Source organism: Uloborus diversus, chromosome 5 (genome assembly GCF_026930045.1).
Source record: "Uloborus diversus isolate 005 chromosome 5, Udiv.v.3.1, whole genome shotgun sequence".
Classification (NCBI taxonomy): domain Eukaryota; kingdom Metazoa; phylum Arthropoda; class Arachnida; order Araneae; family Uloboridae; genus Uloborus; species Uloborus diversus.
Genome location: NC_072735.1, coordinates 15,616,512 through 15,688,600, shown reverse-complemented (window position 1 = coordinate 15,688,600; position 72,089 = coordinate 15,616,512). Strand labels below are relative to the sequence as shown.

General features: G+C 32.4%; 2 protein-coding genes across 2 annotated transcripts; both read left to right on the top strand.

Moving 5' to 3' along the window:
• Positions 1–45,521: 45,521 nt before the first annotated feature.
• LOC129222459 (uncharacterized) lies at positions 45,522–46,670 on the top strand. The gene has a single exon (XM_054856973.1). The coding sequence runs from the start codon at positions 45,522–45,524 to the stop codon at positions 46,668–46,670; it is 1,149 nt and encodes a 382-aa protein (XP_054712948.1).
• A 777-nt stretch (positions 46,671–47,447) lies between these two features.
• Positions 47,448–50,219, top strand: LOC129222458 (uncharacterized). Its single transcript, XM_054856972.1, has one exon. It carries the CDS (start codon positions 47,448–47,450, stop codon positions 50,217–50,219), a length of 2,772 nt encoding a protein of 923 aa, XP_054712947.1.
• Positions 50,220–72,089: the final 21,870 nt, after the last annotated feature.

The following is a 72,089-nucleotide window of genomic DNA, read 5'->3' as shown; positions in this document are numbered from 1 at the left end:
GGCTGAACGGAAGGAAACAAAGGGTAGTTGTGACGGGAAATAATTCTAAATGGAGTGAGGTTTCAAGCGGGGTTCCTCAGGGATCAGTGTTAGGGCCTGTTTTGTTCCTTGTTTTTATGAACGATATTCATAAAAATATTTCTGGGAACATGAATTGTTTTGCTGATGATGTCAAAGTTATGGGGATTGTAGAAAATGAAGAACAAGCAAATCAGCTGCAAGAGAATCTCGCTGGCTGTTAATGTTGGGAAATGTCAAGTGCTACATTTAGGGTATGGAAGTAAATGTACAAGTTATTATTTGTAAGGTTCAGTCATTAGTCAGGCAGAAAAAGTTATTGATCTAGGCATCTTAATAAGTCAGGATTTAAAGTTTAGTCAACAGTGCAGCATAGCTTGTAACAAAGCCAATAAGATGCTTGGGTTTATCAATAGATCTATTTCAAATAAATCTAAAGAAGTTCTTCTGCCCTTATATAGAAGTTTAGTAAGACCTCATTTGGAGTATGCTGTTCAGTTGGTCTCCTTATCTTAAGAAAGATATTAATGTATTGGAAAAGGTTCAAAAGCGAGCTACAAGGCTAATAAATAGACTTTCTCATTTAGACTACGATTCCAGGCTTAGAATACTTAAAATGTAGTCTTGAGCAAAGAAGAGACCAAGGGGACATGATTCAGTTGTTTAAATTTATTAAAATGAAAGATGTCACAAGGCTAAAGTTTAGCACTGAAAACAGGACAAGGGGTCATTGTTTTAAGCTATTTAAATCTCAGGCTAACATGGATATTAGGAAAAATTATTATTTTAGCAGGGTAGTGGAACCTTGGAACAGTTTACCGGAAGAGGTGGTAATGAGCAAGGGAGTAGATAGTTTTAAGAGGGCCACTGATCTTCACTGGGGATTGTAAATTGACTAGGACCAGCCTAGCTGGGCCCAGAGCCTGTTGCTGGTCATCACTTTTGTATTGTATTGCATTGCAACATTGTTTCTATGATTTTAACTTTTTGCTCAACAGACAATTCTAAAATTTTGAAAATCTTTCTTCTCAAGCTATGCATATGTGAAAAAAGTTGGCAATTATTAAAAACAAATAACAGAAAACTGTAAACTTACATAAAGTTCAGTATTGGAGCAAGACTTAATTTTTTTGAGAAAAGCAGCTATATCGTCTTCTCTTGTTCCCAGTGCAGAATTCAAAATTTTCAGAGCAAGTTTATATCCATTAATATTCTAAAAACACATCCAAAATGTAATAAGGTTACTAGTGATTCCCTATTTCAGGTTCTTAACTTTGTATAATGCTAATATATGTGTGTTAAAAGCCTATGATTTTTATCTATTAAAACATTTAATACAAAAAGAGATTTTTTTTTTTCAGCACTACATATGAAAAAAGATTTTAAAGTAAAAACTTGCTGTTTCCCTAAGAAAAGGCTGCTACATGCTATATTTTCCGTCTTAACAAGTAACTGCAACAGTGCTGACAGGAGCTTAATATTAAAATCTAAAGCATAAACTGACAGTTTAACTGACTGGTTTACCTTCCAGAGTATTTTTAGAGGGTACTTTTTTAATTTACTTCACAGACAGCAGAAAAAATTACTGCTCCTGGGGTGTCATATACCTAGTGTAAAAAAGTTTCCATATGCACTTCCTTCAATGAAATTCTGTTTTTAATCTTTTAAAAAGGAAAATATAAACATATACTCAATTTTAAGCTTAAACAATGAACACAAAAGCCCAAATACTAATATATTAGTCTATCTATCAAATAAATGTGAACACTTACATTTGGATCAGGCTCTTCAGCTGTTTCAGTAACAGTCTTTTCTTTCTTTATGCTTTTCTTCTTTGCTTTCACTGGATCAGATGGAGCAATAACTGCTTCTGCAGTTGACAACTACATAAATGGAATTCGAAAAGATAAATTTATCATTAAACTAAAATTAAAATTTTGGCGTATGAAATAATTTCAATGTAAGCTAAAATCAAGTTCAAATAATTTGAAAAAAAAAAATATGTTGCAGTAAAATCTGCCATGTAAATTGTTATTTTTGTTCGAGTTTTGAGTGTCTCACTCAGGAAAGAATCACTGAGCTCAGCGTAATTTAGGACACAGGATGAATTAACATTTCTTTGAAATACTGATAGTTTTTTGAAGTAGCTGTGGAATGCTAAATACCTTAAAATTCAAACTGTTGAGTAGTTTCAGCCACACAGCTTGCATTGAAAGTATGATTATTACAGTTTTCAGGGTGAATTTGAATTAATCTGCCAAACAAAAGGGAGAGTTAGAAGAGCACAAGTGCAACATAGAACCACCCATTATCGTGTCCAGTTTATAACCGTAACTGAGTTACGGTGCAAAAGAGAAAAATGAGCCAAAAAAGAAATTTCTGAGATTAAGACCGATTTCTGAAATTCCTGGAAAATCTACACACAAAATAAGAACATATTTGAAAAGAGCAGACAAAATCGTATAAGATGAAACTTTTTTCATCGAGATAGTTACATTTTTCAGCGAGCTACAAGTTTTTAAACATTCGAAGTACTCAAAGTTGAATTGGTGCCAAAATCTCTAAACGGCATTTTGAAAAACAATCGTTTGAGCAACAACTGGTCAAAGCTACTAAAAACTGGTCCACCCCACTGGCTTTCACATGTTATCACAGTAAATCATTTTGGAGTTCAAGTTTGGCAGAAACTAAAACTTTTGCTTGAAAGATTAAAATCAGTGTTTGTCAAAGACATGGCAATGGAAACGAATCACAGCCCCTTTAAGTACAAAATCAATTTGAAAATTTTTACTTATATCTGTTTTTTGAACAAAAAACAATTTTTATACATAATTATGATAAGATGAATATGTTTTTGCTTTGTTGTTCGCCAAAATATGGCCGGACGTCGGGGAAGCTTGCACCGCTCTCTTGGATTTTGGGTTCATTTTTTCGGTTTCATTTCATATTGCAAAAAACTATTTATTTGAGAGTAAAACAATTTATAGCGAATTAAAGAGTATAAAATTACCTTTAAAAAGGTATTTTTATTTTTATTGTAGTTGGTATAGGCGCAGGGATATTTGATTTCAAAGTTTGCAAATGACAATCCAGAGTTCGAGCTAAAACGAAAAGTGATATGTAATCCTTTCGCAAACACTAGACAATAAAGAAAAACAGGAAAATTCGTCACTTTTCCAAAAAATCGCCAAACTTTGAAATTAAATAGATTTTGAATCTCTTATAGCTACAATAAAAATACATTGTTAAAGGTAATTTTATGATCTTTAATTCAACATAAGTTATTTTACCAGCAATTAAATAGTTTTTGTGACATGAAACAAAAGCCAAAAAAAAATCCAAAACATATGAGAGCAGCGCGAGTTTCCCTCATGTCCGGCCACATTTTAACAAACAACAAGGTGAAAATATATTCATTTTATCATAATTATGTACAAAATTGTGTTTTGTTCAAAAAACATGGAGGTAGAAATCTGCAAAAGGATTTTGTACTTAAATGGGCTGTGATACGTTTACTAATCCATTTTTTTGACAAACACAGATTTTTATCTTTCAAACAAAAGGTTTATTTTCTGCCAAACTTGAACTTTAATGTGATTTATTGTGATATCATGCAGAAGCTAGAGGGGTGGACCAGTTTTTAGTTGCTTTGACCGGTTGTAGCCCAAACGATTGTTTTTCAAAATGCCGTTCAGATTTTGGCGCCAGTTCAACTTTTGAGTACTTCAAATGTTTCAAAGCTTGTAACTCGCTGAAAAATAACTATCTCAATGGAAAATGTGATGATATGATTTTGTCTGCCCTTATTGAAATGTTCTTATTTTGTGTGTAGATTTTCTAGGAATTTCAGAAATTGGTCTTGATTTCAGAAATTTCTTTTTTGGCTCATTTTTCTTCTTTCTATCGTAACTCGGTTGGATTTACAAATCCGACACGATAATGGGTGGTTCTATGCTGCTGTTGGGCTTTTCTAACACCCCCCTTCATTTGGGAGATTAGGTCAAATTCACCTTGTATATATTAGGTACATGTGTTATTCAAAACTACTATACATTATTAACTTTAATTCAAGTTAATAAATCAAAGAATGTTTAAGAGAACCAGAAAAGAAAGCTTAAACTGATTTTTCAATTCTTTCAGGCTTTCACTAATTTCACTTTTTAATTTACTTACTTCAAAATGATAACCATCTTCACTAACAGCTGTTTTATTTGACAGCATCTGTAACTGAGTCTTTAATGATTGAATATCACACATAACTTCTGACAAATATACTCCAAGTTTTTCCTTAACAGTTGATACATTTGCTGTAATCTAAAGAAAATAAAAAATATATAAAATATGAATTACAAAATACACTTATAGAAAATTTTAAAAGAAAGAAAGAGAACTAGATATAAAAATCACATTAAACTTAGAGCATCATAAAATCATTAACTCAGAGGTTAAAGTTATTACCAACATTGAGAAAGCAGTGCAAATAAATAAACAAACACAAATAACAAGCATAAGTATTAAAATAATCAGTTATCCAACGTTATGAAACACAAAATAATGCAAATTACTGCAGACACATGTTTTGGTGTTACAGGGAACACGTGTCTGCAGTAATTTGCATTATTTTGTGCTTCGTAACGTTGGATAACTGATTATTTTAATTTTCAGCACAAAGTTATTTATTCATTAATCACGAATATATTCCCATTAATTGTCATCATCAAAAGAGTCAAAGTAGTAGCCAAAAGTATGGAGTAGTACAACTCACACCAGCAATTCTAAAACTGCTGCACTTAACATGCTCCACTGGGTGTCATAACAAACATTATTTGCCATGACGGTTATTGTCCTTTTTTCAAGAGAAGGCACTTGACTCCTCCCCTCTCACGTTGCATCCGATGATTCTATTTCGCTGTTTTCGGCAGATAGTATATTCGAATCATAGCATTTTGTTGTAAAAGCAGCAGTTTTTAAAATGTAAGAATAACTAAAATGGCAACAGACAAGTGAAGCAAGTGATGTAAAGGACACTAAGACTTTTTTGCTCATTAAAATGCCCGTTGAAGTTAAGGCTGTCTCGTTGTCTCATTTAGAAGCACGTGGATTGCTTTTTAATCACCCCCGCGTAAAATGGAACTCTGCTTTCGAGGAGGCATGGCCAAGGGCCTTCTCATGAAAAATGGAAAATAGGCTTGCCAGATATATGAAATGTTCAACCGGGATACTGACAGCCCCCCTCCTTTCTTGTGTCGTTCACATTCAAAAGGATGCATACTCTTGGCTTGTTTTTAGAGTGTTTAATGCTATAAAAAAATGGTTACTAATCATGAGCCTGAACCAGGGGTAGCGATAAATGATGTAAGCAGATAAATTTTAAAAAATATTTCTTGCAGGTTAATATTTATAAGTTGCTTAGGTAAAAAGAAAGACTTTGAATGATAACTAAAAATTTGAACAATATTTATATGTACTTTTCATTAACTAGGATTTCCCTTAGAGAGTCTTTTTTTTTTTTGGTTTTAAACTTTCTGTAAAAATTTTCAGAAGCTAATACAATATCAATTTTACATGTCAATGTTTCAAACAACAAAGTAAATATCATAAGTAATCCTTCACAGTGAGATATTTTTAGACTTTTTTGGTCATCTATATTCACATTTATCTTTTACCGGGATGTGAAGTAAACTGGCCAGAACATTGGGATTTGTTCAGAAAACCGGGACATCTGGCAAGCGTTATGAAGCACACTCTTCTTACTTTCTAAAATCAAAGAGGCAACAAGATAATCCAAAGAAAATGTAACATAAAAAGTATGTACGAATTTTTATGATTTTTTTCAAGAACTCATTTTTTATGAGCACTTGGATTTAATGAGCAAATATTGCAATCCCTCTTTTCTCATTATAAGCTAGTTCGATAGTATTTTTAACAATATACCTGCTTTCTGTTATAATCTTAATGAACTGTTAGTACAAGCAGATCCCTGCTTAAAATAAGGTTAAATTACCTTGCTTTACACCATAGTTTGACATTATAAAGATAGAAGGGTCCTGTATGACCCCTCTCGTCCTTTATTGATTAGTAAACTGAATAACAACTAACTAAACATAATGGAACATCTAGATTTGTCATAATAGGACCCTACTTGAGTATTTATTTAACTTTATAAAGTAATTTATACATAATAAACATTTTTTTCCAACAATTACTACATTTTTGTCGGTGGATCTATCATTTCGGAATACACTACATTTATTATTAATACAGTATGACCCCATGTTCCACTGAGTTTTGGAGGCTATCCAATTAATGATGTAGCACTTTTAAAAAATATTTTTGCTCCCCCTGTCACAAAATTTCACACTTCACCCCCTCCCTTTGCCATAATATTTTTCAAAATAATATTTTCATTAAAAAGGAGTGTGATGTTTCACTTATTATTGCCCCCTCCCTCTTTTTTGTCAAACTCTCACTTTCATGACACTCCCTCAAAGTGTGACATCATTTGTGAATAGTCCCTTATGCTCTTTCAGAGTTAAAACTCTTCTAGTCAGATAAATTCAGTAATTTGGGGCCTTAATGCAAGAACCAGGTAAGTCCAAATTTTTCATTTTTTTTTAGATATTCATTTTACTTGTGGACAATATAGATGTTCGGAATGGTGCAACAACGGGACACAAATGTAAGATTAGACCTTTGCTTTGTATTAGAGAATGTGGGAAAGGTAATAGAGTTTCTATTGGCCACTGATGTTGTTTGTTGGTCATACCAAAAATGTGCGAATCTGGTTCTTGCATCAAGGCCCTCAATTACATAATTTTGCATTTCAAATTTTAAAAGCTTCCAATGAATTTTGTTTACTGAAAATGCTTTGAAGATATCATGGCTGAAATTTAGTTTATAAATTAAAATAAAACACTCTGGGGCACGTAAACTTATATTCATAAACCTAACACATTTTAGGATTTTAGTAAAGTTTTTTTTTCTCCTAATTTTCAGTTTTGCTAAAGAGCTTTTGGATTCAGGCTTTTCATTTACCTGCTTACTGTTGTTTCCAGCTAAAATTTAGCAGATTAAATATAAAAAAAGAAAAGAAGAGAAAAGGAAGAAGAAGAAGAAAATTCTTGATATTCAGAGGAGTTAAACCCCTCCTCTGGATACGACACTGTCAATGAGAGTATTCAAAACAAAAAAACTTACATCACAAGATACTTTCTCTTCTTGTTCCATCATAACTTTCAGTTCTGATGATGAAACTTCCATTTCCTTCTGCATGTTTTGGATTTCATTGTTTATTATAATGTTATAGGTATCGAAGGTTTTAATGAGCTAAAATAAGAGGAAAAACGTTTAAAACCATCTAAACATACATAATAATTCAAACAATATAAAAGTTCCTATTTCACAAGAGTTAAGATGAAAAACCTTAGTTTCATAAGGGTTGCACATAAGTTTATTTCAAAACATGGTGTTTTGGAATTGAACATGCATCTAATCAAGCTGTCATTACTTTGTTCCCAAAATTAAACTTTCAGATAGAGAAAGTAGTGATTACAATACTGGTATACTAAATACAATCTTTTTTTTTTTTGAGCTACTTTTCAATTTTGTAATACTGGTATTAATTGAGTTAAAATACCGGTATTTTAGATATTAGCTGAAAAGATGTTTTTGCTTAGAGTTTTAAAGCTAATTTATTAAATATCTATTGTTCTTGTAAATGTACATTTCTTTTTTGATGCAACAGTAATAAAATCAATCTACTGTAGTAAAAATTTGGCTTCACAAATGCACAAACTAATACAATATCAATAAATAAAAAATTGCGAACGAATGAAAAATGATAGTACAGTATACTCCCGATTATCCGTGTTAATCACCGGGCGGCATAGCACGGATAATCAAAAAGCACGGATAATCCGAAAAATCATTTAAGGAATATGCAGGGTAACTATTTAAGGGGAAATAAGAAAAAACTATGTATATACTCACACAAACCAGGAACTTTTCTTCGAAATGTATTGCTTAAAAAAAAATTGCTGATACATTTTTGTTTTCTTTGTTTGTTTAAATTGCTGCGTGTGTCCGTACGAATTTTTCTTACTGCAATTATTTCTCCGTAATCGTAACCTCTTTCACTCATGTAATCCAATAAATGTTCCGCAAATTGTAGAGCAGTAGAATGTGAAATTGTATTTTCTTCATGTTTTTTTTATCTTCGTTTTCGGTATCATCACTTGCGTTTGATTCAGTAACAAGTTTAATGATATTTTCGTCAGTTAGACATTGAAATCCTGATTCACATTCGTCGCTTCTAAACCACTCTTGGACATTTTCAGCGCCAACTGATTTGAAACCTTCGATTTCTTTAACTTCCTCAATGATGTTATCGATATTATCGATAACATCATCGAAGTTTTAGAAAAGTGTGATTCCGAAATGATGCACGGATAATCCGCAAACCGGATAATCCGCACATGGATAATAGAGAGTATACTGTATATTTCAAACAAATCTAAGGTTCTTCTGCTTTTATACAGGAATTTAGTAAGACCTCATTTGGAGTATGCTGTTCAGGTTTGGTCTCCTTATCTCAGGAAAGATATTTCTGCATTGTAAAGGGTTCAAAGGAGGGCAACTAGACTAGTAAGGGGACGTTCAGATTTAGATTATGATACCAGGCTTAAAAGTCATAATATGTATAGCCTAGAGCAGAGGAGAGTTTGAGAGAACATAATTCAGTTGTTTAAATTTATCAAAATAAAAGATATTGGTGCGTTGGATTTTTGCACGGAAAGCAGGATGAGGAGCCATTGTTTTAAGCTGTCCAACTCGCTGGCTAATTAGGACATACGGAAAATTATTACTGCATTAAGGTTGTGGCATCTTGGAACAGATTACTGGAGGAGGCTGTAATGAGCAAGAAAGTGGATAGCTTTAAAAGGGTTCTTGATCTTTATTGAATTTGTAATTGTATTTATAAAAAAATACCACATCTACAATCAAGTTCATATAAACCATGAAATAACAAACCTTTAAATCTTTATGCCCTCTATAGGATTTCAGTTTTCTTAAATTATCTTCCATAAAGGACACTTCTTTCTCTATCATGTCTGTAAGATTTTCATATATCTCTGAGCACATGGAAGTAAGCTGAAATTAAATGAAGTAACTTGTTGAACACTTTATCAAATGTTTAAAATTGCACTATATTTAAGAGCTGTGTTTATATTTTAAGAATTATATTGTAAAGAATCTATATTTGGGGTAAATTTAACCTGGCAGTATCATAATGTTGTGATTAGCATCTGCCCAGAATTTACAATGCTGCCAGGTTAGGTTTGTCCTAACTATAAGAAATTTTATTTACATAACAATTTGAAAAAAAAAAAGAAAAAAACAATATTACATAATATTAAACATAATGAGACATAACACTAAACATTAAACTTACATGATCTTTCAGCTTCTTTTGTTCTGAGCTCTTTTTTACTGAATGAAGACTAGGAGTAGTACTTTGTTTTAGAGTATGACCTAAATTATCTGCTAATGCTTCATACAAAACTTTTGAAAGCTATTCAAGGATAAATATTGTAAGAAAACAGATACATGAAATAGAAGCAAACAAGAAGCTTAATGTGCACCACTTTTCCTATTAAAAATTTTAAATTGAATACATTGAAAATACTTACTAAATACATATTCTACAATTTTACAGAAATATGGTCAGTTTCTTACGTTGCATCTGTGGGCAAGATCTAATTACCTCGTTTTCTGTATTTTCATCATCAGTCCTCAGTGACTGTACTAGATTTTCAACTGCTATAATTTCCTTCATGCATCTATCGATCGAAGATTCAAGACATTCAACACAGAGTGAAAGAATTTCAGGAAACTGTGGGCAAAAAAGAAAGAATGAAAGCAAGAAAGATTGAACAAGACCAAGGATGGACACAAAGGAGGGACGAGGGGGGCGATTGCCCAATCCTTGAGCCGAGATGAAGGAACTTGCTTTTGGCACATGAAGTTCGAAAAAACGTAATTTTAAACATGATCTTCAATAATATTATGAAAAAAATAGGGGCTCTCCCTCGGAATTTTTTCTGAATTTTAGCCTTGAAAACTTAATTGTGGCACATCTCGTAGCACTTTAGTAACAGGGATCAGAACTTTGCACAAGAAGTTTTTTGAAGTTCCAAAAACTCGATTTTTGACTATCTTAGATGACATATAATGGGTTTCAGAGGCTCTCCCCTAGAAAGTTTTTAAAAATTAAAGTCCAAAAAGAGCAATTATAGGACGCCTTTGATGATTTTTTTAAGAAATGGAAGTTTCAAACTAAAAAAAAAACTTATTTGAGACGATCTTCTATGATGTTAGGAGGTGGAAGTTTTGAAATGTATAAAAGGGTAAGCATCTGAAATCAATCGCCCCCCCCCCCTTTAATATTTTCTGGATCCGTCCTTGAACAAGACAAGTAAAATACTAAACCAAAATGCATTAATATTCAAGTCAAGTATAATTCTACATTAAAAATAACTTAAAGATGAAATGTCAGTGACAGTGAAATTCAAACAATTACAAAATAATAAATTTCAAATCTCACTGAAGTACTGACGATTCGTCGATAAAAAATTTGCTAAAAAATTGTAGCTTGACATTGGAAGCAATCAAAATAATATTAGAAAAAGGTCCCTAAATTTTCCCCAAGACCAGTTTGAAACCGGTTTCCATCTGTTTGCTTAAAGAAGTGTACATATCTGAAAATTCAGGGAAAAGAAAGCATACTATGTAATAATTGTAATATTAGGGATGTTCAAATGAAAAGACACCAATGTCACAAAAACTTATCCGTTAACATATTTAATTACTTCACTAGGGAAGAATATGGTGAGACATCTAGGAATGCGATTGGAGTATCCAGAGTTAGTCAATATCCAGTGTTGGTCAAAACTCGCGCAGTGTTCGCATGCACAGGACAGATCAGAGACTTTTACAAAGATTGCCGTCCAATGAACCGTTTTTTTCTACATATAAGGGGCATTCAAATGAAACCTGGTCACTGTCCTAAAGTAACCGTTATGATTTTATTAACTCAAAAATAGTCGCCATAATTGTGGGCACATTTATCCCACTGCAACACTAGGCAGTCAATTCCATTTTTGAAGAAGCTAGTAGGTTGCTATCGGATCCAGAACTGAACCCAGTCACATACTTCATCGTCCATTGCGCTATCCGCGATATCCGGTATGTCCTCTGCGAATAGATTGTTTTAGAGGTTCAAAAACATGAAAGTCACTCAGAGAAAGGTCTGCACAGCCGTATGTGAACACCTTTGGACAACATGATTGCCGTTTCGACTTAATGGCTCATCTAAGGTTTTGTAAAGTGGTTTGATAACATTGGGCATTGATGGTGGTTCCTCGATTCAGGAATTTGACAAGCAGTGGGCCCAGGCCAATGTTTGCATTACTTTTTTTTTGTATTTTTCAATGAAAACTTTTGTTTTTCATAATATTGCAGTACTGTCATTCTTTTGATCTGTTAATTTTTAAGGGAACGATATAATGAACCAGGAGCGTTTTTTTAAACTCATATCGCCCAGCCCATGGACGCAAACAGGGATTTGTTTGAGGAGGGGCGGGCAAGCCAAACATAAAGGTAACTTCACAAATTGAAGTTATAAAATTATTCAGAATTGCTTTTTTTTTTAAATTTATTTCTTGGGGGGAGGGGGGTTGCGTGTCCTACTCTTTACATACACCCTTGAGCCCTCCTAACTCTTAAAGTGCCCTGTCCCCTTAAATATGCCCTGCCCCCCCCCCCTTGAGCAAAAGGTCTGAAAGAAACACTCATAGCCTTCAATCAACATTTTGCTTCACTGTAACCATCTTACTGTTCACTCTTATAATTTAACTTTGGGACTTTAGTTAATGATGCTTTATAAATCTTGGTTTTTAGTCGTCCCTGTTCGATTTATGGACCAGATTTAATTGGATGATTTTTTATTTATTTTGAATGGATTTATTTTATTTTTATTGACTGGCACGAGTACCGACACACTGATTATGGAATTGTTTTGCACCCAGATATACAGGTAAGACTTGAATTTTTGCTGGTGATACAGTGGAGTGTTATTATTGATAATCTTTGGCTTCTAATAACAGAGATGAAACCCCCAGTGTATATAACTTTAGGTTCTTAGTTCCAAAAATCTGTATCCAGTTTTCACATGTAGTGCATTTAGCCCAATATATTCTTGAATGCTAGTTTTTTTCGAAACTAGACATCCTCCAGTTAGTTTTAGTGTAATTTTTTAGTCTTTTGACCCTGGGATGAAGTTTCCACTGTAGAGGAGTTCTGGTTTCATCTACTCAATTTATTTAATCTATTTTGTTACATAACCTTGTCCACTTGCTATTTTAATTGTGTTTATATCTTTAGTAATATTATAAAGAGAGAGGGCGGATTTTTGTGTGTTTATATGTTCGAAGTAATCTCCAGAACCACTGCACCTATTTGAAAAATTCTTTCACTATATGAAAGGTGCTTTCTTACTGAGTAACATAGGCTGTAATTCGAAAAAATCCGATAAATAGTTCTTTTTTTATTCAAATTTAGGCTCAAATTTCACGTAAATTGCCTAATATTGGATATTAAAGGGTTGCAAAATTACTTGCACATATTAATATTATGTATCGTTAAAAAGGGTAGAATTTTCTGCGTCGTAAACAATTTATTTCAATGCTCTAACTTAGTTATGGTGGGAGTAATTTGCATTTTTAGCTCGAACTTTTTTAGGTTTAGCTGAAATTTAGGCACTACTTTCTTCATTAAATATATCAATATATAAGTGAAGGAATTGTCCCACAGATTTCTTTTTGACAGAATTGGAAAAAGAGAGATTTTTTACTCCAGATCTCTCTCGGCCTATGGTCGAAAAAATTAGCTTCTATCTTCAAAGGAAAAAAAGTTACAAGCCGTTAAAAATAAAGTTCGAATAAATCTAATCTCTATTAAAAATACTGATGTTGTGTTTCGCATTGCCATGGTTACGTCTTTTAGCTTCGCTTCATTTCAATTTCTTAAAGGTCCACAAACTTGGCACCACAGAATTTAAGCAATGGGGAAATGTTTTTGCCAATTCTGCATATTTTACGAACTACGTTATGATAATTCCCCCAGACAATGTAGAAATTGCGGGAAGAGTTTAAAAACTAGGAGTCTTAGCAATTTTCCCAATTATCGCCAAATTTGTGGACGCCAAAGACCAAGGGCTAATGTACTTTGGCCATGGCCTTGCTGATAGTGGCATAAGCAAACAATGGGGTTGTTTCCTTCAGTCAAAAGAAATACTTTTAGTCACTGAAATTTTTTTCAACAGTACGGTTCAAACACTTGATAGTTTATTGAATTTTTTTTAACTTTTCAATTTACAAAGTTTGAACAGAACAATGTCTGTCGGGTCCTCTAGTAATATATATATATATATATATATATATATATATATATATATATATATATATATATATATATATATATATAATAATCATTTTTACCTCTGTATCAGAAAAGTATATTGAATGCTCCTCAAACATCATTATTTCTCCATGTCTTTTTTCAACAGCTGCACTGACAAAATTTTTTAGAGCAGTAAAAGCCCTAAAATCCTAACAAAATGAAAATATTAAAAAGCAAAATAAAAATAAACCAATAGATAAACATCAATTGCATTAAAAAGTCACAAACTTTGTTAGTAGCCTCAGCAACCATATTCAAAGCATCAAGAAGATCCTCAATTTCACCTTTTCTATATTCATTAGACTCAATCATCAAAATCTTACAGCTTTTAAAAGCATCAGTAATCTAGAAAAAAAACATGCAAAAAAAAGATAACTTCCACAAAAGGTTTTTAAATTAATCCTTGTTGTAGATTTTTTTCTTCTGAAAATAAAGAAAAATCATTTATGTTTGATAAAATAATACACCGTTTATAATCATAGATTTTTGCTTAAACAATTGAGCATATTTTTTTTTTTAATGTTTTTTTTTTAATTTTAAAGGCTATTCCTATAAGCATGGATTGCACTAAAAAGCTCAAAATAAAATAAAAACATGAATACTCAAAATTTGCACCAAATCTTAATATCTTTACATTTAGGTTCATTCTAAAGCAGCCAATCTATATTTCTTCCTCTGTCAATTTTTAATTAAAATTTTACTGGCTGCTTTAGAATTAACCTAAATATAAAGATATTAACTGCAATTTTTAGGTGCTGTAATCAAGAAATCATATACTTATTTTATTTTATACTTTTTAGAGGAACCAAGTTTATAGAATTTGGCAGACCTGAGTGAGTTTGAAGTTAAAAAAGTTCAGCCAATGATACTTCAAGCTGAAGCTCTTTTTGTTTTTTACATTTACACACACACACACACACACACACACATATATATATATATATATATATATATATATATATATATATATATATATATATATATATATATATATATATATATATCCCCTTTCTACTTTTACATTTTAGTACCTTTAGACTGAAGTAGTAGCAGTTTTTTACAAAATGGTCGTTTTGTTAATTTAGGCTAAAATAGTTGTCATAGTAGCCAACTCTTCAAAGTATTTCCAATAGTCGCCTTTTTAGTCGTCAATGGCAGCTATGACAATTGTCTGCTCTAAACCTTGCAAGCTAGTATGCCTGAATTTAAAGGGAACTTTAAACAAGTATAGTGAAAAAAAAACTTTTAAAAACTCTTTTAAACTGATGACTTGAATTAGCCCGGTCAATTTAGACATAAAAATAGTGATCAAATAACAAAAATTCCGGGAAAGCTAAATTTTTGTAGAGACCTTGGGTTTAGCATTACAAATAAAGTGCCAAAAGTCCCCGTCGATCCCATGTGCGCTAAAAAAGTTATTCGGGGTCAAAGGTCAAAATTTTAGGTTTTTAGGATTTTTCTCAAAAACGGTAACTTTTATCGAAAAGTACCTCAGGCCAAAGTTGTAGATCTCAAAATTCTCTATAAAAATGGTCCTTATGATTTTTATGTCCAAGACCAAACCATTTCCCAGATATAGCGTACTCTCAAAAGACAGCCAGTCACTTACAGAATCCCCTCTACTCGCATGGCCTTGAATAACATCTGGCTATTCTAATCCGTGTGGCATCGTTCACGTACCCGGAGGTGCCCACCCACTAAGGGCATGGGCGCACTACTCAATATCGTGGACCCCCCACAAAAACAAGAGTCTTCTCCAAAAACTGAGAAAAATACCCCTCTAAATAACCCCCCTCCCTTTAAATGTTTTTTGAGCTCTCAAACTGTAACCACATTTCATACAATAAAACATAGTTTGGCTGGCGAGTCGCATTCTTGACTCCTGACAATGTTTGGCCTTAGTGATACATTGTAGTTAAGATTTCTAGATTCTAAAATCCATCTCTCTTGGTTAGACAACAAACTGTGGTTGACGCTTCTTCATCTAATTTTGCGCGTCGTCTCACTGCTTTAGTATAACGTGAGGTATTGGAAATCATAGAATTCAATAGTTACGCAATCAAGCACCATTTCTTATAAAGTTTTATCTGATATTCCTTTTTTAAGAAGATGATCCGAGTTTTCCCACTTCTGCTTATCAAAGAATTCGAGTTGAAATCTGGAATTGTAAATTTTCGCTGTACAATCGAATTCTTCAAACTTGTCATCCTATTATGTTTGAATCATCAGCTCTTGTTCTGCAAACTGGTTACTTTGAGAATCTAAAAAATATAACACTAGGTATTGCGAATGACCATCAGAGAACTTGTTTCGAGACGGATTACGACAACCAGTTCGAAGATGGACAAAGAACATTTATAATTCCAGATTTCAATTTTGAAGCTGAGAGAATACTATGAGCTCATTGATAAGCAGAACTGATAGAACTCGACAGCTCCCTCTTTCAAAAAGGGGACTTTCGATAAAACTTTGAAAGAAATTGCTTGATGGCGTACCTACTGAGTAGTATGGCTTTCAAAACCTCACATGTCATACTAAAGCAGCGAGACGATAGGTAAAATAAGAGAAAGAAGTGTCAGGTACAGTTCATTGTCTAATCAAAAGGGATGGATTTATTCGATTCAGATTAGAATCTAGAAATATTAAGCCACAATACCATCAAGCCACAATTTCAATCAAGACTGAAAATTATGAAAAGCAAAATAGTTCAACTCGCACACCAAACTTATGTTTTATTGTAATCAATGTGGTTACAGTTTGAGGGCTCAAAACCCATTAAAGTTTCATTAGCAACGTCTTTTGTTTTAAACGGTGACTTATGTGGGCTGTTGCAAGCCACATTTATATTTTAAAAATTTTATACTTAACCTTCGTTCTCTATCATAGGTAAATTTGACATTTTGAGCCAAAGTTATGGGCTAAGTGGAGAATTAACATTTTTTTTAACTAGATAAGAAATGCTTTTATTGCTCTTTTTTTCCGTATCTATGTAAGAATGAATTAATATGAAAGCAAACTTTTACAAATCGTAACTTCTAATGTTTTTCTCTAGGTACGGAGCAACACTGTATTAATCAATTCTGACACTATATTGGTCAAATTCAAGATTCAACGCATGTGTGGAACTTTAAAATACAGTTTATTATTAAAATGATCTTATGCAATGTGTAATCTACACAAAAAGCCTGCTCTTAAGAGCGATAACATCAAATTTATCAAATTTTAATACTTGATGAAATTATTGGAACTTTTTCCAGTTTTTATGCATTTATGATCAACTTCAAGGCGGATAGCGACACCTCAAGATATTTTTTGCGATCGAAATCCTTTGCATAACCAAATATCTCTACAAAAGGCAACTTTTCCGGGTTATTTCTTAGGGTTTATCAGATTTTGATTTTTTTCAATCCACCCTAATGAACATATCCAGTACTTCAAAAGTAAGTCCACCTCGTACTAGAGCGGTATTAAGTGAATATGAATCCAGCTTTTGTTGTAAAAAACACTGCTTATTTTGTGGCGAGGAAGCGGATGAAGAGGCTGAGAAGAACAAAACGCAGAATTATCGCAGAAAAATTCTTAAATTTTCTACACTTGAACTCGAAGAATCCCTTTTAAAATTAGCTAAAGATCGTTCGGAGGTGTGTCAAAAGCTGCCCTTGCACGTTTTTATATTGAGTATGATTTAGTCGCTGCTTTATGAATATTTCTGCGATAAACCTGCGCTTTCTTCTTCTCAGCCTCCTCATCCGCTTCACAGCCACAAAATAAGCAGTGTTTTTGAAAGCAAAAGCTGGATTCAAATTCACTTAATCGCGCTACAGTACGAGGAGGACTTACTTTTGAAGTATTTGGCCTTGGAATTAAATCTTCACGTTATTGCAGAGATTGAACTTTTCCGGGTGTATGATTTTCTGCAATCCACTCGAATTGTAACGAACTTTTGACTTCTTAAATAATCAGCATTCTTAATAACTTCTCCCGACACTTGCATCGATTAAAGTTGGCATTCCACGACTGCCCAGCGCAACAGTTTCACCTTCAGTCAAAAGTTTGTTGCAAATAAAGCAAAATTGTGACATTTTCCTTAAATATTGATCAGCACAAACAGTAGACGCTTGTAATAAATACGTTTATTCACTCGAATTGCACGTTTAACTCTAAAAGAAGCATGTACGTCAGCCCACCTAGAAGGGGTCATGGCCCAGACTGCGCCATCGAAATTTTTAGGGGGATTGTTTTGAGGGGTATTTTTCTCAGTTTTTGGAGGGGGGGCTCTTGCTTTTGAGGGGGGCTCCACGATATTGAGGGGTGCGCCCAATGGGCACCTCCGAGTACGTGAATGATGCCACACGGATTAGAATAGCCAGATGTTATTTAAGGCCATGCGAGTAGAGGGGATTCTGTAAGTGACTGACTGTCTTTTGAGAGTACGCTATATCTGGGAAATGGTTTGGTCTTGGATATAAAAATCATAAGGACCATTTTTATAGAGAATTTTGAGATCTACAACTTTGGTCTGAGGTACTTTTCGATAAAACTTACCGTTTTTGAGAAAAATCCAAAAAACCTAAAATTTTGACCTTTGACCCCGAATAACTTTTTTAGCGCACATGGGATCGACGGGGACTTTTTGCACTTTATTTGTAATGCTAAACCCAAGGTCTCTACAAAAATTTAGCTTTCCCGGAATTTTTGTTATTTCCATTGTCTAAATTGACCGGACTAAATGGAAGAAATGATTGAAAACCTAAATTATTTGAAAAGTTTAAATTTTCCAAAATCCAAATATACGCTTAAGTTCAGCCTTTAAAATAATTTATTAAATTTATTAACACTAATTAAACTAACTTTATAAATACTATTGTTTTTCATTGGTTTTGGCAACAATTCATTTAACATGCATAACAAGAGTGATATTTTATCTTTCTACTCAAAACAGAACTACATTTCATTGTTTAGATCTCAAATCTGACAAGAGCATTTTAGATTTTATAGAAAACTTATTCTGATAAGTTGGGAATTGTGGATTAATTCCAATGTATCATCTAAAGATTAATCATGAAATAGTATAGTACACAAACTATTCAAACAATATAGTAAATAAATAGATAAAAAAAAGGAAATTTTCCTCCTTACTCCAGAGCAAAGTTCTTCTTTTTCATTAATCATTGAATCTCTTTGTAATATTAATTTATCCATTAGATCCTTCCTCTTTGATAATATATTCGAGAACATATTTTCGGCAACCTTCAGAAATGAAGCACGCTAGAATAAAACAATTTAAATGTGCAATTAACAGAATAGATATGTTCAGTTTTCTTCTTAAAATAAATGCAGATTCCTTGGTGTTATTGCATTTAAAAATCTCTCCTTATAAGTACATATTGTATCCAGACAATTTATAAATGTTTGTCAACCACTCTATTTTTTAGAGCTAGGCAATTTGACGTGTCATGTTTTTTTGGCAGCAAGAAAAGATTTTCTATTTTGCACTTGCTCGAAAGATCAGTAATAAACATTGTGACTATAGATGAGACAAACCTACCATGGCAGCATTGTGAAGGCTATGCAGAGCCTAATCACATCATAGTGGCTGTCAGGTTAGGTTCGCTCCAGTTATAGTACTTTAACCTTTCGTCAACTTTTCTCTCTCACTTTCTTGTATCTTTTTATAATTTCTGTTCAGTATATTTAACAATAATCCTGTGAAATCAATGTGTAAATGCAAGAAGATTAATATATTCTTATCATAAATTAGTACCCATACAAGTTTTTGCAAACAAAATTTAACAGCACATATATAAAGAGACTTTTGAGGGTCAAACTGTAAAAAATAAAACATTTTTTTAAAAAAATAATTTGCCTGATTTGATGAATAATTATATTAATGAATAATTGGTTTCTCATTTACCATCATTATTCAAGTAAAAGTATAGTAGTGCTAGAAGCAAGAGGGGTCTTGTTTTCAACAACTTGATACAATATTATGATAATTTGAAAAAAATTGTTTTCTTTTCAATTTTTCACTGAGCTAAAGGATATAAAAATTCTATTAAATGATTCAGGTATTGCTATAGTACCAAAATAACAATGAGCCCAATTTTGGAAAATGTACTGCGACAGACTTATGTAACATATTTGTGAAAAGATAAAACTGAGATTCTTGAAGGGATCTCTGCTCCCCTCTTTTAAACTTTGAACAAGTTCTTTCCTACTATAACTTGGTTGCATTAAAAAAAATCCTTATTTAGCTCAACCATCAGTTTTTAAGATCATATTTCACCCACAGACATGTGTAAACACAAAATGATACGAACAAATCTCTGCAAGAAAGGATCCAACACAAAATGAAGGAACAACAATAAATATGTTTGGAGGTACTAATTAGTAATATGAAACTACATGACATAGCTGAAATCAATGTATCCATAGTGTCTTCATATAAGGTAATTTTCCCCCATCCCCCATTAAAAGATAATTTTTCCAGGTGCTCAAGAGCACTTCTAAATTATGATAAAAATGATGTCTGCATGTGTTATCTTATATCTTTAAACGAGCAATTCTTGTGGGTATGTATTAGGGTGAAACGAAAAAAAAGTTTTAATTTTCGAATTGTAATAGTGCAGAAAAGTTGCGATTGGTGAAGACTTACAAAACAAAACAAAAATTTTTAAAATCGGATAATATCTTCCAATCCCGCAACGAGCCTAAAATTTGAAAAAATGGAAAATTTCATGTTTTTAGCGATTTTTTTAAAACTTTGCTCCAACGTTTCTTTTTAATACTCTAAGACGGAAAAGTTACGATTGTTAAAGCCTTCAGAAATTAAAAAAAACATATTGAAATCAAATAATACCTTCTGATCCAGGAACAAGCATGAAAAGTAAAAAAACGGGAGAATTTCATCTTTTCTTAGTGATTAAAAATAAAATTGTTCTTCTTGTTTTTTCCCCCCGGTGTTACTGGGAAAAGCCTTTTAAAAAACCCTATATTATACATAAACATTAATTTATTTCTTGATTTTTAAGGTATCTTCTAAACATGCAAAACTACCATTCTTTACAACAATGAAACATTTTCAAATAATAAAAAGTTATAAAATATTTACCAAATTTACAATCCAGTACACAAGTCTTATTGTTTTAAGTGTTACTTGTTGAAGCTAATTTATATTCAGATTTTTTGGAAATTTTGGGCATAATTGATCTAGATTTCAATGTTGCTCTTAGTAGCCATCTCTTGATTTAAATCCACACACTTTGAGCGAAGCCTCCGTCACTAGCTTCACAGATCTTTCAACAGTTTAAGTATGGCAGGGGGATAGTTTTATATCCCAGTCGGGTATAGTGCTTGTTGCAATAAGATTTTCAATGTCCTTGTTAGGAACTTTTCGAAGAAAAGGTGGAGAAGATAGCTTTGTCGTGTTCCAATTAATAATCTCTGTGTAATCTTCTGCTTCGAAATTTAGAGATCGAGTGACAAAGTTTCCAATGCTTTTGCCTTTAGAAACAGACTCCCTGACTTTCAAGACGTTTTTAAACGCTAGTTCTCTTATGTGCCTCCTTTCATCAAACACCATTGACATTAATAAGTTTTCGGATGCGCAAAGAAAGAGTTTCTTTCAATGACAGGGTAAACAACTTGTTTTAGATTGCCAGGTAAGTATCGACAGGTTTGAATTGTTCTGTAAACATGAATGGCACTGTCTGTGAAATTTTTGCGGTTCTTTATTTCAAACCAGATCGGCATGTAACATCTCAAAATAAAAGTCTATGTCTTTTAACTCACCTGATGGGATCGATACACTTACGTACAGTCTAAGGACTCTATTTGCACAAGTGAGCCATCTGGAATGTGAGAGTGGGCCGGGGTCACGATTTGACAAATCATTTGTGCAATTGCCACCCTTTATTGCCTGAGATATATCTAAAAGATATCTTTGATCCTTGCTCAAGCACTTTCTGTTTACATCTAGAATTGTAGTCAATTGCTTGAAAATCTATTACTGGCAGTTTTTCGCAATCTCTGAGTTGTTCTCCTATTGGTCCAGAAAACGAACTTAAGCCAGTTGTTCCACCATCCAAATGCAGAAAAAGATGGCGAAAAGGCAACTCAATGAAATGTTATAAACAAATAGCCCATTGCAATGGTCGTGGTTTATCCTTGTCTCGGTTGTAAGATCTCATGAAATTGAGATATTTTTTGTAGAAGATATTGATGAGCTGAGCAATTCCTTTTAGGGAAACTGTTGGAATCGAGGCCTTATCAAAGATACATTTAAACTTTTTGCGCCACTATGTCCTTAACAATGGAAAAACTCACTTTTGTGTTATTGACTTTTCTAGCAAACTCAACTCTCTCTTCAAAGCAACTTTGAAGTACATTTTTATAAGTAGGGAGCTTGTTTGTTGGCAAATCTCTTGGGTGGCCAAATATAGGGCACTGAAAGGACTTTCTCGTAATTTTTTTCTGCAAAGATGGATTCATGATTGAAACACGTTTAGCAGAGCAAATCGACTTCACACACACATTAGAAACATTTAGAAATACTGATTCCAGCAGGACTGCTTTATTCATTTAAGTAAGATACCTATAGACACAAGCCAACTAAAAAGCTCATAAATTCAAGATCGTGAGGCGCTAATGGGGTATATTAGATGCATACACTCACAGGATTAAAGGGCCATGTGGACAATTTCACAGGCAGGCTAATACTAAAATATCACATTTGTTTTATAAACAAACGTTCTACCATTAGTATTTTATACCGAACTTATGAGGATCGTTAAACTAAAATTAAAAAAAAGCTGAAAAAGGGCTTAAAGTTTACATTTTTTCAAACATGTAGGTTCGTTGCGCGATCGAAAGACATTGTTTTATTTCAAAAAGATTTTTTTTTTGAAGTCTTCACTAAACGTAACTTCTCCGTTTTGTAGCCTGAAAAAGTACATTGAACCAAAAATGTTAAAAATTCGGGGAAAAAAAAACCCCTGAAATTCTGAACTTTTTCGATTTTTTAGGTTTGTTTCTGGATCAGAAGGTATTATTCGATTTCAGTTGTTTTTTTTTTTATTTCTGAATGTTTTACCAATCGTAACTTTTCCGTCTTAGAGCCTTAAAAAGAAACATTAAAACAAAATTTTTGAAAAATCACTAAGAAAATACGAAATTTTCCATTTTTTCAAATATTCAGGCTGGTTGCGGGATCGGAAGATATTATCCAATTTTTAAAACTTTTGTTTTGTAAGTCTTCACCAATCGCAACTTTTCCGCACTATTACGATTCGAAAATAAAAACTTTGTTTTTTCGTTCCACCCTAGTATGTATATATTTCTTATCTCGGACACCGCTCTAACGATTTCGGTGAAATTTTGGATTTAATTGTAGTTTAGCATTCTAAGTTCATCTACATCAGTGTTTTTCTGTAAAAATGCGATTTTTTACAAAAAACAGTTTTTTAATATAAAGTCTAATTAAGTTAAGCCTTGAAATAAACTGTGAATTGGCGCATCAGGCAGACGATTTGCAACCATAACAATGAAAATATGTCTCTTCTCGCTTTAAAATTTTAAACTTGCTTAGGGTTGCCAGGCTTGGCTGATATTAGCCACTTTGGCTCATTTCAATCACACTTGACTAAAAACAAATTCAAAAGCACTATGTAAGTCGATGTAAGGCTTTTTTTTTTTTTTTTTTTAAGCAAAACTATTGCTTGACCGTCTTATTTTATTTACTTATAATCCTTTTTTACACATCAAATAGTTTTATATGTTTTTTTTTTAATCACGCATTTAAATTTTATTTCGGAAAAATATATGTCTAGAGACTTAATGTTTTGTTAAGACAGTTGTTATCATTTGTTGGAATGGTTTGTGAATCATCAGATTTGATGGATATCATGCTCTATGTAGCATTTTCTGGCGTAAAGTCACCAACTACACTAAAAGTACTTATTCAAAAAGAAAATCTCGATTGGGATAAAATCGTAAAACGCATCATAGTATGAAAGGAAGTATTCAGTTAAAAACTGATTTCACCATAACAAAACTGGCTCCAAGGTCAAAATATTTTAATTACCGACAAGAAAATTGTATAGCGGAAACAAATGTAACAGATAGTTTAAAACAAAATATTGATTTAATTACATTCAAAATCTTCTTTGTTTGATACTTAAGTGTTATAAGAAGGTCGAGTGCTTAATATTTTGTTAACATGAAGCTTTTCAAGTATATTTGGAAAAGTATTGAACCTTAAAAAAACACGAGTTGACAAAAAAATAATTCTTTTAAAGCCGAGCGAGGCTTGGTCGTCCAGGTACTTAATACAACACTAATAACACTTCAAAAACGAAATTTCAGAAAAATATCCCTCAGTCTTTTAAAAGGTTTTGAAACAAATCATTATTATGCATTATGCCCTAACTATCCCAACATATATTCATTGAAATCATAAAATAACATGAGCAATTAGCACTAACAAGAGAAATTTAAAATAATGAAAAGTAAACAAAAACAAAAAACAAAAAGAAAAAAAAATTGAAGATAATATGTTAACTTACATTTTCTTCAACATTAAGTCCATCCCTATTCATTCTTTTCCATTTAGGCAATTCAACTGCCAAGAACTCACTTTCCTCCTGTCTTAAACAACTGATTTCCAACAAAACCTCAGTAGCAGAATAAACAATTGCTTTATCCTAAAACGGGAACAAAAAACATTTTCACACCAGTATTTTTAAAAAATATAATGTGTTGGTTTCACCAACATATCTTTGTGGAAAATAACATATCTAGAATTGTTTTGTTTTTACATACAAATTTATTTTTATGGGGGGAAAAAAACTATGTATGCTTCATATTGTTTTTGAATATAATGGTTTTGTTTATTTAGGAAAAAAAAGATAAAAAAGATTAAATTATTACAATTTTAAACCTTTTATGACATTGTAAAAAAACTTTAGAGTATAGCATATCATATTAAAAACAAATAAATAAATCACCTACCTCAAAATCAAGATTATCTGAATTTGCATCTAAAGATGGAATTTCTGATTTGCAAATAACACTACACATTTTTTTCACTGCAATTTGAAATGTACTAATACTAGCATCTAAATGTGACTTCATCTGAAATATAAAAAAAATATTAACTCATCTCAAAGGTCAAGTTATACAATAAAGCATCTTTCATACGCCTCTTGATTATACCTCTTTTACATTTATTCGTCGTTTTCATTAAATCCTGAATTATTCATGTTCAATTTAATGGAAAAATGCAATCTTGTATAGGTCTCGGAATATCAGTTATACATCATTTCCCCTCCTTAAAATTTTCTACAGGCCTATCTTTTACTGATTATGCTGAAGGGGGAATTACTTTAGGGATTGAAGTTCAAATAAATGATGGGGGGGGGGGGCGGATATTATTTTGTGTACCAAAACAATAATGAAGAAATATTTAATGAACTTAATTTATAACGCTTTACTGAATGCGCAAAGGTGATCAGCATAGCATACTACTATGAAATACTTATTTTTGATGAATATTAATAGTACATATAGGGCTGTCCGAAAAGGTGGGCGAGCGGGGCAATCAATCACCCAGGTCGTAGGGCCCTAAGATATGAGAGGGCATTGAAAACAAGACTTTTGCTGCTTTACAATTTAGTTTTTTTTTTTCATTTTAATTAAGAGTTTTTGAGAGTTTTTGAAGATGCTTACACATTATATTTAATTGCGATTTTTGAAACAGAAAGATAACATGCTCAATTAAAATCTTTTACTATTAATAATTAAGATACAAAAATATTCAGTTATTTTCTATTATTTGACCACTATAATTATTAGTTTAAGTTATTAAGTTAGCGGCTTTAAACGGTCAATGTTCATCTTACACTGTACTGAAGTATTTTACAACCAGCTTCTTTTCTGTATGTAAATGCAGTGGGGGAGGGGGGAGGCCTGAAGTAACTGCCCCAGGCGCCATCACCTCTTAGGATGACCCTGAGTGCATAAAAATAACATTATATGGTCTACAACAGATACAGATAAAAAAAATTAACCTTGAGCTCTATATTTTCATGTAGTTCTTGTAAAACAGGCAATTCTTTGTTCAAAAATTGAATGCATTTCATATTTCGTTGCCATAAAGATTCAGCTATGCTACTGTCAACATATTCAGCATACAGGTCCTGTAATACAAAATTTTGATGTCACATTTGAGTAATTTTTGCATGTTTGAAAATGCATACAGAAAAAAATAAGGTGGGAGGGGGGAGGAGTCCTACTATGAAATCTCCGAGGCTCTTCATCTCATTATCAATTGATTCAGTCTCTTCAACTCTTATTTTCAGAGCTTTATTCAAAAGTTCGATGAAATAGAATATTGTGGCTGATATCTGAAAACAATAAAAGATCTTGATGAAGATTAAAAAAATAAATAAATAAATTACAATATAAGAGTATTTTAAAAGCAGCTTGATTTTTTTTAAACTAAATTGCATTCATGAATCTTAAATGAATTATGTGCTCATGAATATTTTAATCATTTAAGGTCTAAAGAAAGCATAAATAAATAAATAAGAATTGCAAAACTGTTTGCATTAAAATTAAATGTAGATTTAAACAATGAAAGATTATTTTAAATCAAATCTTATAACTTTTGATGCACACACTCATAAACACAATAATTTTTAAACTACATCAAAGAATAGGTATGAATTCGGATGATTTCAGTGCCAACTCCAAGAATATTTTGTGGCATATAACTTTTTATTAGGGGAAAAGTCTTTTGTTCCTAGTAACACAGTATAAAGTGCAAAAATACAGCAGAAAAAGAAGTCACTCTCAGCTTCAATGAGATGATGTCGTCCTCCAGCTTGGTTATTCACTATTCCTGACTGAAAAGTTCTAATAAGAACGAAACTGCAGTCTCAGGATGTGATAACCGGGCTGTCTGGTATATTGCATGTGGTTCTGGGGTGCCTTGGCCCTGGTTTAGGGGTGTTAACTTACTGCTAAAAATGGATCTATTACTTTTTCCATATCAAAGAACTGCTTTTTCCCAGAAAAAGAATTTTACACAAGAAAAATGCTAAATAGTTGAGCCTTCTATGGTAAATGAGTTAAAATACAAATACAAATACAAAAGTGATGACCAGCAACAGACTCTGGGCCCAGCCAGACTGGTCCTAGTCAATTTACAATCCCCAGTGAAGAACAATGGCCCTCCTCCCTTGCTCATTACCACCTCTTCCGGTAAGCAGTTTCAAGGTTCCACTACCCTGCTATAATAATAATTTTTCCTAATATCCATGTTAGCCTGAAATTTAAATAGCTTAAAACAATGACCCCTTGTCCCGTTTTCAGTGCTAAACTTCAGCCCCGTAACATCTTTCATTTTAATCAATTTAAACAACTGAATCATGTCCCCTCGGTCTCTTCTTTGCTCAAGACTGTACATTTTTAGCCTTCTAAGCCTGGATTCATAGTCTAAATGAGAAAGTCCATTTATTAGCCTTGTAGCCCGTCTTTGAACCCTTTCCAATACATAAATATCTTTCAACAAATTTATTAAGTAACAAACTAGCCTATCTATTTTTGCATGAACGAATCTGAGACGGGTACTAGAAATAAAATAACGTAAGATACAAAAGCCCCCATGTTAGACATGGGCATGTGCAAATTTTCCAATAACTTTCACCTGTGTCACACACGGGAAATGCGTTAAACTCCATAGACCAACCCGAGTATACTCAGGCTTGCCGACTAATTTACTCACTCTATGGTGTCAAAATTTACGGCAAATTATTTTCAGCATCGCCAACATCTCATATTCTCCCCCTTCCCCAAATGTACTCAATGATGCTGAACCAGTACAAGACAAATTCTTCAAAATGGAGAGAAACATAATGCTAACAATTTAATAAACTAAGATGAAATAGTGATAAATACACATTAATGAATCAACTCACTTGCGCCCCAGCATTGCTGATGTTTTGTTCAAGATCAGATAACATCCTTTCACATATCGTGGCTTCTTCTTTTCTTTTCTGCATTGCATTGGCAAATATGCTCACAAATTTTGAAATGACGATAGCAGGCTAAAACAATGAATTTAAAACTGTGTGAGGAAGAAATTTTTTTTAGACAACATTAAAATTCAGAAATCAGCAAACTCTTTAGAAAATTTTATACCTTTCAAAAAAAAATACGAAAGAGTCAAGTGGCAACAGATTTTAAACGTAACTAAGCCAATCCTTATTTCCTATACAGTTAAACTTCATTAAAACAAACTTAAAGGGAACTTTAAAATTGCTTCCTTTAAACCAGTGGCGCCCAACCTTTTTCTGCCAAAGGCCGTACCTCATATTAAAAATCATTCTTGCAGGACAGAACATATACAAATTTCAAAACATTTCATTCTTTTTTAAAACAACATGGAAAATTATATGAAAAAGGAAGGAAAATTACAAACAATAATTGTTGTTATCATTTCTCCACAGAGCCTGCCCTTGCAAAGGATATCTCAAATACTGCATCACTCTTTGGAGCAAAGAAATGAGTCACATGATGCAATGAAGAAGGACAAAGATTTTTAAAGCCTAAAGAGAGGCGAGGGGTGCTGCCAAGTTAATGTGACCAGATTTTTCAAGCTAAAAATCAGGACACATGATGGGGGGGGGGGGGTAGAGTAGTTTTTTTCCCCCACAGACTTAATATTTTATGTAACAGAAAAATGCCAAAAAATAACTCAAATGTACCAATAAAGAACTCAAGTTGAAAATAATTTAATAGTATTGATGTAAAGAATATTGCATCACACAACAAATTTATTAATCAAAATTATTATTTTCAGTTGTACTTGCTGTTAGAAGCAATTTTAAGAAGCAAATAATTGTTGCCTTTCAGAAAATCAAGGAATTCCTTGCATGAAAAAGAAATAATCCCTTTTTGAGAAATGGAAATTTATTTTTCAAGTTGTCATTCACAATGCATTTACGTTTACCCATCTTGTAAAATTATGATAATCATACAACATGTAACAGTTACAATCACAATGAATGAAAAGAATTTATTTTCCCCCGTTCGCGGCCAACACTTGGCGCTTAACCGCTTCTCCTCTTCAACGCAAATAATGGTGGAGGTAGTTCAGCGTATTAAACATTAAAGAATAACATTTTACATGGCGTTCTTACGTTTACTGACAGCAAAAAATCGAAAAAGCGTTTAAAAAATCTAGATTGTATGTTATATTTCTTGTGTGACGGAATTTAAACAAAAAAAAGCGGGACTTTTTCGACAAAGCAGGACATTTTGGTGGGACATTCCCGCAGCGGGACAGTGAGACAAAAAGCGGGACGTCTGGTCACATTATGCAAAGTATCCATGTGAACAATATGTACAGATAAAAGAGATGGACCAAGAGATGCCATGAGAAGATTCTAATTCGTCAAAGGGTACCCTTAATTGGAAAAGTTTGGGAAACCCTGAAGCAGTAGGGGGGGGGGGGGGATCTTCCTAGGTCTAAGGAAAAATTTACATTTTTCCCGACTTTTCTATGAAATATTAATTTTCCAACTTTTATAGATATTCCAGGTGGCGTATGAATATTACAAAATGTATTTCATGCATAATTTTAAAATCAATGAAGTACATTTTATTAACCGACTTCAAATAAGAGGTGGTTTTCAGTTCATACAGTATGTATGTTTTTTTTTTGTTTGCCCACTCACAGTGTCTCACCTAGTGAACCGATTTTGACGATTCTTTTTTTAATGGATCGGGAATGGCTCAACTTAGGTCCAATTTTTTTGTTCGACCATTTTTGCTCTTTAGAAAAAACTGATGGGCAAAAAACAGTAAATTTCATACAATTTCCTTATTAAATGATTAAATATAAAACCCATTTTTACAAAAGTTTGGTGCCATACAACAGTAATATTAATAGAAATTGTAATGATAATTTTGAATGAAGGTTTTCCTGAAGCAAGCATCAAGTTTCTTCAGTGCCATTACTCTATAGTGGGGGTAAACCTAACCTGGAAGAGAGGTAATGCAGTGATTAGGATATATGCTTAGACTTCACAATGCTACCAGGTTAGGTTTGATTCAACTATATACAGTAGTATTTTTATCGTTATCATCTATGCCAATAACAGATGATCTGGGCTAAGTAAGAAGATACAGGATTACATCACAAGCAACTTTTATGCCGTGAAATGTAAATTAGTGAGGGAAAACGTAATATTTAAATGGTTATAGTTAAATTAACACACAAATGCATTCCAGAGATGAACAAAGATAAATTTTTAGTGCCAATCGCTTAAAGTTTAAAGCGTGTTTAATTTTTTTTTTTTTTTAGCATGGTGCATTTTTATGATAAAAATAAGGTGAAGTTTCATGATGGTAACTTCTTACTATATCTGAAATACATTTACACTAAAAAGAATGAAATAAAAAAATTGAATAAAAAAATAGAACCAACTTCAAAATTGCTCTAAAAAGTGAAAAATAATTTTATTCTTCAAACACCATCGATAATAGTTTTCAACATAATTTTTGAAGTTGGCGCAAAAATGATAGATAAAATCATTCACATCCATAACTCAACTACAACTATAAATTCAACTGGGTCCAGTTTATCCATTACCACATACATTATGAATTGATGACAGCATATTTGAGTAACGATATAAATGTTTCGTTCCTGTCTTTGAATGACTTTCTGAAAAAAAATATGAACGAAGCATGGTTACACTGGATTTTACTTTTTGTTTTTGCGCCAACTTCAAAAATTATGCTTAAAAAGTATTATCGATGGTGTTTAATGTATAAAATTATTTTTCACTTTTTAGAGCAATTTTGAAGTTGGTCCTTTTTTTTTTTTTTCAAAATTTTTTTAAAAATACCATGGATGAGAACTATACCTCCAGATTTTTTCCTTCAGACAATAAACTGCTTCCAAAAGTCTGTAAAAGTATAAAAAATAGCACCATAAATTTGCATAAAAATTATTGTACATAATATAAAATTAAAAAGGAAATCAATAATTACCATGAAGCAAATGATGACAAAAATTTGAATTTAGAACAACATTACTGTTAGGAACATACTGTATGCAAACATATAAGGGACATTCTTCAAAAAGTGTAACTATTCTGTCACACACCTTTTAAAGTAAAAACTTTAAGGAACAATTCATTTAACAATGATTTTTAATTTCATCAAAAATATATCTATTTAAACCTGCCAACAATTTTTTAACAATAATTTTTATTTTAGTATATTTTTGGTTCACAACATGTGAATTCTCACCTTCGTGGCATGTCATACACCTTGTGTGACTGTTCATGTTGTTTAGTACAAATACAAGTACAAAGGTGACGACCAGCAACAGGCTCTGGGCCCAGCTTTAATTAAAAGTATATACTTATTTATTATTTCTTTCACAACTGTCTAAAATACTAATTGTTTAAGTATATTGTATATTTTAATATTGTTTTAGTTCGTTTTAGAAGGACAAGGAGTCATATGTCACACAATAAATTCTAACCTCCGTTACCTAAACATAAAATGCCATTCCTCATTAACATGTGGAAGTAATGACATCAAATTTTATTTTCCATGATACAAGAGAGCCCTCTTGTTTATTTTCAGCCATAGTTGAAGTTGTGAGAGTTTTGTTGAAAAACAAGGAGTAAGATTTTGCTTTAAAAACTTAGCGTGGTTACTCTAACTTCTCACCTCCATGAACTTGAATTTCAGGGATGTAAATTAATGTAAAAAAAGAAGTGAACATGTTTTCATATGCTTAACATGTGCAGATTGTAGCAACAAAGAAAAAAAAAATTCCATGAAAAATGTATCTATTTGGCCTATATTAATGGAAAGATCCTCACCTCTGTGAATCTCACCTCCATGACAGACCTTTCCAATGTCATTATTTCTATGAAAATAACTGATGGAGGGGAATTACAACTATTTTTTACATACATTTGAAACTACTAACTAAGCCATACTTTAATTAAGAGAGCTTAATATTGTATTCCCATTAATCATTAAAGTAGCTGAATTTTTGCACAATTAACAAAATTGCAACTTGGATATTAAATTGGCAACGATTTTTAAACGTTAAAAGTTTTTTTTTCTTTTTTTTATTTCCGTGAGCAAGGCCTTTTTTTTTATTTTTTTTTATTTATGAGTAAAATAATTGGAACTTATAGCTGGGCCACTGTTTATGGTTGCTTCTACCAGGAAACACTTTCATGTAAGAATTAAAAAAAAAAGAAAACAAAAAGTTTCGAAATTGAAAAATATTTGAGTTCAAAAGTTACGTTTTCTGGAGAATGACATATAAACATTGCAAAAACCATTAGATTGCAAAACAATCTGATAAATAAAACAAAAATTATTTTAATGCATTTTCTGTATTTTTATAGACAGGGTGTCCACCCTAAAAGTGGACCAATAGCTAATTCCTAAACCTTTAGAGATAAGCATATAGTTCTATTTCGAAAAAATCTTTAACTTGTGCAAAGACTTGAAATTCATGAAATTTTTGTCAAAAAATCAACTTTTGAAAAAGTTACAGAATTTAACTTTTTATAGTCCTCCAGTCCTAGCAATGATATTTAGTAAAACATTCTGGACACACTAACATTTATAACTTAAAAAAAAAATCACTCTTCTATGATTAAAATTGACCGAGTTATGAAGTTTTGAAAAATCACTATTTTTGAAGATATTATGACGTCAGCGAGTGAGCTCTTAAGGGCACGTACGCGAATTGACAAAGTGTGTAAATAGGTTTAAATTTGTTTTGATTCTTGTCATTAGAAATTATTATTTTTTTTTATTAGTAAGCATTATCAATGATTGAAAAGACTCTTCAAAGACTGTTTATAAGCTCAAAGATCTATTTATGATTAAAAGGATTTTTTAAAAATCTTTATTTATTTGTCATTTTGTTTCAATAATATCTTATTTCCAAATGAGAATTTGATTTTAAAAAAGGTGTTGAATCTCAAATTTATGCAAAATGTTATCACTGCATTTAAAGTTACTGTGTTCTGATGAAGAAAAAAGAAATTTTTTTTAAAGAAAGGGAAAACTGTAAACGTTTGAATTATTTAGAACTTCTGTTATGGTATTTCAGAGGGCAGACAATAATTTTGTAATGCTAAAAAAATGTTGTCTTCAAATTACATGGCTTCTTTTGCAAGTTTACTTTTTTCGATTCTTCTTCATAATGTTCTTTCTTTGAAATATTTAAAGAGCGAAATGCCACATGAAATGATTTGAAGCACAGTGTGGAGTACCGCACGGGTCGACTAGTATTTTGAATTTTCAAACCATTTTTAACACAAATATGTGATGCCAATACATAACTTTTCCCACCACAGGCAATTTAATTTTTTAAAAAAGTTAAAATCTATCCACCCTAATATATACGTTATTTAAGTGAACATGTAAACTTGAGGACACATTTGAAAACAATAAACACAGAATTTCATGAAAGTTATAACACTATCCTCATGCAAAATTATCTCAAGTGATTCAAAGAAACACACCTTATCTTTTTCTAATATTTCTTTGCAGATAACTCTACCTTTCTTCTTTAAGTCTGCAACAACTTCAAGCAACTCAGGAAAAGTTATGTTTGAGGAAAGAACATTTGCAGCCTGAAAGGCAGATGAAGAAAATTTATTTTCTAATAGCACTATAAATATCTGATTGATACATTTCTTTAATTACTAGACAGTGGGATCTTAGTTATTACGCATTTGATGATTCAAAATAGGAAGCAATCTATGCAAAAATACAATAAACATTAGAAACATACTGTGGCATACTAAACTAATGGCCATTTATTTTAAAATTTAAAGGCATTGCTTTGTTCATTCTACAGAATAAACGAAGATTGTTCAGTTGAAACCTTCGGGGGGGGGGGGGGATTGAAAGCAAGATTTTTTTGTATTCAATAGATGTTGAGTAAAAGAATGGAATTAGCCCAGTCAATCAAGACCAAAAATGACCAAATGTCAGAACAAATTAGGGACAAGCTGAATTTTTGTCAGGTGTTAGCACCAAGGGAGGGGAGTATTTTCCCAAAAATCCCCTCCTCTCCCCCTTGAGCTCCCCCCAGTCCCCCTCAAGTATAAAATTATAGGTTTTTAAACAAACACCTATATCTCCGTTAAATACGATTCAAATCTTTCAAAATTAACATATTTTTAATCATTATACCAAGGCAAATGAGAAATTACTTTTAAATGTTTTATATAATTAATTTTGTCGGATGTCTTTTCATCCATAAGCTCATTACTTTTTGCATTCAAATAGGCGTTCCTGTAACGCCAAAACACGTGTCTTCTGTAACTGGCAAATTTGTGCTTTTTTTTAACGTTGCTTTTCTTACTTTAATACTTTTTTTTATTTTAAGCAATTACGTCATTGTATTTTTCATTTTTCGCTTTTAATGATGTAATCTTGGGGGGCATCTCACGTCTAATAAATGTTATTTGAAAAAAAAAAAAATGCAGCGTAATTTTTAGAACAGTTTCTAAGCTTTCTAAAGATATATACATATATAGAATTATACAGTCAACGTTACGCATAGAATGCACGACAAGACGGCAAGCACCAACTTGCTAATGCACTAGAAGCTTTCTTCTTACACCAGTCAATAAAGGTTTCTGTCAGAAGAAATTACAGACATGCTGATTTTTTGTTCGCAATTAATACCAATGAGAGGAGTATCATCTCAAAAGTCCCCCTTCTTTTTGTCCCCCTACGAACCCCCCTCCCCAAGTTGGTTTTTCACACGTTTCTGATTATGAGCATATCTTGGTCACTGTTTCCTCAAAATGCATCTCAACATTAAACAATTAAATTCCTAAAAATCTATTCTTCAAACTGAATTTTTCAGCAAAAATAATATTTGCGCGATAAATCGCTAAATTACGAAAATTTTTTTGTTGGAAATGTGTATTTTCTATCTGTTTTAGTAAACAGTGCCTACATCTTTGATAATACAGTTGAATCTCGACTTACGCGAGGGATGCGTTCCAAGACTCCTCGCGTAAGTCGAAATTTCGCTTTGTGTGGTTTCGCTTTGTGTTCGCTTTTTGGAAAAGTGTTGTGTTATATGACTTTTTTTTATTAACATACCCAATCATTTTAGACATTTTTAAACATCCTTTAAACTGTTGTAGACCATTTTTCAACTATATATTCCCGTTTCTTACATAAAGAGTTGAAATTTACCGCATTTAAAAAAAAATTCATTATACAATCGCTGCACTGTAAGACAGTAGATATGTTACATTTATAACTTAAAATTTGAAGATCATTTATGCTGCGCAATATATAAGATTGTTATTCTAATATATATTTTACAAGAGCAGATTTCAATTTCATATTGTTTGCATTTTGCTTAAACTCTACTACGCGAGCTTCATATTAAAACTAAGGTCTGGACTTACGGATTGCCTTTCTCTTGACTTTTAATTAAACGTGTGAAAGATTCACTCATACCTAATTGTCGTGCTACCTTCGACCCACTTTCTAGTTGTTCAAACGTATCAAAAATCTTTAACTTTTCTTAAATTGTCGTTAACTTTTGCTTTTTGTTTCCATTTTCAAACTTTAGGTGACACAGCGTTTCTAGGTGCTATTTCATCACCTTTCATATTTAGAATAAATAAATGAAAAATAAGGAGAGGTGATTATACACACTAATAAAGCTATGTTTATAGTGTGCTGTGTGGGAACTTGCGCAGTCAGTCATGCTGAAAGGATGAAAGTACATTCACGAAGTCAATAATGACAAAGCCGAAACTTAGCATCACGATTCCTTTCCAAATATTTTCGTGTTGAGAGCGAGAAATTCGCTTTAGCTCTAAAATTAGCTGCTCCTGAAAAACTAGCGTTATAGCCATTTCGTGTAAGTCGGATCAAGTTGTAGCGGGAGTTGACTGTATCTCAAAATAGTTGGAGAAAAGTAGCAAAACATAATTTAACTTTTCAAATGATATAATACTTTTATATGTATTAAAGTTTTTTTCGTACCCCTTCCCCGCTGCACTTAAACATTCGTTTTGAAAGCATTTCTAATGATGATCATGTTTCAGTCACTTTTAATTTTAAACTTATTAACTTTGCATCATTTTATTCTTAAAAAATCTATTTTGAAAATAATTGAACATAAATAGACGCACTGTTTTTGACCCCTGTAACGGTGATTTGAGTCATCACTCTTTGGAAAAATATATGCATGAACTCTAACAGATACAAACTAGAGTATAATAAATGTGTGACCGTCACTGTGGGATTATCATCACAACCTAACAACCACATACAATTAGTGTAATTATTTTTTTTTTCTATTGTTTTTCATCAACGAAATTCGAAGCAATAAAGTTCTTTAAAGCAATAAAAATAGATAATTTATAGAATAATACTACTCATTCATCATGAATTAATTCTTCATCATAGTCCATAATTGATGCGATATGACAAGAAATATCCGTTCTCGCTCTTCGCTGCAGAAAGTAAACCTACCCAGGGTGAATGAGAGGCCGTTTCAGCCTAGTCAGAAACTACGGGTCCGGCCTTTTGGATCCACATGTAGAACAACCTCATGAAGTGTCATAAAAATTTAAGAACCTTGGGTGTCCACCCCTGGATGATTTGACGTGGAACGACCCATTTCAATTCTTTATTTTAATCTTTGATTTTTAACATTATTTGTTAATGTTCCATCTTAAAAACTGTTGAATATTGGTTGCCATAATTTTCTCTTGTCTACACTAGCTAAATTATCTCTGATTTGATATTAAAAGATATTCTTTTTCTCAGTGACGCAAAAGGCAGGGAAATTGCAATTACAATCTTCTCTTTCTACGTATTCAAGCAATCACTGTAATGCTGACTGTTGAACGCTAGCCTTAAAGCAATTTAGTTCTTATACAAGTAATTCAAAGAAGTGCTCATGAGTACAAAATTATGAATTGCGGACTTATTTCTCACATATAAAATGGAAAACAATGTGCATTCCATTATATTATTATTTTGATTAGCAGTGAAAGTATGAAAAAAAGTCCTCTTTTAAAGACATTATTTTTTGAACATTGCTAGCATATGTTTATGCTTTTGTAAGAAAACATGTACGGATTTCAGTCATAATGTTTCACAGATTATTTTCTAAAACCAATATGGCTATTTTACAAAGGAAATAATTGCTGCCTTTGGACAACAAGTTAACATGGTCTAGTCGGTTCAATAGGTACACCACCAATGGAGGAAAAAATTAAAAGACAGGAATTATACTTCAATCTCCTGCCTCTAGGATGACTAAAATTCCACTGCAAAAGCCAAAGTATGTTTGCAATTTTTTTTTCTTTTTTTTAAGTGAAAAAAAAGGCAAAAATAGTCAAAATTAAATACAAAAAACTCAGACAAAAGTAAAATTTTCACAATAAGACACGATAAAATAGAATTCTTTCAGACCGTAAACTTTGATGCTTCAGATTTTGTTTCTGCTGAGCTATCACTTGATAAGTCACTGCTAGATTTACTATCAGTTTTCCCATCAGCTTGAAGTAACTCACATAATGTAGTTTTATTTTTTTGCAGTGCCGCTAAAACTAGATCTTGCCATGATGCACAAACATTAAAATACTGAAATAAAAGCATAACATAAATATAACTTTCTACTAAGAAACACAACTAATAATAGATAATTTATTTTTAAAAAATTTAAAGCTAGGGCTCATAATCATATTATTAATGACACAGTTGATTGAATTATAGTATAATTTAAATCAACTCAAAAATTATTTACAGTAGAGTCCCAAAAATCTGAGTCTCGAAAGTTCGAGGTTCCGCTTAATCCGAGGTGCTTCGGAATAAAATTTATAAATAAAAAAAAATAAAAATTATAGCTTAAAATTTATATTTTAAGCTATAATTTTTAGTAGCTAAAAATTTGATTTTCATTAAAATCTGAAAATAGAAATATTTTGCTGCTGTAAATCTTATTGAGTATGTACAGTAAATAGTAAAAATAAATTGAGAAATGGGTTATGCTTTGGTCGCCTTGCACATGTAAGTGTGTACGGATATCGAAAAAATTTTTTGTTTAAAATTCCTATATACGTAATTAAAAGGAAATTTATGTTGAAGTTTGGGTGATAAATTTTTTGTGAAGACACTAGTTCATTTTCTTTACATAAGGAAGTAAAAGGTGCTCCTACTTACGACTTTCGAGTAGCGCAAATTTTAAGTCTGGAATAATCCGGATAATCCGAGTTTCCAACTATAATCCGGGGTGAAGCGAGCCCCAATTACCTCGGATTTTCGAGACTCCACTGCATTTCAGTTCAACAAATTGAAATTGCTTATCAGGACTAGTGTTCACAATAATGTAACTAAAAGATTAATCTAAATCTATAAAAGATTTCACATTCAAATGTCTAATTATACTCAGCAATATGAAAAATGCTTTAGGGGGGAAATGCATTCTGCAGATTAACCAGAAAGATTATCAAATGCAATGAATAGAACTCGGAATAGAATTAAAGAACATGTTAGTAAAATACACAGATTAATAATTTCAAAGAAGAAAAAAATATTTCCTTAAAAACAATTCAATGCTTTGTACAATAATTAAGTAACTGTCTTCAAAACTGAACCTAACTGCTTCAAGTAAAAAATTAAATAATAATTATAATTATGATCATTCTTTGCTTTTCAATGATTTAAATTGGTTTTTGAAATGTGTTGTTACACAAGCAACTAAGTAAAAAGCAAAAATCCTAGAAAACTTTTAAGACAACCTCAGGATCTTTATGCTCAAATGAGTTCCTTGCAGGAAGTGTTTCAGAGTGAAATTTCTCATCCCTTCCAAGAGTAGCAGCATCAGATGTGACTAGCAAATCACTTTCATTCATCAGTGCTGGCACCTAATAATGAAAGAGAAAGAAACTTTTACAAATTATAAAAAAAACACTTCTACACACATAATTTTTAAAAAATTTCTCAAACCATCAAACTATTTTAAAACTTATTAGTATTTTATCTCTATTTCGGATAAGATTTTTCTATATCAACTTCATAGAGTGATGCCTTAGTATTGTCAATAGTACACTGCACTGCAGGGTTCCTACTATTTGCCACTACAGGAAGTTTATTTTAAATAGTACAAAGAAGTGGTACATTCTTCTCATGCTGGAGATCAAAACTGACAGATGAGAGATAACTTGACACATTTCTCCAGAAACTCCCTACATTTTAGCAAAAATATTTAAAAACCTCCTGTAATATAGTGTAGGAAAAGTGGTTCTTTTTGTGGTGTGATCAACCATCTGGAGGAAAAGAGCGTTCCAAACCACTGAACCACATTACTTGTTATTAACATAAAATAGTATGCAAAATTTTATTTTATCTTCAATTTAAAGCACTATGAGGAAGAGTCATCTCATATTTTATTCAAGAGGGAATTTCAAAACAACTGGTCACAAGGATTCAATTATTGAAAATCTACCAAATTGAAGTAAAAAGAAAGCTAACAGATGATATGACACACATGCAGGGTTCGTGATTTAAAAAAAAAATAATAATAATAAAAGTCAAGATTTTTTCGGTTTAAAACAGTTTTTTTTTTAATCTTCAAAAATTTGTAGATATTAATTACTTTACATTTTTAATATAATATATGTTATATAATAGATGAATCCTTTCAGGTTCCTTTTAAAATTAAGATTTGTTCTCTAATTATTCAATAAATTATTTAAAATTTATAAATGGGCTATTCTCCTGAAAATGTAATTTTTGAACGCAAATATTTTTCAATTTAGAAACCTTTTGTTTTCTTTTTTTTTCATTCTTAAATGAAAGTGTTACCTACTAGAAGTAACCATAAGCAATGGTCCAGCTAAGTTCCAATTATTTTACTCATAAATAAAAAAGCCTTGTTCACGGAAATGAAAAAAAGAAAAAAACTTTTAATATTTAAAAATTGAGGCCAATTTAATATAATTTAATTAAGTAGCAATTTTGTTAATTGTGAAAACAATCAGCTATTTTAATGATTAGTGGGAATATAACATTAAGCTCTTTTAATTAAAGTACGGCTTAATTAGTAGTTTTAAATACGTGTTAAAAACAGTATTTAGTAAATTTTAGGATATACTGGCAATTTATAATTTTGATAGAAAGTCTATTATTGATGTATTTCGCCTCCATCATTTATTTTCACCTCAGAAATAATGACACATTGATAAGATCTATCACGGAGGTGAGGAATTTTCCATTAATATAGGCCTAATAGATAAGTTTTCAGGGAATTTTTTTTTTTTTCTTCGTTGCTACACTCTGCACATGTTAAGCATATGAAAACATGTTCACTTCTTTTTTTACATTAATTTACATCCCTGAAATTCAAGTTCACGGAGGTGAGAAGTCAGAATAACGACACTAAGTTTTTAAAGCAAAATCTATCTTCTTGTTTTTCGACAAAGAATCACAACTTACAAAATATCACAAGTGATGAAATGCCATTCAGTGATGCCAAAAGAACACAGCGCAAATTATCATAGCCTGGAAACGCGGGTTGGCGGCTCATTTTACATTTTCATGAAGCTTTAAATGATGTTTAACGTCTTAAATAAAACATTTCATTTCATAAAATGGAATGAGCCAAATGAAATTTTATTCATTTGGCTGGTAGAGTTATGGTGACATGGTCAGGGTGACTGTTCAAAAATTTTGGTGTAAAGCTGTTACAATAAAATGTGGAAATTTGACTTCAGGAAAAAATCCAGAAAAAATTATTGAAAGTTACGTTAAATTTTAAAAATAATCCGCCAGACAAATAATGTATAAGTTCTATTAAAATACAACAAAATTGGTCAAATCCATTATTTATCTGCAATCTTGTTAAGACTATGTTACTATTACCACGCCATTTGGTGAATCGTTTTAAATTTTAGTGGAACATTTAATAACTTTTTGTGTTTTTGAGGATTAATAATGCTAATTACGGGATTTCGGGACTTTCTGTTCTTATTTTAATACCAATAAAATAAGTTTAATACATGCTTGTGACAACGTAGAAACATCGCGCCTGATGTTGGTGCAAAATAGATTTATTGGCATATTTCAATGCCTACATACATGTATTATAGAACTCATTAAATTTTTGACTCATGTTAAACACGAAAAACTTTCAAATAAAATAGTACAAAATTTATCCATTTCAGGCTATAATCTTACTTAAAGTACAAATTTAGTTGTTTCTGATGTGCATTAATAACTATGATTTAATTATGATATGCTGTCAACAAAAAAATAACTTCTATTCAGCTGTTTCATTTGTATAAAGGAATTGTGGACTTTGAAAACCAATTTTATTGGCTTACTGCTTTAAAAATGCTACAATTTAGATCCTGGCTGGACGTGCTGCATTTAAACTCCGGGCGAAGTCAAGTACAACAGCTAGTGCATTCTAAAAATGCAAAATTAATTTATAACAATAAAATCAACTGATTTTAATTAATGGTTTTCTTTAAAAATCACTTGATTCAAATCAATTGATTTAAATCAATGATTTTCTTAAATTACTTGATTTAAACCGTTTAACCGCCGAACTATTGACGGAAGATCAAATTTGTGTAATTTTTTGAAATTGTGTCTATTTATGTCTAGTAAATACAGAAATAAAATAAAATTTCCAGAAAAAATTTTTTTACTATGTTTTTCAGTGTGTTCCATTTTTGGAACATTGGCGCTTTGCATGATTTTTTTTTTCAGAGAATTTTTTTAAACTAAGAGGTTTTGAATGCGGTTTTTATCTTAGCATACATTATTACGGAAAAAATAATATTCTAAATTGCATTTATGTAAATACCAGAATTCATAAAATCCAATACAGAAATATCTAATGCCCATGATATGAAAGGAAGCATTGCTGGTGAAGTCGTTTGCCGCAATGAAAACATTTCTTAGTCGTATTTTTTTTTGCACACCGCACAACGTCCTTGGGATGCAGATAGAATATAATGTCCGTCAGACATTCTTGATTGTTTATGTAAATGACAACGAGGCCCTGGATGACTTTCCACTCGTACTTTTCTTCTTAGGAGGCGAGTTGTTATTTCTCTTCGGAACTCTAAATGCTTCATCTTGACTTCGTGTACCTCACAATGAAGTAACCAACTAGCTACAACTGAAATATTCTGAGCATTACTAAAAAGATTCCACCATCATTTTTTACTCCTCAAATGAGGTCTGTAGCTCCCTAAAAGTTTATCCAAGTCGTCCACACCCCTCATTCCTTCAATGTATCTCTTGATAAGATGAGGTTGTGGCACATCTATCTTGCATTTCTGCGCATTTGAGTAACGTTTTACAGATGCAAGTGGCTCATGTGTATAACAATTAGATGCTACTGTAACCACTGCATTATCATTCCAGCTGCACATGTACATTGATCCATCAGATCGATAGTCAAAATTTCCTCGATCTTCTTTAGAAAGGGTTTTTTTGGATTTCAGTGGACAATGGCCAGTTCGGTTTTCACGAATTGTTCCTGTTGCTCATACACCTTTTTTTGATAGCTGAGAAATTAAGTCATATGATGTAAAAAAGTTATCAAAGTATACTTCATGCTTAGACGTGTCAGTCAAATTTGATAATAGATCATTTACAACTCTGGATCCTAATTGCACATCAGGGGATCCTTCTGTTTTGCCTGAATAAATCTTCATGGAATATGGGTATCCACTTGAAGAGCACAGCATCCAAATTTTGAAGCCGAGTCTTATTGGTATTCCTCTAATAACCCTTTTACATGAATGCCGACCGTAGTAGGGAGCCATAGATTCATCTATACTCAATTTTTCATGAAATACACCAAATTGTTGAAGGTTTTTACACAATTCTTCGTAAATAGGGTATACTTTTCCAAGTTTGTCATTTTGTTTTAATTCATGGTTGTCCAACAAATGAAACTTGTTTTTTATTTTTCGAAAACGATTTCGAGGTATGACTGTTGGTACAATTGGCACAGATGTATCTTCTGCACTGCTCCAATACATATCTTTATAAGGAACGGAATGGTACCCACTCAATAGCAGCAAACCAAAAAATTGTAGGATTTCATCTCTGTCAACATCTATTGATTCTCCGTTTTGCAATGCATACAAGTTTGTCATATTTGCTAAGTGTTCATCATACTGCAAAGGTAAAATTTTAAAAAATAAATCAATTGGAGATGAATCCACTATATTCGGAAATGCGTGTCGAAGTGGTTCAATACTTTCTGACGAAATCAGTTTCCGAAAATTAGCTTTCTTCTCCCAAGTTAAATCCATTTTCATTCTTTTTCTACTTTTATTTCCTGATAATTCCTACTTTTTTTTTCCGTTTTCATTCGCTTTTTACTTTTATTGTCTAATGATTTCAGACTTTGTTCTTCCTCCGATTTTTTTGTTAAATTTTCACGAGAGTTGGCGGAAAAAATGTCCACATACATCAATTGGTGTAATAGGTTGTAACTCGTCTTCTAGAATATCTTCTTCCTGAGTGATATTGCCTGGTTCATCAGGGGGCAATTGGCATATATCTACATCTGACAAATCCGAATCTGACAATGTCTCTAAATAAGCCACAGCTTGTTCTACAGAAAGAAATCTTGAAGACATTTTTTAACATTTATGAACTGTTGGTATACGTCAAACAGAATTTCGTTTCTCTCAAAAACAAAGCTAGCGAATTATTGAACTGCATTTAAAATATGAAGAATAAAACGCTCATTAATATTATTTTTTATTATCACGTGACAATGCAGCAGTCCAAGCAGGTGTGGATTTGGAGCCATATAGTCTGTCAAACAGTAGACTGTTATTATTTTCTTTGCTAACGACGTCATATCCTTTCAAAATATAAACTTACTTGGTTTTGCCAACATCTACATCAGAGTACATTCAAAATGAGAAGAAAAAAGAAACATATTACGAAAAATGAAATTTCCCCTTTGAAATCGAACGATTTACTTCTTGGAAATTTAACTCCCTAAAAGCGTCAGTGTTCCAAAATTGGAACAGGCTATTTTGAAAAGGTACACCATTTGGAAATATCATTGTACATTTCTACAAGCATTTTAAAATCATACATTGAAGTATTTTTCACAACTATAATAGCTATCATCACATTTTCTGAAAAAGCCAATTTTTGGTAAATTTTATAAGAAAAAGTTGCAAAAAGCTAAAAAACACACTCATCTTTGAAAAATCGCAATAAATAATTGAAAATATATCAACAATCAAGCAGGAAATCAAAAAATACTTCGAAATAAGACTAAACTGTGTTAAAAAAAACTTGTTTATTTTAACGTTATTTCTTGGGAAAATTTTCAGTTAAATATGATGTTCCATTTTTGGAACATTGGCGGGTAAACGGTTTTAAATCAACAAACCCTGCAGATTGCACACAAAAATAGGAATAATTATGCAACAAGTATCCCAACCTGAAAATAGAGGGAAAGTTTAACCATAAGAATCATATTCCTAAATCACCACATATAACACATAGACTAGTGACATTAAACATCTCAAAAAAAAAAATAAATAAATAAATAAATAAATGTAACAACTTTTTTTTAAATAAAATAACTTTAAAAAGAAATAAAATAAATTAAAATAACATTACTTTACGGTTTGTTTGTATGGTTTCATCATCTTCCACATTCAACCTCTCTGATATTGCAGAATAAGACAAAGCTGCAATTTCTTTTTCATTAGCAACCAGCCGACTTTTCTCTATGCCTATTTTCTTCATTAGAGTATTTAAATTTGTAGTTTTTAAAAATGATTTCTCCTGTAGAAAAGATGTAAAGATTTTCTCCATTAAATAAAATTAAAAATATAAACACTTACTGCAATTCAAGAACTGACAATTTTTTAACTCAAATCTTATCATTGATACAGACACTTTATTGAGGAATAAAAGTATTTAGTATAACTCGACTGCAGTGCAACTGAGTAAAAAAGATACAGAATCTATTCGGAGATAACAGCCAAATTACAAAGACAGAAACATGCTTAATAAAAGCACATAAAAATAAGTTAAGTAAGTGATTCAACAAAGATATTTTAATACATCATTTATAGGAACTTCATTCAAAAAAAAAAAAAAAAAAAAAGAACATGAATCACGATTGATGAGGGAAGCAGGAGGAAGAAATGCATTTTAAGAAAAGTGTCTCTTACTAATCACATTTGATGCGGACATTATTAATCTTAAAGCAAATATAGCAGTTTTGAAAAGTGATTTTTTTGTTTGTTTTTTAGAATCATTAGTTTTATTTTATGTTTCATTAGATGTTTATAAAAAATCCTTATTGGCAGTTTGGATCAATTTTGATTTCAAGCTAGATTTTAAGTTAAATCAATTTTGTTTCACTTTTTTTTATATCATCTTTTTTTCTCTCCATAAAATCAAAACTTTTTGGCTATGGTATAGTGGTGTGGAAAATCTCGGTAAGTTTGCCTGAAGAGGGCGCTGGAGTAAGTTTTATTGTCATTCGAACAGTTGGCCTCGAACGAGGAAGATCGAAATAAGATTTGTGCATCTATACACTCAAATGATATTTTATGTTGTGTAATGTTTGTGTCCGTGAATAAAATTCTAATTGTGCTGTTATCGACTATCGAACATTATCCACTGAACCACAATTGCACTATCGAACCTGTCGAACATTTCCATAATGTGCAAATCGGCCTGAAACTTTTAGAAGATAAATGAAGGTAAGAAGATTTTGATTTCGAATACATTTTGATTCACCAATATTTGGCACCCTGCCGCTTGAATAACAGTTTGAAATGTTTGAAATAATAGCATTTTAGAAGAAAAATGAATGATATTTGTTGCACTTAATTTGAAAATATACTTGATAATTAATTGAATTTTGAATCACAACAATGGCTGAAGGAATAGCTACACTAAAGGCTAAAAGGGGTGTTTTGAGGGCATCGGTCACGAAGTGTATAAATAAATTAGAAACAGAACTTCGTGAAACGGCAGCCAATGAGAATGAAATTGAAGAGTTACTCGAACAATTAGATGATAAATGGAAATCGTTGAAAGTGGTAGATGATGAACTGGAAAGTTTTTTTAGTAGTGAGGATTTCGTAAAGGAATTTCCGTCTATTGAAGAATATCGTGAAAAGGTTGTCATGTGGAAATTTAGGGGAAATAAGTTTTTGCGTATGCTAGACAGTAGCGCTAATAAAGTGTCAAAAACAGAAGTAGCACCCGTACATAACGAGGAATTAAGAACGGATTTTCGCTACCGTGGAACTGTTAAGCTACCAAAAATAACAATTCCAAAATTTTATGGTGACGTAAGTCAATGGCTAACGTTTTGGAATTCTTTCGAAACAGCAATTCACGCTAATGAACATTTGGACGAAATCGACAAATTTAATTACTTAAAAGCTCATCTTGGGAGAACAGCGTTAGGAACTATAGAAGGATTCTCTATTTCGGCAGAAAATTACGGCAAAGCCGTAAAATTATTGAGTGATCGTTTCGCGCGAAAAGACATTTTGATAAATGCGCATATGAATAACCTAATGAATCTACCGTCTTTAAAACGCAGTGATGATACTAAAGCTTTTCGGAAGCTGTATGATAATTTTCAGACACAAATAAGAAGTTTAGAATCGCTGGGGATTTGTTCTGAGAATTATAGTGCCATGATGTGCCCAATGCTCTTGAAATTATTTCCACATGACCTAGTTTTTGATTTCAAGAAAAAATTCACGAGTTGCGATTATAATATCAAAGATTTAACTGAATTTTTGGCTGCGCAACTATGTGCATTAGAATGTGCAAATGCAAGCATAAATCATCCCGAGGTCGAATCTTTCACATCTGGTAGGAATAACGCAGAAGAAAATAGCAACAAATTTAAAAAAGAAAGAAACGAAAATAAATTTCGGCAAAATTATTCGAACTCATGTCGAAAAGATCCGAGAAAAAATAAAGGAAAAAACTTTTCAACCGCTGAATTTATGACTGCTGCATCTGTCGAAAATGAAATGATCTGTTTGTTTTGTCAAGGTTAGCATAAGCCAGCGGATTGTTCCCTTAGTGTGGATAGACGCCGCGAAATATTGAAGAGTCAAGGTCGATGTTACATTTGTTTACAACGTTCTCATATTATGCAGATGTGCAAAAATAAAAATGATCAGTGTTCGATTTGCGAAGGGAAACGACATAACATTGCGTTGTGCTATAAAAAAGAAAAACAGAAATTGGAAAGTGAATCTGTGGCTTCGGCCGTTTTTAAAACTAGAGCGAAAATAAATAATCATCGCGTTCTGCTTCAAACTTGCACTGCAGTTGTTCAGGGTAAACAAACTGAGCAGACCTGTCGTCTTTTCCTGGATGGAGGATCTCAACGTACATTTTTATCCCAAAACCTTAGTAGAAAACTGAAATTGCCTACAGTTCGGAAAGAGAAACTTTCACTTAGTACTTTTGGCTCTAAAGAAACACAACCCAAAACTTTTAACGTTGTTAACATAAAATTAAAAAATAGAGATGATCCAAATTTAAATATTGAAATCGAAGCAATTGAAATCGATAAAATTTCTGCAACACATTTGTCAACACCTGATAAAAATATCATCAGTAAATATAAACACTTGAAAAAATTACAGCTCGCGGACTCCTATGAATTTGATTTGAAGGAAATAGAGATTTTAATTGGCGCGGATTATTATTACGATGTAGTTACCGGTCGAATTCAACGTCTCGATAAAAGGCTCGTTGCTGTAGAAACAATTTTTGGATGGAGCTTGCAGGGACAAACTGATTCGTCAAATAATGATCTTTTGACAATGAATGTTCTTGTCAATGAAGATACTTTTAGTGATCAAATTGCGCAGTTTTGGCAGTTAGAAAGTTTAGGGATTGAATCAGAAACTATTGTAGATAGCACTAAATCTGATATTATGGAATCTTTTAATTCCACTATCAAGTATGAAAATAACCGTTATACAGTCAAATTACCATGGAAACAAGGGATGAAGCAAAATTTAGATGATAATAAAGAAGTTGCTAAAAGACGATTTTTACATTTGAAAAATAAATTGCTGAGGAATAATTCCTTACATCATAATTATGAATTAATATTGAAGAATTATTTGGCTGAAAATATTATCGAATTTGTAGATGAGCAGGATATTACAACTGATAATCCAATATTTTATTTACCACATAGATGTGTTGTGCGAGAAGATAAAACAACCAGTAGATTAAGAATAGTTTTCGACGCATCGTCGCATGCCCCAGGAGAGATTTCTCTTAACGATTGCTTAGAGTCCGGACCAAATTTGAATCCAGATATTTTCGAACTTTTGGTTCGCTTCCGGAATTTCCCCATTGGATTTATCAGTGATATAAAACAAGCATTTTTTCAAATTCAAATCTGTGAGGAAGACAGAGATGTTAGTCGGTTCTTTTGGTTTGAGGACGAAAATATTTTGAAGACTCTGAAATTTACAAGAGTTCTTTTCGGTTTAAATTCGAGCCCGTTCCTTTTGGCCGGAACGATTAAATATCACATTTCTAAATACGAGCAGACACACCCTAAAGCTTACAAATTATTGAATGAATGCCTATATGTAGATGATCTCATAGGAGGTCACGAAGACGTTGAAGGAGCGCTTCAAGTCAGTATGGAATGCAGGGATATTTTCTTAGAAGCTGGAATGGATCTCCGAAAGTTTCAAACGAGCTCCAAGGAGCTTAGAGATCTCTGGAGGGAATCGGGACTGTCCGTGGAAGAATCAATTGACATTGTTTTAGAAAATGATTCCTTGAAGGTGCTAGGAATGTCTTGGAACATGGACACCGACAACTTTTATTTTGATTCCAAACATCTGGAAACTTTTTTGGAGAAACAAACAAATACCAAGCGTTTTTTGCTTCAGGTAGCCAGTCGCATTTTCGATCCCTTAGGTTTTCTCGCCCCCTTTACAATAATCATTAAATGTCTCATACAGGAATTGTGGAATTCCGGTTTGGATTGGGATGATCAGATATCTGGAGACTTAAACGCGAGATGGATTAAATGGTGCAACGATGTAAAAGATATTCTGAAAATCAAAATACCAAGGTATTATTTTTTGAAAGGTCCAAAAAGAGTTATTGAAACTATTGAATTGCACTCATTTTCAGACGCAAGTTTGCGAGCCTATGCCACGGTCGTCTATTTACGAATTGTATACAATGATGGATCCGTTCATACGAACCTAGTGACAGCTAAAAGTCGTGTTTCCCCGCTCAAAACACTCTCATTGCCAAGATTGGAGCTACTGGGTGCTCTGTTAGCCTCTAGGTTGAGTAGTCGAGTGTCTTCAAGTCTGAAGATTCCCTTAGAGAAGCATTGGTGGACTGATTCTACCATTGCTTACTTTTGGATAAGAAAGTCACCTAGGGACTTTAAACCTTTTGTGAAAAACAGAGTTGAGGAGATACAGAAACTCACAGAACCTTCACGCTGGACACATTGCCCTGGTAAAGAAAATCCAGCAGACATGCCCAGCAGAGGAGTTTCCATTTCTCAGTTGAATCACAGTGATTTCTGGTGGCACGGCCCCAAGTGGTTGCAAGAGCCAAAACAATGTTGGCCCAAATCTGAAGAACTGAACGTTGAAGATGAAAAATTGGAATATCGCTCGCGACACAATTACACGCAGCAGTTTGAAGTCATAGCCCAAACAGAGGAGCTTTTAGATCTCTCTAAACATAGCAAGCTTACCAAATCCCTAAGGATTACTGCCTGGATCAAACGGTTTGTTTGGAACACGAGAAACTCGCCAAAGAAAAGTGGACCACTAACTGGAGTAGAATTGGCCGAGGCAGAAAATTTTTGGATAAAGAACACTCAAGGTTATGCATATCGTTCTGAAATTAAATCTCTTAGCAAGAATGCGTTGATTGATAAAGAATCAAAAATAGCTAGCCTTGTTCCCTTCCTGGATGAAATAGGGATCCTGAGAATCAAAGGAAGATTAGATCATTCAAAATTCACCTTTGATGAGAAGCATCCTATATTGTTGCCACGCAGTTCCAAATTCACCGAATTGATTGTCCGAAGAGAACACGAAAGGGTTCTTCATTGTGGAGTAGATATCACTTTGATCAACATCAGGAAGAGGTTTTGGATTCCGAAGGGGCGCCAGCTCTTAAAAGGTATAATTGGAAAATGTCTTATTTGCAGCAGATATTCAGCTAAAGCAGCAAATCAAATCACGGCTCCGTTGCCAAAGGACAGAGTTGTTGAATCTCCGCCCTTTTCAGTATGTGGAATCGACTTCGCCGGACCCATATATGTGAAGGAGGGTTCAGATACTGTAAAATCTTACATAACTTTGTTCACGTGCGCAGTCACGAGAGCTGTACATTTGGAACTGGTGTCGAACCAATCAACTGAATCCTTCATTTTGGCTTTTAGAAGATTTTTGGCGCGTCGCGAAAGTTGTAACATAGTATACTCTGACAACGCGAAAACGTTCAAATCAACAGATAAGGAATTTCAATGTTTTCAGAAATTCCTGCGAGATAAAACTTTTCACAATTTCGTAGCTTCCAAAGGAATCACTTGAAAATATATAGTGGAGAGAGCGGCATGGTGGGGAGGGTTTTATGAACGGCTTATCAAGACAGTTAAGGACTCCCTCCGGAAACGTTGGGCAAGGCCCTTCTGAAATTTGAAGAATTGTTGACTCTTCTTGCAGAAATCGAGCTTGTGATGAACTCTCGACCCTTGACATACACCTACAACGACTTTGAGGAACCTCAGCCTCTCACTCCATCGCATTTTCTACATTTTGAAAAGGAAGCTAATACATATCCGATACATTTCTTGGATCTTGTCACTAAATCGTCTTCTAGTACAAATTTGAAGAAGCGTAAATTATACCAAGCGAAATGGCTAAAAAACCTGTGGACAAGATGGAAATCACAATACCTGATGAACTTAAGAACTGCTCACAATTTTAAGAACTCTCGCACAGGTACAGGACTGAAAGTAGGTGATGTGGTATTGTTAGAAGGAACTACAAAGAACAAACTTTTATGGACACTAGGTACCGTAAAGGAACTGTTTGAAGGTCGTGACGGACATGTTCGTGCATGTACTGTAAAAACTGAAAGTGGACTGTTTCGCAGACCAATAGACTTAGTTTATCCTCTCGAAGCAGTAAATGAGCCTCATGATTGACTTTAACATTTAAAAATTGTCATTTTTTTTACTTTAATGCATATTAATATTTCATTTAAGATATTGTTGTATTTTGTATTCCTGCAGCTAGTGAACTTCATGAAGTTCAGGTGGGGAGGATGTGGAAAATCTCGGTAAGTTTGCCTGAAGAGGGCGCTGGAGTAAGTTTTATTGTCATTCGAACAGTTGGCCTCGAACGAGGAAGATCGAAATAAGATTTGTGCATCTATACACTCAAATGATATTTTATGTTGTGTAATGTTTGTGTCCGTGAATAAAATTCTAATTGTGCTGTTATCGACTATCGAACATTATCCACTGAACCACAATTGCACTATCGAACCTGTCGAACATTTCCATAAGTGGCTCTTCAAATATCACTTAAATACCTAAATGATTTTACCGTAATTCTACTTTAAGAGAGTAGATCAAAATAACAGTGCCTCATTGAATTTTAAAAAAGGAAGAAAAAAATCCTACATATGAAGATTTTATAATTATGTCATACTTAAAATTTAATATCAAAAAGCTTTTGTTTTCTTCAGCATAAATTGCAAAATATATTAAAAACACATTTTGCAAACTAAGCTGTAACTATAATTTTTAAACATTTGCATTTCATTTTAATCATATACAAGATAAATTACACTACCTAAGAATATATTCATGAAAATAAAAGATTTTATTCCGAATAAAAACACCAGTATAAAATAAAATTTCTACACACAATAAAATATCCAGAGTTTTAAGGTATTCAACAATTTTTTTTTCAAACATAAATGGGCAGTACATATAAATAAGTAGACACTTTCATTTACAATTTCTCCATTATTATTATGAATTAGCTGTTTATTGGAAAAGGAATAAAAACACAAATTTTAACTTACATTTAAAAAAATCTTAATTCAAAAGTAATGGTTAGTTTAATATGAAAATTTGACATTTTATAAATGAGAGACTAACTGTTATTACACATTCGAAAATGAATATAGAGTGAAACTTCTGTGTGTGACCACCTCCAGTAACAACCACTTTTCTAAGGCATGGATTTTAGGCAGTATCTAATTAACATAAAAAATAATCTAAGAAAAGACCATCCAAACCTCTCACAATGACATATAAAATCAGCATCAAATCAACCCCAACACATGAAGGAATTTTTATATAGTGAAAATCAAAAGAAAGACAATGAAAGAAAAGACCCACATCCGTCTACTTTTGCCTATGAAAGTGGAAAAAAAACAGTATAAGGGGGTAAAGTTTATTCTTCTGAGGATTTCAAATAAATTTGTTTTGAACCAAGTGCCCTATCTGTTTAGAGTCCCAAAATTACAAAAAAAAAGGTGTAGTTTTTCACTTTCTTGGGAATCTAAGGTGACACATGTATATCTCGCTGTAGGTCAGGCGTGCGTCCTCCATTGTGGGAGGTTGATAAGTACAGCAGTAATCAGAATTTTTGCTCATTTGAACAACTGAGGAATAGGAACGCTCATGCATGGAGTCTAAAAAGGCTCATTGTTGCACTCAGATTGCACTAATGATAAAGACATAAATAATTATTTTTTGTAGCTAAACAATAAACAAGAAGCACAGTTGTTTCGAAAAATTCAAAGAATACGAATTGGGCAAATCCTTTCTTATATATTAAATCTAATTAAATTTCTCAATGGAAGATAATGTTAGAAGTATGTTTTAAATAACAACTTCGTAATGAAAATGTTTAATTCCTCTATTTAAATATTGTGTTATCATAATGTTCTTAATATACTGTATCAGAGTATAATGATTTTTATTGGTGCTTTTTGGGTTTTATTGCATGTTCAAAAATGGCCACTAAGAGCAACTAACCTCTATTAAAGACAACTCTTTTTAGGAATGGAGAGTGGTGGCTCCAGAGAAGTTTTACTGCATATATATTTTTGGTTGGGAGAGGCAGATGAAAATAATCAAGAATCAATACTAACTTGAGAACTTTGAGTATTTCCTGTATTTTCAAGCATCAAGTAATTCTCTACATCCTTTCGCCATATCTCAACAGCTAGAGGAAATACATGACGCCAAATGACAATGTCTGGTAACTATTCAAAAAAGCAATAAAATAAAGATATAATGTAAGAATTTATTAGAAAAAGAAGCAAAATAAATATCATTTATCTTGGGAGAAATGTACAAAATTTTACACAACAAACAAGCACAACTTGAGCAAACAAAGATTCAAAAAAAAAAAAGAAAGAAAAAAAAATAAATTTTGAAAAGAAAGGAAATAAAACACAGCAATGCATTATTTTATTTAAAAAAAATTTCTAACTAAAATTTAATTTATATTTTAAATAAATAAAACTACATATTTTTTTCGACATATATGCACCTCTAATGTGGTTTTGGGAGATTCCAATTTAAAAGTGGCCTGAGAAGATTTGCTCAGAGTTTCTTCCATCAGTATTTTATTAAGTCCCATTTCATTAGGCAAAAGGTCACTCCATGATTTTAATTCAAAACCCTGAAACAGAAAAATTTTGCAACAATTTTGAGGCAGGAAGGTGTGATTAATACAGATTGTGAAGACAAACAACTTTTACTCACTTGACAACAAAAAATTTAATAATTTTGTATTTTTTTTTAAGTTTAATAAAATAATTTCATGAAACCTATTTTTTATGATGCAGTTGGGCAACAGAAGAGACAACTAAAAAACTTTTAAAAAATGTACTAATCATTGATTTAACAGCAAAAGTTAATGCTTCTTTTTCACTAAACAAAGTGCCATAAATGAGGGGGGGGGATGGGTAGTGGTTGTCTGATTGGTAAGGCATCAGACACAAAATGAGGGGGGGGGGGGGTCACAGGTTGAATGCTAGCTGGTCGAAGATCATCTGTGTTTGTTAATGATGAATGGTGGCATTGATTTGGAAGCTTCCATTCCAGATCTACACCTCTGGGAATGTTGGATCAGGTGTTGCTCAGCTCCTGGTCTGGACAAAATAAAAAAAAAAGATAACAGAGCTTCCTTTAAGGACCCATTCAACCGGTTAAACCACCTACAGCCGTAGGTGCAAGGTGATCCTGGAGTGTTATGTTTCATGCAGTTGGGGGAGGGGGGGAATCATGGGGGAACACTGTCCCCCCATTTGGTTTTCCTTAGTAAGAGATTCCTCAGTAAAGATTTGGTTTTTCTTAGTAAAAATAATGCAAATGTAATGTACATAAATCGGTTTCAAACCATCTTTTCTTTTGGTTAGTTTCTCTAAACTTCAAGCTGAGTTCCCAGAAAGATTTTTTTTTTTTTCAACTACCACACTGATAACTGGAATTGGTGGACGGTGGAGCATAAATGATATAATCCATAATGGCATATCATTAAAACATTATTTAGAAGACAAATTTTGGAACTTTCTGTTAATTTAGACTACAAAAACTAATTAGCAAACATAACTTCATAAAAGTTTTGTGCATGTATGTTGTAGTATTTAAGAATAAATCAGTTAAAAGTTCTATTGCATAAAACCATGGTTTTATCAAATGGTGTTTTTTTTTTCTTTCTTTCTTTTTGAGGTGCCTAACTTCTGTCAGCATAATGAAGTATTATTATACAAAGTAAAAACTGGTTTTTGGCATCATTTGTTAGAAAATATGCAAGAAAATTCAAATACAATAACAATCCAAGTACCCACGACTATACTAAAGAAGTATTTTTTCCTATTTTCCAATTCCTGTTTTACTAAAATAGTGTAGTTAAATTAGTTCCTACAGCAACAATGGAAAAAAAAAAGCAGAAAGACTTTTTGTAGTTCTTTTTGTAGTTTTCAAACATGTAGGTCGAGAAGTTTAGCCAAGAACAAATGCAAAATAAATTTTAAATGTAAAACAGCTACCTGAAGCAATTTTCCATTAGAATCAAATCTTGAAATATCTTTTTTCATTAGCTTTAATTTCCTTTCTGCAACTGCTAATAAAATGTTACCCTTATTTTCATAATATGTAGCTTCTGGATCTTCTAATTCATCAAGTTCAGTCAATGCTTCTTCAATCATAACAAGGAAAATGTCATCAAGAGAAATTATATTGGATTTTGCCTGAATGAAAGGACAAAAACGGTATTGTTAAGCTAAGAAAATATATAATCTCACAATAACGAAAAACAATAAAAATCAATTAAATATACTAAGAAGAATATATTTCCCCTTCCAATGAAAACTCGCAACACCAGCAAGCCACTCCATGTGCAAAACAGCAAAGTAGAATGGGATGATGAAGCGAGAGCAATGCCATATGAAATATGGCTCATCGATTGCACCTATCCAGGTCATCAAAAGTCTAAATTTTTTAGATTTTTATCTTTTTTTATTTATGAGACTTCGACTTTCAGAAAAACCCTCCTTTTTTATGGATGCCTGAACATAAAATGTACAACAACTCAACACCAAATATAGATAGAAAGATTTGGTAAAAAACATTTTAAAGTACATTAATTGCTGTTTAATATGATATGCAACATGACTAATTTTATATAAAAATTTTATTTTTAAAAATTTAAATTTAAATTTCTCAGAAAACATACAATGAATTTTTTTTTAAATCTGAAAAAATTTCTCGAGGTTTGACTGTATAGTGTTAATCATATGTTTGGGTGCGTAGGAGGGGGGGGGGGATATACTTTGTCTTGTTTGGAAGAAGAACATTTGCCACTCTTCAATAAGTTTACTATTAAACTGTAATCTGTTTTCTTTTGTTTTATTTTATTTTTTTACATTTTGAAAATTTTGAACAAAAAAAAAAAGAAAAAAGATTAAACATAGTGATGCCGGGGAGGGGAGGGGGTTACCAATCTACAAGTTCATGTCAGCTCATTTCAAACATAATCATGCTTACTTAACTACTCATTTGAAAATCACCAGTAAGAGAATCTCATATTTAACTAAATAGAAGTTGAAAAATATCATTATTTCTTGAGTCAAATTTTATTCAAAAATTCATAAAAATATCCCATTGAGATCCCAACTTGAAATTTAGCACAAATGAAGATCAAATACACAAATTTTTTGAGATTTTATAAAAACAAAATTCATTGTATGTTTTCTGAGAATTTTAAATTTAAATTTTTAAAAATGAAATATTTTTATAAAATTAGTCATGTTGCACATTATATTAAACAGTAACTAATGTACTTTAAAACGCTATTTACCAAATCTTTCTATCTATACTTGGTGATGAGTTATCGTCCATTTTATGTTCAAGCATCCTTGAAAAAAAGAGGGTTTTTCTAAAAATCAAAGTCTTATAAATAAAAAAATAAAAGAGATAAAAATATAAAATTTTGGATTTTTGATAACCTTAAAGGGTACAATCGATGAGCCAAATTTCAAAGAAATACAAAAATGTGAGTGAAAAAATTTCTCAAATTTTGCATCACTTTTAACTCAGAGACAGTGCCAGAGGACTGGAAACTGGCTAACATAATGCAGCTCTTCAAGAAAGGGTCTAAAGGTAATGCTGGGAATTATAGACCTGTAAGTTTGACTTCAGTGGTTTGTAAGATTTTCCAAATTTTGACAAAATATAATATTATGAATTTCTAAAAGACTAATAGTCTGTTGACTAATTTGCAGTATGAGTTCAGGAAGGGTAAATCGTGTGCTACGCATTTATTGTATTTCTATGACAAGGTTACCTTGGCTTTAGATAACAAAAAGTGTGTGAATGTTGTTTATTAATTTTCAAAAAGCTTTTGATAAGGTTCGCATGTTGCTCTTGTCAGCAAATTAGCTGATATAGGAATAGGAGGAAAAACTTTACTTTGGATTAGAAATTGGCTGACTGGAAGGAAACAAAGAGTAGTTGTGAGGGGAAATCATTCTAAATGGAAAAATGTTTTAAGCGGGGTTGCTCAGTTAATGTAGAGAAATGTCAAGTGCCACACTTAGGTCATGGAAATAGGCATACAAGTTATCGTTTACGGGGTTCAATCATTGTCAGGCAGAAAATGTTATTGATCTGGGTCTCTAAATAAATCAGGACTTCAAGTTTAGTCAACTGTGCAGCATTGCAAGTAACAAAGCCAACAGAATGCTTGGGTTTTTCAATAGATCTATTTCAAACAAACCTAATAAGGTTCTTCTGCCTTTATATAGAAGTTTAAGAAGACCCCATTTGGAGCATGCTGTACAGTTTTAGTCGCCTTATCTGAGGAAAGATATTTGTGTATTGGAAAGGGTTCAAAGAAGGGTAACTAGACTACTAGAAGGGGACTTTCAGATTTAGATTATGATACCAGACTTAATAAGCTTAATATGTATAGCTTGGAGCAAGGAGGATCAGAGGGGACATGATTCAGTTGTTTAAATTTATCAAAATGAGTGATGTTAATGGATTAAATTTTGCACCGAAAGCAGGACGAGGGGTCATTGTTTTAAGCTATTCAAATCTCAGGCTAACATGGAAATAAGGAAACACTATTACTTTACTAGGGTTGTGGGCACTTGGAACAGCTTACCGGAAGAGGTGGTAATGAGCAAGGGAGTGGATAGCTTTAAGAGGGCCATTGATCTTCATTGAGGACTAATAAACTGACTACGACCAGCCTAGCTGGGCCAAGAGTCTGTTGCTGGTCGTCACATTTGTATTTGTATTTGTACTTGACATGGAATGATCTATACCTCTCATTGCTTTAATGTGCTGACCAATCCGCAGACATTGTTGTGACATACGGAAAGTTACTACAACATCCACCTCATTGCTCTCATATTAACCATTATCTGCTGCTTTGGAGCAGGAAGTCTGGACTCTTAGAAGGCTTTCAACTGGGCCAACAGCAGAGGCGCTACGATTTGCAATGGTGTCAAGAAAGAGCCATATGTAGACAAATACAAAAGTGACAACCAGCAAACCTTGGAACAGCTTACCGGAAGAGGTGGTAATGAGCAAGGGAATAGATAGTTTTAAGAGGGCCATTGATCTTCACTGGGGATTGTAAATTGACTAGGAACAGTCTAGCTGGACCCAAAGTCTGTTGCTGGTCGTCACTTTTGTATTTGTACTTTGGAGTCACAAAATGCGGCACTTTCTGATGAGTCACACTTCTATTCAAGTAATGAATCACCATGCAAGAGTCTGTCAGCGAGGTTGGGTCCAATCCCACCACATCAGTTGAATGTAACTAAGATCTAACATGTAACATCAATGTTAGGACTATATAGACTATGACAGCAGATCTCCACTAGAGCGGATTGTTCGCAATATGACAGCTCAACAACACTTGAATGACAGGCTCCATCTGATAACACTACCCTACAGGGGAACCCTAACGCTATTTATATATTGGATAATGCCAACCACAAATTACTTTTATCAGCCAATATGCCCAGTAAGCTAACCGGGTGCTTTCATTGCACGCTTTTCTCCCAGATCTTCCACTCATCAAATATGTCTGGGACATGATTGGTTGTAGTTTGCAAGCATTTCTACTGCTGTATTGAGAAGAAAAATTGTGACAGTTAATTAACAGGGAATAAACATTTCTCTCTCAGGACACGACCTGCAAAACCTTCGTATCTGTACCTAAACATGAAACTGCCAGTATCGCCTTCTAAAGATGGTCTACAACTTATTGTGCATACTGCCCAGTCCTTTTTTTTTTCAGTGTATCATACTGTAATACACATCACTTATTTTTGGATATAATGCCCCTCTTTTTACCAATTTTCATCTTTTTCTGAGCATGTGTTTATAGTGTTGCAATTTCACTGTAACATAATAAATAATTCACCAATGTGTACTATCACTGGATAAATTCTGTTCAATGAAGTAATCACCTTCATTCCAAAAGAAGTGAAATGTCTTTTTGCAATGAATGGCCATAAAAATTCCATGTTTCTCTAAAAACGTGTTATGAAAAGAAAACATCCAAAAAATAAAAAAGTAAAATTATAAAAAATTAGTTTTAGTAATTTTTAATCTACAAGGCTATACAAAAACCTGTTAAAAAGTTTATTTTCTACCACACTGGTTCACTGGTGGTTCTGTGAACAGTGGACATCGTTTAGATGCTCTCAGATTTAGATTATGATACCAGACTTAATAGGCTTAACATGTATAGCCTGGAGCAAAGGAGAGTCAGAGGGGACATGATTCAGTTATTTAAATTTATCAAAATGAAAGATGTAAATGGATTAAATTTTTGCGGGGAAAGCAGGACAAGGGGTCATTGTTTTAAGCTATTTAAATCTCAGGCTAACTTGGAAATCAGGAAAAACTACTACTTTAGCAGGGTCGTGGGCACTTGGAATAGCTTACCGGAAGAGACGGTAATGAGCAAGGGGGTGGATAGCTTTAAGAGGGCCATTGATCTTCATTGGGGTCTAATTAATTGACTAGGACCAGCCTAGCTGGGCCCAGAGCCTGTTGCTGGTCGTCACATTTGTATTTGTATTTGTATTTGTATTTAGTAATCCTCTGGTTTGTTGTTGAAAAGTAACTGACAACATATATTAATCATGTGAGTTTCTAAACATACATTTAAGGCTATAATATGAAAATTCACAGCATTAATTTATCATAAGCTCACAAAAATAATGACCTAAAGAAGTTAGTATTATGCTTGTTTTACTAACCAATGCCCGGACATTTAGCAACATATTACTATTATAAACAGATTCTGAGTCCATGCTCTCTGAATTTGCCTTATCCAGGAGGGACATAATGAACAATAGTTCTGTCCAAGAGGGTAACATCTGAAAAACAAATAAACTCTTTGAAACATACATGAAATAATAATAAGTACAATAAAACTTACACATAACAAAACGTGTATTAAAAGCCAAATTATATAATGGAAACTAATACAGTCCTGAACAGAGGAATGAACTTTTTTTTTAAATGTTTGATATTGTAAACTTTTTGCGCATGTGCGATCTTGCCTTTCGGCTGTATACGAATTAATTGGAAATGAGACGCCTGAGGGAGAAGGCATACCAGACGTTGGCATAGTAATGTATCTTTCACAGAAGATTTAAGATCCGTTAATTATTTTAAAGGTATATAGTGTAAATTTGATATGTGTCTTCGTTAAGTTCATTAAAAAGGCTAGTAATTAGTAAGAAAGTTATTTAGTTGTTATTCCGAATTCCTAATACAGTCCACTACTTACAAACAGCCATACAGATTTTTCAATGCAGTACAGTGAAACCTCGATAATTGGATCCCTCAAGGGAACAGAAAAAACATGTCGACTTTTTAGATGTCAACTTACTGAGGTTCTATAATTTTAATTCCTAAAGGGTTTATGTATCAGTTGCTTACTAATGCTTAACATTCACATTATGAAAATTAATGCCTGTAAATGAATTTTCTTTCCTTTTCATTTTCTTATTTTGAAAAGTACATAATAAAATCAATAATATTATTTGAATACCTCATGAGGAATAAATCTACAATTTTTGAAAAGAGATAAAAGCTTCTTGTCAGTCACGTCTCTTAAAGATAAAAGTCCTGCTCACACTTGTTTGAAGAACATGTCATGGTGCCTTTTTTTCTAGAGAATTCTCCTTGACACGTTAATCCTACCTTTTCCTAACCTTTTAGAATTGAACTAACAGTATAGAGTGTGATGGCCAACTCCCCTGGATAAAAGATGGAATTCTCTACATAAGCTTTCTAAAAAAGGATTAACTGACCAAGAAACCACAGCATAAAATTCTGAAAAAAGGTCAATATGAAAGAATGTTGGTAGCATAAATTTGACTAAAATAGCAATTACTTAAGCATCAACTTGAAGGGGTTCCTGCAAATGTGTGTCAAGTTAGAGAGGTTTTTGCCCACTGAAATTAGCACTGGGCCAAACATAAAAAAAAAATAAATTTTGAGTTATATAGCAGTCGAGTTATCCTCGTATTGAGTTACCAAAGCGTCACTGAAAAAAAAAAAGCAATATCTAAGAACTTATTAAATATGATTGTGTAAAGTGGAATGATTTTGAAAACAAGCATTAGAAGCATTCCTAAATGTTGATATACAGTTAATGTAAGAAACTCCAGAGTTTATAGAATTTAATCCTCTGATGACCTGATATTACTGAAAAAGTACATTGAACATTTTCAAGAAATGGCTGCTTTAACTGTTCGGCTATTTATAAGCATTTCACTGATAATTTAAATTTTTGTCAAGATGCTGTTAATACACTGAATTAAAAAATCAAAGCTAACAAGCCATGAATTTTTCAAAGGTTCAATACAAATAATGAAAGACCAGCAAATAGCAGTAACAAAGTTCAAAGATAAAGGAATAACAGATGTTTACATAATTTGGGAAATGCATGTCAATAGAAATAAAGAGAACATACCTGAGTAAATTCATGCTCAACATCGTTTTGTAATTTTGTAACTTCAACTTCATATCCTTTTTTATCTAATGCTGCCAAGGCCAGGTCAGTCCAGGGAATTTTCTCATCAATCTCCTGATAACAATGAAACATGAACTACAAGTTATAACTTCAGCTTAATATAATAATAATAATAATTAAGATGATATTAAACTTGTTTCTAGTCAATATATATATATATATATATATATATATATATATATGTATATATATATATATATATATATATATATATATATATATATATATATATATATATATATATATATATATATATATATATAGGTTACATTTAAAAAAAATATTTTTTAAAGTTTATTGTTTTTAAAAAAAAGTTGTAAGAATTTCTAATCTAAGAATTAGTTTAACTCATTTATTAATTTTGAAGTTAGCAAATATTTAAAAATAAAACAGCTCCATGAATAAACAAATACACAAGAAATAAAATAAATACTTATTTGTCATTAATTCAATAATGATTAAACTTTTTAAAGAGATGTTTTTGTGTCAAATCAAATGAAATGAAATACAAAGATTATATTTTCCTTATAAAAATCTATTCCAACCGTAGAATGTAAATTATCATTTAAAATGAAAATTCAGCCTCTGGCAGAGCAGCTTAAACAAACGTTTTATTGAAATGTCGTTAAAGGAAAAAATAGAAGCATAAATACCTCCATCACCTTTGAATTATCGGTAGAATATTCAATATTTTCATTTTGTTCAATAGCAGTCTCAAATGTTTCAACAGTTTTCATACCCATTTTTTGCATTTTTGCTACATCCTTTACAATGATATTTAAAGCACCATGCGAAATATCATGCCATGAGTGAAATTCTGGTGAAACCTGTAAGCATTGAGTTTTCATTCATTTATTTTTTTGAAAATGATGAACTTGTATTAAATACATGTAAATAAATTAAAGCTGAAAATAAAAATTATGAAAAGTTGAAAAACCATAAAAAAAATATTTTTCCCTCAATGATTGTTATGCAAATGCAAATATACATCTAAAAAAGACTATCAGTGACATGTTCAGGAATCACTTACCTTGGTTCTAGTCATCAACAACAATAAGGACTGTGTATCCCCTTAAAGCTACATCATTACAAGTAATGACTGCTTCTGAAAAAGCAATCCAAAAGCTTGTACTGCTATGGGCAGACAAAGGGCAGTATCTGCAGAAATGAGTTTCTAAGTAATTTTGAAGAAACGCATTTTGGATTCAATACTAACAATAGGGAAACGTTGGAATGATAAGTCTTTCTTGTGTTTTTTTTTCTCAACAGAAACCGAATAAGCTAGTTTGTACAATAAAGCTAACATACAATAAGTGACAAAAATGCAAAAAAAAAAAAAAAAATTTGCAGTTACTGTCCTAAACCTGCCCAGAGCAGTATAATCTGATTGAAGTAGTAGTTTTTCCTGATTTCTCAAGATTAGCTTAGGTTGAATAGCTTAACAAAGAACTTCATTTTAGCTTTCTGTGCAAACGATAAGCTCCTCAACATATCCATTCTCGAGACTATGCACGTAATGCTTTTTAAATGTTGAATAGTAATGTAAATCCAAAACAATGTCATCCTACAAGGTCAGTACAAGCAGCTCCTCTGGCATATGCAGTACTTACAAACTCTTTCTTCCTCCACCTCACGAAAATGGAAAGAAATATCAAAGTCTCATATAATATGGCAATTAGAATTTACAAAAATATCTTTTAAGAAAACTTGAAGTCCCACAAAATTTGTGGGGTGGGGGAAGAAGATTTTGTAAGGATTTATTATTATTTTGAGCATGATCTCTGTTTTATTGTTTCAGAAGAAAAGCAACCTTAGTACAATTTTTTAAGGCATATTTTAAAATCATAGTTTTTAAATTTTAACACTAAAATTTTCTTCCCCTTAAAATCTGTCTGCTTAGGCAGTGGCAAAGGATGCCTACCTCAACCCCCGGTGTTGGGCGAGTCATCACAGTTGGAAAGACAGCCCTTTCATTCATAAACTATTTCACAATGACTGAACTGCCAAAAAAAGAAAATGCAAACTTTTAAAGAAAAGTTCTACAGAGTATTCTGAGAAATGTGAATAAAGCCTTAAGTTTTTTTTAAAACTTCAACAAAATTTATAAGCAACCGGCTATTATAAAATGTACAAAATTAAGCAGAATGAACTGTAAAGTCGATTTAATTTGAATGACAGATGAAAATATTATCAAAAATCGTTGCAGTTTAAATATATTAGAACTAGAAAAAGTGGAGTAATCCAGAGGTGTAATTTTTTATCATCAATTAATGGCAGGAACTGATGAATATAAATCAATAAGTAGTCATTAAGTTTTTTTTTCTTTTAAAGTTCAACCAATATATAAAACAAATTGGCGTTACTATTATTCACTTTGATAAAATATGATTTCTACGTAAGAAATTCAGTACTTACCAATGACATCAATTTCTTGTTTCCAACAAAGGACTGAGAGTCATGATTATTTTCCATTTCCTTAATTTTACGTTTATATGCTGCCTCAAGGAGATCATCATATGATTTATTTATCCACTAAAATGATTAAGAAAAATAAAAACTGAAATAAAAGTTCAGCAAAAAACCGAAATGCTACAATTTTGGAACTTGCGAACATCAGTGTGGCAATTGATTGTTATGCATTGTTAGAAAACAAGGAAATGAACAATTTAACCCCTTCCCCCCGCCCGGATATTTATCCAGAAACTGCGTAGCTTAAATATACAGAAACTAAAAACAATGAAAAACCCTTTTAAAATAATAAACAGAAAATCTGTAAGTGGAGTACTAGTTTTCTGCGGTCATGGCTAATGCTAAAACCTGTTGGTTGAAGTAAGTAAAAAACACCTCTTGTCTTGGAGTCCTACATGCCTATTAACATGACTTAATCAGATAAGGATCAAATAGAAGACAAATTTTATGAAGACTGAGTTTTCGGAAACTATGAGGAAGCTTTACAAAGTTTAAAAAAAATTTTAAGGAGGTAAAAAACTTTTAAACTTCTTCCCTAAACAATTAGAGTTTCCCCTAAATCTAAAAAGGGGCAGCACGCTTCCCGATAAAAGGGAATTAAAAGGCCACTTTCTCAAAAGAATTTTGCAGCAAAAAAAAAAAAAATTATAAAATAACCTTCCCACACTGGGTCTTGTAGACAAGAAGAACAAGAGAGCTACATTTCAAAGCTACGCTCAAGTGACTTTTTACCTTTTGCGCCAGAAAATTTGCTTTTTTGATCAAGAGTTGATGATTTTTGATGGGAAAAGAAGGTCGCAAAAAAAAAAAAAAAAAAATGAAAAAATGAAAAAAAAAAAAAAAGACAGCAGGATGCAATGAAAGTTACATGGTCAGGGGCAGTGGCCTCCTAAAAAGGTCTGGGGGAAGCACTAATAATCTATTTCAAAGTTAAACCGTTATTACTTTAAACCTTGCTTACTTTTTTAAACTTTGATTCCAGTTTCAAACCTGACTGCTTGTAGGACAGAGTAGCAGAAACTATTTGGAACCACAAGTTAATTGAACATGGCATCTGCAAATAAGACCATGGTTTCATTAAATATATATTTCGTAACAAATAAAATATAAACATCAACATCAAGGTTTCGATTTTTTAGTACTAACATTCAAAGACATACTTAATTAAGTTTTGTTCCCTAAAGTAGCATTTAGACTTGAGAATGAACACTTAATTCACTATGTCAAAATGTCAAAAATAAATTCCGAACATGTGATGAGTGAACAACAAATTATCAAATTTGTTATTTTTGGCAAAACACAGGGAATATTTTCTGTGCTTTTTGAAGTTTTATTCAATGTGTTAGAGATTAGCAACCTTTTAAATATTTTGCTCTTTGCTTCAAAAATTTTTTTCTCTTCAAATAGTAAAGTAAATGGGCAAATCAGTAATATAATACATAACATTAATAAATGACTTATTTTATGATGCAATAGTGATGATGATTTCAATATTTGAAAGAAATTGACAAATGATTGAGATTCCCATACAGTGAAACCTGTGTAAGTTGACCACTTGCGGTGCACTACTTTAGTGGTCAACTTAAGCAGGTGGTCAACTTACAAAAGTTGATTTATATGATAAGGGCTAATTCCATGCCTGAAAAAAAACGGTCAATTTAGACAGGTGGTCAACTTACAAGGGTGGTCAACTTCACAAGTTTTACTGTATAACATACTACAGAGGTAAAAAAACACATACAAATACAAATGTGATGACCAGCAACAGGCACTGGGGCCAGCTATGCTGATCCTAGTTAGTTTATTTGTCCCCAATGAAGATCAATGGCCCTCTTAAAGCTACCCATCCTCTTTGCTCATTGCCGCCTCTTTGGGTAATCTGTTCCAAATGCCCACAACCTTACTAAAATAGTAATGTTTCCTACTTTCCAGGTTAGCCTGAAATTTAATCAGCTGAAAACAATGACCACTTGTCCTGCTTTCCACGTAAAATTTAACCCATAAACATCTTTCATTTCGATACATTAAAAAAACTGAATTATGCCCCCCCCCCCCAAACTTCTCTGCTCCAGGCCACACATATTAAGCCCTTTAAGTCTTGTACGAGGGCCATTCGGAAAGTAGTACCTGTTTCCGCCGCATGAGACGTTGACGACGCGAGTAGCCACCGGCCAAGGTCAGACTGCTTCAGTGGCTTGTCTGCCTTCTCTGTTGCAAGTTCCGTGACGCTAGCATTGCCTGTATTCTTTCTGTGGCCGTTCATAATGTTTCAAAAAATTGAGAAAGCTGCCAGTTGTGAAAAGTTAAAGAAATTACAGCGGGCAATACAAAATCGATGGAGAGGTTTATTGTCTGATGGCGTCATTCTCCTCCATGACAATGCCAGGCCTCATGCAGCGGGGATAACACAACAACTTCTGCAGCAATTCAACTGGGAAATATTCGACCATCCACCATATAACCCGGACTTGGCCCCTTCAGATTTTCATCTCTTTATAAAACCTAGAGTTTTTGGCCGGAAAAAGATTTGACAGCGATGGAGAATTTAAAGAAGGCATGACTACGTATTCCAATCGGCTGGCGGCGGAGGAATATGATGCTGGAATACAAAAACTCGTTACACGTTATGACAAACACTTAAATTAGCTTGGAGATTATGTGCAGAAGTAGTTTAAGGTATGCTCTTTTCAATAAAAATGTTTACATTTGTTAATATTTACTTCTGTGTCTTTATTTCACAAACGGGTACTACTTTCCGGATGGCCCTCGTATCATAATCAAAATCTGAAAGTCCCCTTACTAGTCTATTAGCCCTTCATTGAACCCTTTCCAATGAAGAAAGATCTTTCCTTAGATACAGAGAACAAAACTGAGCAGTGTACTCCAAATGAGGTCGCAGCAAACTCCCAGATACATGGGCACCCAAATGAGGGGCAAGTGAGAACTCAAGTCCCCCCCCCCCCTCCTCCTTAGAAATAAGAATCTTTTTACTTTTAATGCATTTTTCTTTGCGAAAATATAAAACATTTATTCTCCAGTTATTAAAGAATAAGTTATTAAATATGTTAAATTTTAATGACCTTAATCTGTACTGAAATCGGTTTCCATATGGAAAACAAACTGCTAAACCATGGGGAAAATATAAGCCACCTTAAAATTTTGCATGTGGGTGTCCATGCCCGTATAAAAGCAGAAGATCTTTCTTAGATTTGTTTGAAACAGATCTATTGATAAACTCAAGTATTATGTTGGCTTTGTTACCTGCAATGCTGCACTGTTGACTAAACTTGAGATTTTGATTTATTAAGACACCCAGATCAATATTGTTTTCTGCCTGACTGATGATCAAGCCATGTAAATAATAATTTGTATGCTTATTTCCATAACCTAAGTGTAGCACTTGACATTTCCCTACATTAACTGTCGCACCCCACTTATCCCTCCACTTAATAACATGATCAAAATCCTCTTGAAGCTGTTGTCAAGGGAAAGGATAAAGTTATTGTCAAATCAAGAATATCGTTAAATCAAGGAGGATAGACTTTCAATGCAGTCCAATAAGGATCAGTGAAATGAATCATTAAATTGAAGAAATCGTTATTTCGAAGAAGTATTGTTAAACTGAAATTATATTGTAATAGAAAGGACATTTTTGACCATATAACTAAAAGCTTATAAAATTATTGAAACTATCATAAAGATTATATTCACCTCATCATGCATTATTTCAGTCATATTTTGAGTATTGCCCTGTGACAAAATTTTCTGCTCTTTCAACATAATTTCATCGTTAAGGATTTCTAAAGCCTTTGAGAACAACTTCTTTCCTTGATGTAGTAATATTTCTGGATGCTTTAATAAAAATAATCTTATGAAGATAGAACTCTTTAAGTGTAATGATTGAGTATACAAGCTACAACACAATAACACAAACACATATAAACAGTACAGCTTGCGCACAGAAAGATGGTATATGACCTTCAATCAGAAACATCATTTTAACTATTTGTAATAGGCAGAATCAGCAAGAAAGCCTTGAGTGGTATTAGGGGCATTCTCGTTAATCCCATCTATTCAAAATAAACAACTTATTACAATCGATATAAATTTTATGCTTCTGCTTCAAGGTCATCTGCCCTTTCTTTGTGTTCAAGCTTTACAACCTTATTTATTCAAACTAACTGGGATCAAAGACATTGCACAGAATCCAAAAATCTGGATAATCGTGGTAGAAGTTTGATTAATAAACAAAACAAATCCTTAAAGCAGCAGCCTATCCTTCATTACGATAAAAACATTTTGAAATAAAATTACATAGGATTTTGTACAAGACATTTAATATAAAAAAATCATATCTCTTAACCCCTTCACAATCTTACTATTTTCAAGAAAAGTCATAAAAGTGCCTATTTTTTATTCAAAAAAATGAAATTTAAAAAAAGTTTTGTGTTTTATTTTTAATTAATTTTTTTAACTTGAAATTTAAAAATAATTTTTAGGTGAAGCCAATGTTCAGAGTTATTGAGATGGAATGTTCGATTCTCAGTAAGCAAGGAAAATAAAAAATATGTGTTCTCGTATGAAAACTTTAAAGCATATGATGCAAAGAATCTGGACAACAGAAAAGAATTTCCTTTCTACATCTCTTATTGCTTGCATTTCTTCTAGAACAACAAACTTTGCACTTGATAATGTATACAATATCAAAAAATACTTCAACACAGAACGCAAACCATGAGTGTTATTCGAGGCAGCTATAATCTGAAGTCTTAAAATTGGCCTGAAGAAAAATTAAGTGAAATCCGTAGCAGCGTATAAAATTCACGGATAACAAAATATCAAAAAACAAAGTGTTTTGATTTAAAATACAATTTTAGCAACTAAATAAAAATTGCCAAGTAATATAATTTTTTAAGGATAACCATAATTAAACAAAAAAAATGATGATTTTTACTTGAAACTGTGATTATAGTACACTAATATCTTTAAGATTATGAGTAAAAAGGTGCTAAGTCAGTTATGGAGATAAAAATCCCACTGAATACTACGCACACACACAAGGATTTTATTATATTTCATCTGGGGTTTCAAAGAGCTATAGCAAAAACCGAACATAAATATGGAAAATAAGAACAGCTGAAATTAAATTACATTTTTGAAAAGGGAGGAAATATCTTTTGTATGTGATGAGTGAAATTACAGAATAAAATAAATAAATAAGTAAAAACCAGTAGTACTGACCTCAGTATTTAAAAAATCAGAATCTTCCAACTTTTTCTCGTGATCTTCTAGATTTAAATATGTTGCTCTATCCATTTCAGCAGACTTGATACTTATAGCAGTACCTAATTCGTTACAAAGTGCTTGAAATTGTTGGGAAATCGGCAAAGTCCAAGATTCACTAACAAAATGTTTCTGCTGCTAAAAAAGCATAATATTTAATTTGAAAAAAAAGAAAATAAACTTTGAAATTAATATTTTTACTTTGTAACTGTAGGAAAAAAGTAAATACAAACATATCATAAACTAACCCTGCATAAGTTCTCAACTTAGTAAAATGTACATTTAAAAGACAGTAATTGAAATATAATTTTTACTACTTCAGATATATATTGTTTGTTATTAACCGTAAATTGCAAAATCAGTAAAATATGTAACTACAGTAAACAGCACAATAAAAATTTGAACAATATTACTAAAATAAATTTCAACTCTTTACCAAGGTTCGGGGACGCTGTCTGGAAAGATTTTCAACAAAATAGAAAAACACGTAAATGTAGGCTGTATCTAGTGATGTAAATGTCTCCCATAACTCCAACAGACTGAATTTTCCTCTCCAAATATTTTCAAACTTTAAATCAATTTTAGTCTATCTTTGATGACGTTAAAGAGAATAGGGAATGTTCAGGAGCTCTCTGGAAATTTTTTGACTCCGAAGTTTCAAAAACGCAAGCCTAGGCTATCTTTGATGGCATAAGTTTCCAAACATGTTGGAAAGTCAGATGGTTTTCCCTTCTCCCCCTTGAAACGTTTTGAAAATGACGTCCTAAAAACGCGACTTTAGCCGTTTTTTTGGCGGACAACGTTATGAGAGAGAGTTTGGAGAGGGGTTTCCCACCTGAAATCTTTTTCGAAACTGTTGCTCATTTTAAGCTATTCACTACTGAGAAAAAAAGGCTTGGCAAGTTTCTCTCAGAAATTTCTAAAAACAAAAATTGAAGTCAACTGTGAGAATGTTTGGTGATTTCGTGCACATCTGGTATTTTGTGCATCATCCCTACCTTAGAATTTTTCTGAAGTTTAAGTTTCAAAAACCCAATTTTAAGCTATTTGTGAAGACATTGGACTAAATGGGGATTTGAAAGTGAAGTTGATGTCCTAAATACACACTTTAGACTATCTTTAATCATTATACAGGAAGGGTCAGGGCTTGACAGCCCTCAGGAATTTGTTGGCATCAAGGGGGCCCATATAGGGGGCAAGGGGAGCTCAAGCCCCCCCCCTTTGAAATGAGAATTTCCTTGCTTTTAGTGCTTTTTTCATTGACAAAACGTAAAAAAAAAATTCTTTTCCATCCATTAATGAATAAGTTATTAAAAATATCAAATTTTAATATCTCTAATCTGTACTGAATCGGTTTCCATGGGGGAAATATTCTGCTAAACCATGGGGAAAAATTTTGAGCCCCCCCCCCCCATAAAATTTTGCATATGGGCGTCCTTAGTTGGTATTGAAGTTATAAAAACTCAATTATCAATATTAGGCTAAAAGATGAGATGTGAAGGGATGGGGTGGGCGTTATCCCTTGGATATGTTTTGAGACAAAGTTTCGATGATTCTCTTTTTCATTAATAGAGGTCAAAATGTGAAAGGTCTTGTCTAGAGATCATTTTGCTAATTAAAAGCATTTCCTTAAAATGAATGACTAAATCTGAAACTCATTGCAAAAAGGAATTAGTTGATATAGTGCAGTAGTACAAGCAATTATTATTCGAGTAGTGAGCTTTTTTTTTTATAAAACTAACATAAAATTCATTTTCTTAATGAAAATTTTGAAGTGAAAGACAAATCAAAACAATTGTTGAAACAGATAATACTATCCTGAAAATGAGCAAGAAATCGCCCACCATTAGAGGCTTCTCTCCTTTTACTCTTGTTGTCACTTACCTTTAAAAAAAATGTTTTTTCTTTTTCTTTTAAATATGTTTTTGCTCAGAATTTGCTTAAAATCAAGTGGTAGCTTCATCATATAACGAAAGGTTACGAAATTTATTGTTTCCTCCCTAATAGTTAACCTTAACAGCAAAAAGAAAAAAAATATGGTCCCTTGACTTTACACTACCACCTCCCTCTGTCTGTAGCTTCATACGAAGGAAGAGAAAAAACAAACAGTAATGCTGAGATGTCCACAAAAAAAAACACATTTTTTGTATTGGAGTAATTTTATTATCATAGTCGTAATATAAACTTACAATTCAAAGACTTTTTTTTTTGCCTCCAGTAATAGATTAAAAGCATGATTTCCTTATTGGGAAAATGCAAATAAATTTTTTCGCATCAAAAGTGTGAAATTGCCGCCCCCATAAAGTGAAGCCCGGGGCGGACCGCCCCTCCTTAGCCACTGTTGGCATGTAAACTTTCAAGTGGGGGGGGGGGTAACACCCATATTTAAATCTCATTTGCATATTAAAATTTTCTTCCTTTACATAATTTGCAAAACCCAGACAAGTTCAGAAGTGCAAGTTTATTCTCGGTTTTCTACGACAATCAATGTTTCGCACAGAACCGGGAATCCCAATAAATGCTACCCCAACTCGGCTACCTATGTTTGAGAAGTCATATCAAATGAAATATCGGATCTTGAACGAAAAAGATATAACCCCGCTGTGGGAACCCTGGCTTTAGACATGGGGCAGTGCTGCATTGGTGCATTCTTAGCACCAAAACTAGCGAGATACAATTTTTTTGTTCTGCAAAGCACAAAAATACTGGAAAAATTTGCTTGCAATCGTAACAAGGGAAAACGACATGAAAATCCATAAACTTCAGGGAAATCTGGAAGAGTTGGCAGGTATGATTCACTCATTAAGCACAAAGAATAATGAATAAATATGCATTTTTAAGTCATTATTTCAATTAGTTCTTAGTTAAGTCCGGTCAGACAATATATCGGACAGATTTAAATCTGAATATCGTTATCGAGGCAATAAATATATATCGATACATTATGGTATATCACCCAGCCCTAATATTGATAGATTCATTAAAAATGGTAAAACACGTAATCACAACACATAACATTGTAAAATGTTCAGCAATATCAACGCAAAACAATTTGTTAACTCTTTAACTCTATTCCTTATTTTTATAACTTTATTTAAACTTCTCCGT

Excerpts from the sequence above, each read along its gene's own strand:
- LOC129222459 (XM_054856973.1), top strand. The coding sequence starts at position 45,522 with ATGGCTGAAGGAATAGCTACACTAAAGGCTAAAAGGGGTGTTTTGAGG.
- LOC129222458 (XM_054856972.1), top strand. The coding sequence starts at position 47,448 with ATGAATGTTCTTGTCAATGAAGATACTTTTAGTGATCAAATTGCGCAG.